The sequence below is a fragment of the Hevea brasiliensis genome, chromosome 12 (genome assembly GCF_030052815.1).
Source record: "Hevea brasiliensis isolate MT/VB/25A 57/8 chromosome 12, ASM3005281v1, whole genome shotgun sequence".
In the NCBI taxonomy this organism is placed as follows: Eukaryota; Viridiplantae; Streptophyta; class Magnoliopsida; order Malpighiales; family Euphorbiaceae; genus Hevea; species Hevea brasiliensis.
Window position 1 is genome coordinate 3,387,642 of NC_079504.1, and position 71,703 is coordinate 3,459,344.

At 34.6% G+C, this 71,703-nt stretch overlaps 5 protein-coding genes across 7 annotated transcripts; 3 read left to right on the plus strand and 2 right to left on the minus strand.

Moving 5' to 3' along the window:
• Window positions 1-7,413: 7,413 nt before the first annotated feature.
• On the plus strand, window positions 7,414-26,174 carry LOC110653927 (exocyst complex component SEC3A). 2 transcript variants are annotated; one of them, XM_021809739.2, is made up of 25 exons: window positions 7,414-7,749; window positions 8,660-8,730; window positions 9,406-9,486; window positions 9,640-9,707; window positions 9,876-9,978; window positions 10,957-11,102; window positions 14,113-14,230; window positions 14,537-14,641; window positions 20,182-20,283; window positions 20,374-20,511; window positions 20,863-20,991; window positions 21,082-21,162; window positions 21,269-21,343; window positions 21,539-21,712; window positions 21,800-21,962; window positions 22,077-22,141; window positions 22,768-22,938; window positions 23,022-23,101; window positions 23,260-23,341; window positions 23,476-23,573; window positions 23,682-23,790; window positions 23,914-23,982; window positions 24,710-24,775; window positions 24,853-24,942; window positions 25,836-26,174. In XM_021809739.2, exons 1-25 carry the CDS (start codon window positions 7,575-7,577, stop codon window positions 25,944-25,946), a joined length of 2,670 nt encoding a protein of 889 aa, XP_021665431.2. In that variant the 5' UTR covers window positions 7,414-7,574; the 3' UTR covers window positions 25,947-26,174. The 2 variants fall into 2 exon arrangements, with proteins under 2 accessions (XP_021665431.2, XP_021665435.2); XM_021809743.2 differs by lacking the exon at window positions 7,414-7,749 and adding an exon at window positions 8,322-8,446.
• A 6,529-nt stretch (window positions 26,175-32,703) lies between these two features.
• LOC110653925 (probable E3 ubiquitin-protein ligase ARI7) lies at window positions 32,704-34,831 on the plus strand. Its single transcript, XM_021809737.2, has one exon. It carries the CDS (start codon window positions 32,972-32,974, stop codon window positions 34,631-34,633), a length of 1,662 nt encoding a protein of 553 aa, XP_021665429.1. The 5' UTR covers window positions 32,704-32,971; the 3' UTR covers window positions 34,634-34,831.
• A 2,015-nt stretch (window positions 34,832-36,846) lies between these two features.
• On the minus strand, window positions 36,847-38,785 carry LOC110653926 (uncharacterized). The gene is made up of 5 exons (XM_021809738.2): window positions 38,222-38,785; window positions 37,929-38,006; window positions 37,705-37,804; window positions 37,481-37,614; window positions 36,847-37,393 (listed from the first exon to the last, which is right to left on the minus strand). Exons 1-5 carry the CDS (start codon window positions 38,567-38,569, stop codon window positions 37,166-37,168), a joined length of 888 nt encoding a protein of 295 aa, XP_021665430.2. The 5' UTR covers window positions 38,570-38,785; the 3' UTR covers window positions 36,847-37,165.
• Window positions 38,786-44,210: 5,425 nt separating this feature from the next.
• LOC110653924 (octanoyltransferase LIP2p, chloroplastic) lies at window positions 44,211-46,311 on the plus strand. Its single transcript, XM_021809736.2, has 4 exons — window positions 44,211-44,712; window positions 44,799-45,063; window positions 45,212-45,362; window positions 45,648-46,311. Exons 1-4 carry the CDS (start codon window positions 44,558-44,560, stop codon window positions 45,983-45,985), a joined length of 909 nt encoding a protein of 302 aa, XP_021665428.1. The 5' UTR covers window positions 44,211-44,557; the 3' UTR covers window positions 45,986-46,311.
• A 333-nt stretch (window positions 46,312-46,644) lies between these two features.
• On the minus strand, window positions 46,645-49,403 carry LOC110653923 (uncharacterized). Of its 2 annotated transcripts, none has more exons than XM_021809735.2 (5): window positions 49,072-49,403; window positions 48,923-48,953; window positions 48,318-48,662; window positions 47,202-47,542; window positions 46,645-47,124 (listed from the first exon to the last, which is right to left on the minus strand). In XM_021809735.2, the coding sequence occupies exons 1-5, from the start codon at window positions 49,150-49,152 to the stop codon at window positions 46,906-46,908; spliced, it is 1,017 nt and encodes a 338-aa protein (XP_021665427.2). In that variant the 5' UTR covers window positions 49,153-49,403; the 3' UTR covers window positions 46,645-46,905. The 2 variants fall into 2 exon arrangements, with proteins under 2 accessions (XP_021665427.2, XP_021665426.2); XM_021809734.2 differs by having other exon boundaries at window positions 48,318-48,698; window positions 49,072-49,398.
• Between the last annotated feature and the right edge of the window lie 22,300 nt (window positions 49,404-71,703).

Consider the following 71,703-nt stretch of genomic DNA (forward strand, 5'->3'; position numbering starts at 1 on the left):
AGGTGTATCCATAGTTATCTTGGTTATCAGAAGTAGTTTTTTTTTTTTTTTTTACATTGAATTTATATACGCCATGTACTTCTGACGACTTGATGATTTTTTCGTTGATTTCTGATGCAGAGTTTGATTCATGATAATTTTTTTCGGTGTGCCACGGCAGAGGTGGCGGATAGATAATCGAGTCTTTTGTTTGGATTATTCAAGTGTTTCCCGTTAGTTCTGGTGGTTTCCTGATTTAAATCAATTGGTCGTCTTATGGTTGTGCTCTTTAGCAAGTGAAAAACGGTAGATTTGGTTGCTTCAAGGTGTTTCTTTCTGTCCTCTTGAGGCCTGAACTAAGATTGAGAAAATGTTTTTTCTTGGATCTTTTCGTCAATAATTTTTGCTTGAATTTCCATATAGCGGTCACCAATTATTCTGAGTATTTTATTGGTGGTGTGATTTTACAGGACCAAGGAGTGATCTTGTGGCTGAATCCTATATTCTGCTGGCAGAGTAGTCGGGCAGCTTTTTTCCCCTCTTTATTTTGTGTTTGGAAACTGTTTTTATATATCACTAGTTATTAGGCACAGAAAACTAGTTTCTAAGTTTGTTCTTTTGCTTTTTTCCAGCTTCTTATTTAAGGAATGCGTTGGCTAGGCATGTTCAGGGAGTTCTTTTTGCCCTTCTGATATTGATTGCCTGCCTATTATATGAATAGAATCCCCGAGTGAATTTGATTGTAATATCAGAATTTGGTGCTTCCTGTTTCAGGATGCCTTAGATTTCAGTATTCTGAGAAATCAAACAGACGGTGGGATCAATTTGGGAAGTTTCCCTTTACTGGATTTTCTTTAATATTCGAGAGTAAAACTGCCCCTTTCTCTCTCTCTCTCTCTCTCTCTCTCTCTCTCTCTTTAATATTCGAGAGTAAAACAGACGGTCCTCTCTTTCTTTTCTCCTTTTTTTTTTTATTTTTTATTTTTTACCCTTACTAGTTGGTTTCTGCTGCTTATCAGGTAAGGCATGAGTTGGAATATCCTTTGTTACCTAAGAAAATTTGTGGTATCCAATATTATTCCTTTAAAGTCTTTATTTCCCTTATTTTTAGCGATTGAGATTGATCTCTTGTTTCCTTTCATACTAATAATTTTAAAAATTACAACTGTGGTATGAGCTTGTACGAATTTGCCAAAATTCCCCATTATTTTGAAAATTTGGATAGGTTTGTGTTTTCTTTTTGAGGACTGTCCAAGTGCAATGAGAAATCCATGGATTTTCGTGTGCACCAATTATTGACACAGGACGTTTTTTTTTTTTATTGGTTGCTGTAATTTCTTTTTATGTTGATGTGGTATGATATGTCCAGTTTAAGGTTATTAAGTTGGAGCTTGCCTTTCGATTGTTGCCAGGATCCCTTGGGTGCATCAGAGACTGGAAGTTTTTGTACAATAATATGTTTGCTGTAATTTCTTGTTATGTTGATGTGGTAATATGTCCAGTTTAAGGTGATTAAGTTGGAGCTTGCCTTTTGTATGTTGCCTGGATCCGTCGGCTGCATAGGAGAGAGTATTTATGACCTCAGCTTTATCATTAAATTGGTTTGTTCTTCTAGATCACTATCTCCTTATAAGCATTAGCGCACTTCCAGCGAGTTGTTTTGATGGCATGTGGATAGGACTGAACAGAAGTCTCTGCCATTTAATGGATAAAGGGCCAAGTTATTAAATCAAAGTTTCTTGCTTGAAAATAAGAATGTAAGCTTTGGATGCTCTCTTTTGCAATATCTGGATTTATGCTTTGACAAATTGATGGCTTTACATGCGTCACAATTCAAGTGTTCACTAAAATAATAATCTGCCCATGATACCATAGTTTCTTGTTGCATTGGTTGGTATTCTACCTTGCAAGTTTAAGGTGTTAACCAAAGATCACACTTTTATTCATAGAGAGATCAATTGATGATTAGAAAGGGAAAATTTGATGTTTTTAGCTCATGCTGTGTCTGTATTGTGGGTTTCTGAGATTTGGCTTTTGATAATTTTCAAATTCTTCTTGTAGTTTTTGTTTTCGGTTGGGGATGCAATAAAGAGAGAGTATTTAAATATCTTGCTCTTTCTGTGTTCAAAGAAATTTATGACAACTTCCGTTCTTGGCAAATGAATTTGAACTTGAGATTTGATTATTGTTTCCATAGGTGGTTTCTGCCTTCTGTTGACCATGTGGGCTGTGATTGATCAAGAGCGAAGGGTTTTTCCTCAGATGAGGAGAAGGGGTTTTCTTGGATCTGAAAGCTATAATTTATAGTGTTGAGTATCTGTCATAGTGGTAGAGTCTGAAAATTGGTTGTAATTTTTCAGGATCTCATCAATGTGGTGGACAGTGAAACGTTAGATGTTTGCTAATAGTGACTGGGGCTTTCCTTTCTCCTTTCTGTTTCTTTATCAACAATAATTCTTGAATCCCTATTTCTGGAGAACTTTAATCTTAGTTTGGTATGTTTTGTCATGCATATGTTTTGAGGGCTTCATTGTTTGAATCCAAGGACTCTGGACAAAGATGGATCTGGGAAATCCAACTTTGGGAGGGAGTGTGAGATTAATTTTTGTTTTTTTCTAAAGTACATGTCTTAAGCTGGTCAAGAATTTGAATCTGAACTATTGATTTGTGTTTTCCAGGGTCCCTATTTTTGGAAGCCTGTGGTTTGTTTTTTCTCCTTTTGCAATGATCTGTTAATATCTGAACCCTTGCTGCTCTCTCTCTCTCTCTCTCTCTCTCTCGTGGAAGTTTTGAAAACTGACTTTATTTTTTTTCATATTGAACATTAATTAGATTTTGGCTTCTTAAATACAGCTTGGGTACGAGCTTGCATGTTCTTGCTGCCACTTCCCATTGTTTTGAGAATATCCCTTGGTTTTTGGTTGAAAATTTTCTGTCCAATAACAAGATATGGGGGACCATTGTTCTGTTTCTTTTGTTTTTTTTTTTTTTTTTTAATGTTTTTTTAGTGATCATGGTTTTTGTTCTATGCTTCTTAATTACAGCCCAGTGAACTTGGACGTTCTTCCCATCCATTGGTTTGAGAGTATATAGATCATTGGTTTGAGAAGTCTCTATGCCTTTAAATGATTAAGAAGAATGAGATTTTGATCCTTGCTTTTTTCAGGATCTGCTCTAGAGCATTGAGAAATTTCAGGGACTAAACATGGGCAAAGATAATAGAGAAAGTGTTTCTCTCCATAATTAATAACAGGCTGTCCATAAATATTTCTTTTTTTGAGTTCATGTAATACACAGCAAGTTTAGGGTGTTGATCAGAGCCCCAATTTTGTATTTGTCCAGTTTCCTTTCGGTATCATAGAGAGAGAGATAATGTCTGTGCAGTTGGTATTTTTTTTGGATGTTTGTCTAAGATTGAGTTTTGATGATCCTTAAATTTGGGCTTCTTTGTGGTTGGTTTTATGCAGATTTTTTTTTCCAGATGGGGTGGTAACTTCATATGACAACACTGGTCTTTGCAAATGTAACTGAGACTGGAGATTTGCTGCTTGAAGTGGTTGTTTTCCTTCTTGTATTGAGTGTATGATTGATCTAGGGTTTTTTGGATCTTAGTTTATAACTTATGATTTTATGCATCCTTGATAGTTGTAGATTCTGAGTACTGGTCACAAATTTCTAGGCTAAATAGTTGATCAAGGGTGTATTTGTGGAGAGAAGTATCAGCGAAGAATAAGTTGGAGCTTTTTTCTTTTTCCAGTCCCTTTCTTTTTTGTATATATAGTCAACTAGCATAAATCCATATTTTTGAGGCACATGGAATTTGAATATGAGTTTGTACGTTTTATCGTGCCTTTGTTTTCAGGGATCAAGTGTTTTAATGTGAGGAGCATGTGGACTAAGATTCTGGAAGATACCGAGATCCTTTTCTTTTGGCTTCGGTGTTCCGAGAAATTAAACTCGTGGAGGGAGGGAGATAAAATTTATGATTTTCTGCTTTTGAAATACCAAAGAATGAGAAACTAAATATGAACTTAATCTTTGTGTGTTTTCAAGGTCTCATCTTTGTTTTGAGAAATATTTGGTGAAAAAAGGAGTGTTTTTCTTCTTTTATATTAGTTAGCAACATTTTAGCTTTTTTTGCTTATTTTATTTTGGTATACTATTTTTCTTTTCTTTTATCTTTTTTTATTGTAAGACAATATGTGAAGAACAGTGCAGGTGTGGAGTGTGCATGTTCTTCCAATGACCCCATTATTTTGAAAATGTGGACAGGTTTGATCAATAACTCTGTGCAATGTTTGGTTTGAAAATGGTCAATTAACTTTATTTTGTACTCCTCCCTATGGAAGGATTAGGTTAAGATTGTTTATGTTATAATTTGTGTTAGTTTTGCCCATGGAACTGTTTAGAGTCATATAACTGGTTTTGATATTCTGGGATTGTGACGATCTTCAAGATTTATATGCACTGCTATCCATCTGGGGAGTGATTTGTTTTGTATCCATGCCTTGAGTCTTGTTTTCTTCTTGGGTTCTCTTCCAGTTCACATAGCTTGCTGTTTTGTAGTTGCTGAATGGGTTGGAACTTAAGGTAGGTGGTATGGTGGCATTTTAAAGGTTGGTATAGTTTCTTGAATACTTCAACTGTATACAGACATTGGAGGCCAGGAAAGAGATGCTGGTTTATATATTCTGGCTTGACCCTTTCTATCTGACAAGTCATTTACATCATATCACGGTCTAAATCCCTGATGATGGCATTTTCTATCGTAAGAAGTTTGTGCTGTAGCTTTGTTTTCTGGAGATGACCAGTGGCTTGAATTTTGTTACTGTGGTTTTTCATGTTTGGATCAGTGATAAAAGGCAGCAAGAAAATAGAAGCTGGATTGGGTTTTTTGTCCTTTGGCATGATACGATATGGTGATTTCTCTGATATATAGTATGAATTATTATTAATTAGTTGTTGATGATGATGATGATGACTATCCAATGTTGTCTGTGGTATTACATCCAAGCTGTGCCTTGTCTCAGTATGTGCTTGTGTTGGTTGTTTGATCTTTTTGTAAGGTTATCAATGATGCTAGCTGCAACTGGTTTTTGCTTCTATGATGTTGCTACTTTGTTATTATCAACTTCCTCCCTTCCCTCCCATAATTTTTCTCCTTTTTATAAGGAATTGTGGCTGGCTATTCATGAGCAACCTTTGCAGACGTTCTTGTGTTTGGAGAAAGCAAAGGGAAGAGGCATACTTACTCGTAAGCAAAGGAAGGACACTGATACTGATTGTATCTTTCAAATATCTCAAGGTTATGTTTTCTGGGTATTTATAGTAATCTTGGCTCTGTTCCTCATTATAGTGATCTTTGGTTTTCTAATTCGTGGGTGCATGTAAAAGTTTTGCATATGTTGGGGAAGATGATGGGAGATGTATTTTCTTTTGGTTCTGTTTTGGCGTTTTGATGTTATTTGGTGCTGGCTGAATAATTGTTGCTGATATTTGGTACTGGTAATGATGTTGCTGATGATCTGTTACCAAGGGGATCTGACTCTTGCTTTCTCTTATCAACTTAGTCAAAGTGATGACGCCTCTGTCTTTTGCCACTGGTTTCTTCTAATTGCTTGGATTCCTTATGGTTGGCATTAGCGTCTTATGGGAGTGTTGAGAGTTGCATGCCTTTTCAAAGTAGGATATGTGATTATCTCTCTTCAAGAGCGTTGCTAGCTTGAATGGTTGTTTTGATGTGTTGTGCATTGTTTTAAGTGTACATTGAAAAATATTTCATATGCTTATTCTTTGTGGAAAATTACTTCCAAAGGAGTCCATGGTCTTCTTTTTCTTGGAGTATGTAGTTATGTTTGTTTTTTTTTTTTTTTTTCCCTTTAATGCATGTAACTCCGCCTGTGTTTTGTATGCATAGCTGGTCTCAAGTCCAGATAAAGGAGGAGGGTTGCAGAATGATTAAGTAGTTTGGATGGGGCTTTTATTAACTTATACTTTGGAAACTGTTCCATAGATATGAGCTGCAATTTGATATGCTTTCGCAGTGTTGTGATGGTGGAGGAATGGATATGGGGTAATTGCATTGAGCTTTACTTGCTGTAACATGTTTGAGAGAGAATAATCCAAAGCCAGTAGTTTTTGAGTGATGCAACCGAAATTGAAGTCTTTCGTTCGGACGCGGTTGTAGTCGATCTTGTCCCTCGCTTTCATGGATACTTCAATTTGAAGTCCATCTCAAGGCCTGGGTTGACACTTCTCATACGCCTTTGTTGACAATACTAGACATTGTAATGGCACATCATATTGAAGCCAATAAAAGACATCTTATTTATTTATCTGTAGGCCAAGGCTTATTAAATTTGTACTGGCAATGCGTGCTGCACACAAGATATTCAAGCTATGTGTGCCATATTTACAGTGATGGATAGTCGAGGTTTAATCCAACGGGTGTAACAGACCACCATTAATTTAGATATGGAAGGCTATGATTAAGAAAATGGAAGTAAAAAAAAAATAAAAATATTAAAGGTAATTTTTGAAAATGGTAGATGTCTTATTGTAGTTTAGATAACTTTTTTATTTGGAAGTTTGTTATAGCGGTTGGAGGAATTTTTTATTAAAATTAAAATTATTGTTTTTTAATAATAAATTAAAGTTAAAAGATAAAAATAAAATATAGGATGGGATTTAAAGATATGCTATGAAGATTATTTAAAATGTGAATTGGATTGTGGAAATAACATTAAACTGTGTCCTCTCAACCAGTTTTATCATATGAACAAGCAAAAATACCCTTGAAAGAAGGTTAATCTTATTTTCTCCAATATTTCGTAAGGCTTTATCAAAAGACTTGTCTTAGCCATGACATTTCAGGCTCTAACGTGCAACCACTGGCATGGCCAAATGCTGGAGCACTTATCCAACTCAGACAATTACAGAATGAGGCACACAGCTTTTAATTTAGTTTATGAATCTTTCACTATCTTACTTGTCATGTCTTGAGATTAAGATCGAATGAGTCAAAATGTAAATAATTCTAAATTTCTAATGATGAAGAGATTATTCAAAGTTTTAATTGCTTGTTTTGAATCTTCTTATGTGATTAATTGACCTTCGTTTATAATTTTCAAGTAGAAGCTAGCATGTATACGAAAATTGAAGCCCCAATTTTATAATTTAACTTCAACTATTAGTGATTATGTATGCATTGATTTTCTCTAGATTGCATACATGGTTTGTAAATTTAACTACAAATTTATTGTTAATGTGCGCGATTCATACATACTAAGGGCCTGAAAGAAGAAACTAATTCGAAGGGCCCAAGAAGCCCAATTAAAGCTCCGGTTGAACCGGTAGAAGAGAATTGGATGCGAAAAAACCAACCCGAACTCGGAGGGAATTACTAGAGACAACGCTACAAAAGCGAAAAGCTGAGAACAGTCGTTAAAGTCCCTGATGAGGAAAAATAAAAATCAATTAAACTGACAAGGAAGAAATTAGACACGCTTGCTCTTGCTCATCTCTTCCCCCTCACCTCTCTTTCTTTCGCAAACTCTCACACCTGGGCGAGCCAAGCAACTGAAAGGACAACATAAATGGCGAAATCGAGCGCCGATGATGAGGAGCTCAGGAGAGCCTGCGAGGCTGCAATCGAAGGCACCAAGCAGAAGGTCGTCATGTCGATCCGCGTCGCCAAGAGCCGAGGGATCTGGGGCAAATCTGGCAAATTGGGTCGCCAAATGGCCAAGCCTAGGGTTCTCGCTCTCTCTAGTATGCTAATTCTTCTTTTTCCGTTTTTCTTCTTCTGATCATTCTTTCGCATTATCGCTTTCACATGATCTTCTCGATTTGTTTCTTATTGCATCGTGGTTACTTGTTTGCTGGTGTTTGAGGAAATTTCAAGCGATATAGAGCTAATCCATTAAGGGCATTTTTAGCTACTGTCAAAAATGTAGCTCGGACTTGGTGTTGGTATTGAATAAACACGGAAGTTTGCCAAATTCATAATCTGAGCCCGATTAATGAATGGGATGTGTGGGTGATAAGGGGCTCACTTTTACTATATCACGGGATGATGTAATTTCACTGATTGCTTGGAGGAAAAAATGATTAGGTTTATGAAAAGAACAATATAATTCAGAAACTTGAATAATTTGTAACATATTATACGTATCATTTATATTGCATGCTATACTTATATGAGAAGCTTGGATGGCCTACAAAGATGTCATGAGTTACGTAATCCGTATATTTTGATTTTATTGGTTCTAATATCGGTCAGTTTCTGCAAATACACTTCCTTGTGGAAACAGTTATGTTATTTTGTGCAGCACAAGTCGTTTAATCCTATGTCTTGGCATTGCTAAGGGAAGGCTGTTGAAGCAGTAGGGAAAGAGTTTTTAGCATTGCACATGAGAGATTTGGCATGCTTTGCTGTAGATTTCATATTGAAACTCGGAATTTCAAAGTAATTAAAATCAGACTTTAGTTTACTGTACTTTGTCATTGCCAGGATATTTCATATGTGGCTGCCCTCTACTAAATTACACAAGGAAGTTGATAAGATGCTATAATTGATCATCCTGTTCTTGAATTGACAAAATTGGAAAATTTTTTCTTAGATCATACATTGTCATTTGTTTTGCATGGTGGTTTCATTGATAACATTTGGTTTTTGCAGCAAAATCAAAGGGTCCTAGGACTAAAGCATTTCTTCGAGTCCTAAAATATTCCACTGGAGGAGTCCTTGAGGTAATCTTCCCCTTTATTATTTCACTTGGTCAAATAATTTGATAAAAAAAAAAAATTAACCAAAGCACAACTGTAGGCTAAGCAATGCTGAATATGATTCTGGGTTGAGTTCTGAACCAAGAGTCGGGCATTCAGTCTTACCCTTAAAGTTGGTGGGCTGTCTTGTAATGGCCTTGGTCACAGATATAGGCCTATGGGTCTTGGCTGAGTCAACTTCTTAGGGCTATAAAATTTATAGGTATTCAATTTTCAACCTTCCTCAGGCAAATATCCACTATGGGACTCCAAGCAGTAAAGGGTGATTATTCCTGATTAGAACAAGAATTGCAACTTTTGTTTTTTTTTTTTTTTTTTCTTTCTAATTTCACAAGTAGTTTTAGAATCTTCAAAATTGTGCGGTATTCATTCATTCATGGCCTTTATTGCAAACTGATATATCTTTCACCCATAATGAACTTTCACAATGGCATTTTCAGTTGAAGGGATTGACCATACAAATCCTTTAAATACTATCTTATCTTTTTTGTTTTGGAGAAAAAGAAAAAAGAAAAAAAGCGCCTTAAATTGGCCCACTGATATAAAAGCCAAAAAGTGTTTTGGCGTGATGGATGACAAAATATTGTTGATTTTCATAAATATATTGATTTAGGATTATGTTTTGATTTTATTGTGCAGCCTGCAAAGTTATACAAGCTGAAGCATCTTTCAAAGGTGGAGGTTATAACTAATGATCCTAGTGGATGTACATTTACCCTGGTAATGCTTCTTTGACCTTCCCTTGGAAAAAGTTGTGTGTTACATTTGATTTGTTGCTCAGTGACCATCTGAGTTAAAGAAGCACTTGTCCAAAAGAGAAACAAGTTTCTTCCTGATTACCCCTTAATCAACAGCTTCTTACTGAACTTACAGGGATTTGATAACCTTAGAAGCCAGAGTGTTACTCCACCTCAGTGGACTATGCGCAACGTTGATGATAGGTAAACATAACTCTTGACAACTCTTTCTCCTTCCTTTACTGAACGAGGAAAGAATGCTGAATTGAACATGTTCTTTGTCTTATGTGATGCTATTTCTTTTTTTTAATTTTGTTTTACTAATGAACTATTATTTTCAGTTTATTTTCTTCATTTAAATTTCTCTTGTAGGAACCGTCTTATATTTTGCATCTTAAACATCTGCAAAGATGTACTTGGCCGTCTGCCCAAAGTAGTTGGAATAGATGTTGTGGAGATGGCACTCTGGGCTAAGGTACACTCAATGATTTTGTACTTTACTATCTTTAAGTATTGTTACTGGTTGCATGTAACTGATCTATTTCAAAGATTACCAGTTCGTGCCTGTTGTATAAGTAATATTGCTAGTCATTGTGTTTTCTTAGGAACTTTTTCAATGAACATCCTGAATATTGCTGGCTCTCACAACCTTGTTTGCTACCACTATTAATGCTGAAACTGTATAGTATCTTCTATAGCATGGTGTTCAATGAAAATACTTTTTTTAGTTGGGGTTTTAATTGCAAAGCTAAATAATTTTGGAAAGGGCATGGCTTTAGTGGTGTGTTGATGAGTCTTGTATCCTCAGAAATTAGTAGAACTGCCGAAAGATCCTGCTGCATAGATTTGACCTGATATGTATTTAGACTTCTAAACTAGATGCTCAGCCACAGTTTCTTAGGTTCTGTGGCATAATTTGTCAATTGGATCCAGATTTCCAGATTGTAGCATATGACTTTAAATTGCATATTTTTCTCCAGCAATGAAATATTGCACTAGGTTTTACCAGATCTCTTAACACTCAACATAATCTCAATCTTAAATGAGTTGGGTGGAATATAGGGATTATTTAAGATTTTGTATTCTTTTTGCCTGAATTGGCTGGTCTCAAGATGTGAATTTTCACTCTTGTCCTTCCAGCCTGATGACCCCTGTTTGATTAAACCAATAAATTCACATTTGTAACTTTGGATATTGTTTACATTAGTAGTGTTCTACGTATGTATTATTTTTGAAGCTAGGATATTCTTTCATGTGGACAACAAATTGTGCATGGCTAACATTGCTGCCAACTTAGTAGAGTGTGTGTGTTGGGGGCGAATTATCTGTTAAGACAGAAATTCGTGGGGCAGATCAAGTTGAAATTTCCCTAACAAAATTGGATAGTGCAGATCAACATTCATGAGTTATTGTTACTTTCTATGATTACTTTCTGCTTGTTAATTTGATGTAGGAAAATACACCTACACGTGCCAAGGAAAGGAATCTGCAAGATGGGCCTGTTGCCACTACAGTGGCAGAAAGTGAATTGAAAGTCAGTGTCGAAAAAGAACTTGTCTCCCAAGCTGAGGAAGAGGATATGGAGGCCCTGCTTGATACGTATGCTCCTTTCTTCTTTTACCGTGAGGCTTTCTTTTTAGTAATGCAATATTCTAGTGAGACAGTGAGAGCGGATTTTAAATAATGGAGGAGGTCAAAACTGAACAGCTTAGACTCTTGCTGTTGAACATTTTCACTGGTGCTAACCGGACCAGTCCAAATTAAAACTAGTCAAACTTGGAATGACCGAAACCGGCTAGATCTGGCCATTCTGGTTCGGGCAAAAACCAAATTTTCCCTTCAAAAAAAAGAGAAATTTTAAAAAGCTTAACCATTGAATTTAATCAAAACCAGATTGAACCGGAACCAAAACTGGGACCGGGGGATTCCTTAGGATTGGTTCCGATTCCCTTGGCCCTGGAACCGGACCATGGCCAGCCCTACTTACATCTCATTTATTTGAATTTTTCCTTTTCAAAACTCTGTTTAGGTTTTATAAAACTACTCTAAAGTGCAATAATTGGTCTACTGGTGTGTTCAAGACCAAATTTGTCTTATGTGACTCTTTTCGTGTTGATCTCGAGCAGTGTGTTTATTTTTTCACAACTATCCTTTTAGATTCTGGCACTCATCAAACGTAGCATTTTTATTTAAAACTATGATGTGTATTGGTTGTATGATGGTCTGTTTGAGTCAATGGCTGCATTAGGGGTGAGCATTCGGTCAGTTTGGTTCAAACATTAAACCGAACTGAAAAAAAAAAAACTGAAAACCAAATTTCTTTTAAAATTAAAAACCGAACCGAACTACATATATCACTGAACCAAACCGAACTGAAATAAATCGGTTCAGTTCACATAATTGGTGTTTCAATGCTCCATTTTCTTCTATGTTCAAACCACAAATCTTGAGATCCATAATAAAAAATTCAAATAAATATCCAAAACAAAATGATTAAAAGCAAAATTTCTATTAACTCACTCAAAATCACAGTCATCCAAATCAAATAATAAGATAAATATTACATATTAATATTACATAAAATAAATTAAAAAAATAAAGGAAAAAGAAATGGAGGAGCTGTGGGAGGTGCTATGAGGTTGTGTGCATCTTCTTTGTACAAGGAGTACAAACTTAAAAATAACATTTTTCTTAGGGTGTTGATCAGAAAAAATCATGGAGATGAAACTCTTGTGGATTAAAAAGAAGCATAAATGGAAAGTTAAAAATGGAGACGGAGGAAGCTCTATTGAAACATGAAAAAGAAAGAGGAGAGGGGGGGGAGGAAGCTCTGTTGAAACGTGAAAAAGAAAGAGGAGAGAGAAGCTAGGGTTAGGATTTAAGGATATATATATATATATATATATATATATATATATATATATATATTTATATATATATATTGCAATTGGACGGCTGAGATTAGATGAGATGAGCAGGTAGGATTGTTTGTTAGAAAAGAGAATTAATAAGTCGAACACGCAACCTTTAAATGGATTTAAGGAAATCTTACCACTAAGCTTAAAGAAGTTTCTATATCAAATGGACGTGCTAATTTAATCTTATATAGATTCGCTTCGGTTATTTCAATTTTTTCTATTCAAAAACCGCACTGAACCGAAATAAACAAAAATTTTAAAAATTAAAACGGAACTGAATCGATTATTATCAAAACTAAACCGAACAACTCAACTCAACTCAACTCAACTAAGCCTTTATCCCAAGAATTTGGGGTCGGCCATATGGATTCACTTTCTCCGTTCTAAATGATTTTGGGTTAAATCCTTAGAAATATATAATGCTTCTAGGTCATGTTGTACTACCCCTTCTTTTCTTTCTATTCTCTAACCTAGTGTGCTTTACTTGTCTAACTGGAGCCTTCGTATATCTACGCTTCACATGACCAAACAACCTCAATCTCTCTTCTCTCAACTTATTCTCAATTGGCACCACTCCTACCTTTTCCCTAATACTCTCATTACGGACTTTATGTAGTCTAGTATGACCACTTATCTTTCTTAACATTCTCATCTCCGCAACTCTTATCTTGGACACAAACGACTCTTTCAGTGCTCAACACTCACTACCATATAACATGGCCGGTCGTATGGTTGTACAGTAAAATTTTCCTTTCAACTTATTGGGAATCTTGCGATCACATAAAATTCTCATAGCACTTTTCTACTTCAACCATACGGCTTTAATCCTATGACTAACATCCTCCTCACATCCTCCATCTACTTGAAGGATTGAGCCAAGATATTTAAAGTGATTACTTTGGGGCAGTACCACTCTATCCAAACTAACTCTTTCCCTATCACCAGTTCGGCCTTTACTGAACTTGCAATGCTTGTATTCTGTCTTCGTTCTACTTAACTTAAAACCCTTTAACTCTAGAGTACTTCTCCAAAGCTCTAGTTTTCTATTGACTCCTTTTCGCATCTCATCTATTAGAACTATATCATCTGCAAACATCATGTACCAAGGGATACTCTCTTGTATATGTTTCGTTCAATTCATCTAAAACTAATGTAAAAAGGTAAGGGCTTACAGCTGAACCTTGGTGTAATCTAATTGAGATAGGAAAATCTCTTGTGTCTCCTCCCACTGTGCGCACAATGGTAGTTGCTCATTCATACATATCTTTTAACACTTGTATGTACTAAATAGGTACTCTCTTTTGTTCTAAGACTCTCCATGAGACATCTCTTGGAATACTATCATAAGGCTTCTCCAAATCGATAAAAAACATGTGTAGATCTTTTTTCACATCTCTATATTTCTCCATCAAGCTTTTAAGGGGAAAGATCGCTTCTATAGTTGAATTACCGGGCATGAAGCCAAATTGATTGGGAGAGATAGAAGTGTCATGACGTAGTCGATGTTCCACAGTTTTCTCCCACAACTTCATAGTATGACTCATGAGTTTAATTCCCCCATAGTTTTCAGTTGGTTTATTCGCTTTGAATCGAATACTGCTCACCCCTAGGCTGCATGGCATCCTTTGTTAGTATGAATTCGCATTAACATAATACTGATCTAATGCTTTTAATTATACAATGATGTGCAGTTATGTCATGGGTATTGGTGAAGCTGAGGCATTTTCTGAAAGGTTAAAACGTGAACTTCTTGCTCTTGAAGCTGCAAATGTGCATGCTATTCTAGAAAGTGAACCTTTGATAGAGGAGGTATATCCTTTGATAGTGTAATTGCATGCAAGAGTTTTAACTTTTCCTCTCAATATTATTCTGGGTTCTATTTTTTTTTCTTTGAAAAGTCTATGTTTGTGATTTTAATGTCTGTTTTTTTGGTTAAGTTTTTATATAAAATTTATTGTGCACTCTGGACGTTTTGCCCTCCCTTGTGGCTGACTTCTTAACAGCTTCATTTATTGATGATATTTATGTGCTGTTTATGGTTATTACTTAGTAGTATTGCTTGTGAAGTTAGTAAAGTGGACAGCTCTGTCTTCCATAATTGTTGGGTTCTTTTAGGTGCTGCAAGGGCTTGATGTGGCAACAAATTGTGTTGATGATATGGATGAATGGTTAGGCATCTTCAATGTGAAGCTTAGACACATGAGAGAAGACATTGAGTCGGTAAGGACATGCTTGCATAAAAATGGTATTTACATATTGTTTCTGTGGTATTCTTCCTGTATCAATGTCTTCCATGTTATGCTGGTCCTTGTAGCAATTTGTTTACAGGTACACACATACGTGTAACATGGTTCTTTCTTTTAGATACACATCATGCTTTAAATTCTTTTAAATCACCATCCTAATGTAGCACAGTTCTTTTATTACACAAAATGGTATTTATGTAGTGTTTATTCTCAGGTAAAAATTATAGCATCCTTCCCTAAGCTTTAGATGTGGTTTCGTGCCCGTCCCTCAACTTCATTATGTTGCTATAAAATCCTTAAACTTCACCAAAAAAAAAAAAAAAACTCCTTAACCTACAATAGTAGGTTTCCAGGTAAAAAAAATAAGTTAATATTTTACCCCTCTTGCCATCCTCCTTGATTTAATTTATTTTAATTATATATTATTAAAGAAAAGAACTTGGAAGCAAAATGCAGGTGCGTCCTTCTCCTGCTCACCCCCTTAACATTTCCTAACTCCATTCCCTTTCCTTTCTTCTTTGGTGACATCATCACCAACCTAGTGATCAGCGAGACCCATAGCCCCCTCTACCCATGCCGTCAACGACGAGGACACCAACATTGGCGCCATGCATTGACAATAATGGTAGAAATCGCAAGAGAGAAATGAGGCCCCAAAGAGTTCTCCTCCCTGATCCATTCGCCACAAATGTCAGAATAGCTAGAACTAGGGATGACAACATATTAGGTTTTTGCGAGTACCTAATCTGACTGAACCCTAATAGGATGGGTTTGGATAATATATAATCTGATTTGGGATGTTAGGTATTCGTTACCTGAATTGTCACACCTTACCCCTCCGTAAGGCATAACATGATCCCGTAGAATACTTAATGAACTACCGAACTTCACCTACCGATAACTCATTAAGTACCCTACAAGGGATTTTAAAACGATTTTCTTACATTTTGGAAGTGGTGAGCATTTTAGTGAGAATTAAAAAGTCATTTATTCAAGCTTAAATACTAGTAAAAATTTTGTCCATTTTAAATTTTGCCGCAATTTTTTTTTAAAATTTTGACAGAGTTCCCTCTGTATTTTGAGAAACCAGTTCTTCAAAGACCTGTAAAAAGCACTTCCAAAATATTTCACAACTCCCAACCTCCAATAAATCACAATTCAACTCCAATCAATTCATTTCAAAACAGTTCCACAATCCAAATCAAATTAATCAACTCAGAATAGTTAATAATTCCATTCACAAAGCATAAAATTAGAATTTCATATGTACAAATATTAAATTTACAGAAGAAAGTCCAAAATAATATCATTACAATTTATTTACAACTGCTCAACTACATTGATACTACAACATTTTTATATTTACATCAAGATTATCTACAAGGGTATAAAATAATACCCGTACAAAATGGTCAGAGTAGTCATCGATTTAACAGCAGCTCACTCTGCTGCTTTCTCCTTGCTCTTATCTGCGACAGCAAAATAAGCTATCGCTGAGTATAAAAATACTCAGTGGTGCATAATAAAAATTTAAAATACAATAATTAAATCATTCATTGCCAAACACAATTTAAATATTTCTCAACCACATTTCACAAATATTAAAGTTCATAATAACACCATTTTGTCAAATAATCTATTAAACACAGTTTAGTCAAATAATTTCATAAACACAGTGTTGCCAAAGTCATACACAACTTAAGTCATGACACAAAATTTCCGATCAATGCCGTGTTGTACACCACGACAAAGCAATCTCAACCCCATTAATCGAAACCAATGAGGGAGGTGGCTAGCTAGCTAATGAGTACTCATCCGATCTACAACCTCAACTGGCAAGCCAGAGAGGGAGGAAAATAAACGATCTCAACTCCATTAATGGAGGAGGAAATGTAATACTGTCATGCTAAGTGTGAATCCAAAATCAATTTAAAGCAATTATTTTCAACAATTTATGAGAGATCCCAAACAATTTTCAAAGTCATTTTGTAGTCACAAAGTGGCAACACAATTCATAAATAACACAGCGACTTCATAAAGTATAGCAATTTAAATTTTCAATTGGAAAATAATTACATAAATTTATTGTGCACAAACCTGACTGGAGTCGCCTCTAGGCCTTGACTCAGTCTCTCCGAGCTTCCAAGTCTTTTTCAGCTGAAACACACAATTTCATAGTGTTTCAGTACCATAACATAAGTCCAAAAATAAATTTAACTTCACTTTAACTAGCTCTATTGCGTTAAATTCGACGTTCTCAAAGTTTTTGTGTTTCGGGTTACTATTCACTACACTATTCAAGTCAAATTGTTGACTTTTTAAGGATTAATAGGTATGGGAACTCCAACTTCACCCACATACCACATTTTGGTCACCAAACTTGTTGGTTTAGGTCATTTTTTCAAAGGGTAGGTCATTATGGCAAAATTGCCAATTTTCGATTTTGGTGCTCCGAAGTTGCACTGTTCCATTGGTCTTACTGTTGGAATTTGACAAAACTTCCTTCATAGAAAATGTTCCTTATTGTCTTAAGTGTATTCTCATTTTTGGATCACCTCAATCGGAGTTTTGTAGCTCAAGTTATGGCCAAAATAAGTTTACTGTTCACGTGCACTGTTCATACTGGTATCTTGGGTTCTGGCAGATTTTGATCCAACTTTGGTCAGTAATTTGATCAAGTTAAGTTCATAATTTGGTCTAACTTTCTTCATATGAAATGTTCTACTATGTCTTAGGTTTCCATCGGTTCAAGAATCGCCTAAATCCGAGTTTCCTAGAGAGAGTTATAGCCATCCAAACATTACTGCTCAAATGAAAATCTGCAGAGTTGCAGGTTTGGTAACTTAACTTTGCTCAATAATTTGAATGGGTTAATGGCATAATTTGGGGTGATGTTCTTCATGAAAGTTTTAAATCTATATCTCTTCTAACCCCTGGCCAAATTTCAGGCCAAATTTCAGGTCGAGTTATGAGCACTGTTCATTTGGTCAGTTTGGTGCAGTGGCAGTCTGCTCTCATTTCACTTTGGTCAATTGTTTCACCCAGTTTTGGTCAGTTTTTGGGCATGGTTCCTTAATGAAAATTGTGCTCTTTTATGTCTATTTTCATCCCCAATTGGTGGCATATCAATTGGACTTGTAAAATTTGAGTTTTGGTCCTTCAAAGTGGGTTTGGTCATGCTGCCAGCAGCATGACCATTTACCTCCGAATTTAACTTAGTTTCATATCATTCCCACGCAAGTTATTTGGTCATAATTGACCATTATTTCACTTCACAATAGGTCCAACATGCCATTTATGCATTTCTCTAAATTTTGGTTCACAAACCCTAACATTCAAACTCTAACTCACTAACTCTTGCATTTAACTATTTCAATGCCTTTAACTATCATCACTTAACTCACTAAGGTTCATATTCCTATCCAAGTCAATCAAGCCATGCAAATCACACTCTCCACAATGCTGGCAGAAATTCAGTTTGGTCCTTCTCCCATGTTTTTATTTCATTTCATAAATTCTAAGCTCATGTCAACATTTGCATATGCATTTAAAGAAGTAAAATAACAAGTTAACCCACTAACCTTTCTTAAATCTTCAAAACCCTAACTTTTGCTCTTCTTTCTTCTTGTAATCTCCTTCTTAAGTAGTAATAACAAGCTTTAGTAGAATTTTTAGGGGAGTTATGAGAATTGAGTGGAAAAATTAAAGCTTGTATGCAAGCTTTAATGGTGGCTTTTCATGGAGGAGAATGAGAGAGGATGGGGCGGCACAAGGAAGAAGAAAATGAGACTTTTCTAATTTTTTTTTTCTTTTATTTTTTTTTCTTTTATTTCCTTTTATTTATTTTGCTTTGGAAGACCATAAAAATCAAATTTAATAAATATTTAATTAATTCTTTTATGACATCATTCATGATGTCATCACCTTTGACTTTTTTAACTTCTTTCTCTTTTTTTTTTTTATTTTTTTTTTCTATTAGTTCTTTAATTTAATTCTCGATTCCGAAATTTTCTTTTCTCCGATTTTATTTGACAGTTAGGTCAGGAGTCAGCTCTCGGGGTCAATTGACCAAATCGCCCCTCGCCGGTTCATCCCGGTTTGCAAATAATCCAATATTTCTTCCGGCTCCCTAACCTAATTATTTGACTGACTTAACAGTTCTTTTTCATGATTTTCTCTTTTCCACTGTGTTCATAAGGGTTCTAAGAACCGCAGCGTCACTTTTTACGGTTCGAAATTTGAGTTTAAAACGACTTCGCAGTCGTTCCGAGGAGGCCACTCATCGCTGTGACTCTCGGCTCGTTTAACTTCTTATGTTCTGTTTTTCTTAGTTATACTTAACTAATTGAACATTACCAATTATTTGTGTTTATGGCTTTTTAAATTGTCTTAGGTATGGTTCTAATCCCCTTAATTGTCCGGACCGACATCGGTCACCGGAACAGTGAAATATACCAGGCTATACAAATAGAGGTGTTACATGAATCCATTTATATAAATACTTAATTAAATATAAAATATATTTTTTTATAATAATATTTACAAATTTTTATAAAATTTAAATATTTTATGAAATTATTAAATTTTCAAAATATAAATTATTAATGAAAAAATAATGTTTATATAATTATTAATTAAAATATATAAAATTAAACAGTTTTGAGTATTTTTTGGATAATAATTAGGTTTGGGCGGGTAGTTGACAATAAATTTTAATTGGATTGGGGATGGGTTCAGATTTTGATAATATTAATCGGGTTTGAGTACGGTGATTTTCTCTTATACCCTCCCTTTGCTGTCTCTAGTTGGGACCTGCGTCCATTCACTAGCCCTCCTCCAGATGAGTTCATAGTCATTTGTAGCGCCCTAAATGGAGCTCCAGAGAGGGAGAATTCAACTGTTCGAGAACCTTGCTTGGCTAGACCTTGCCTTTTGCGGTATCGTTTGAGCTCGTTGACGCCACCAATTGTCTCACTGGCACTTGGGCTGCTGATTGGAACCCTCCTCGCTATCCATCGCTGACGGGGATTTTTCTGAGTTGGAAAAGAGGGTTAAAATTGCAATTTTCCTTTTTTTTTTACACCTAGAAATCTGCTATTGCAGGTTAGAGGGATTTTTCTGAATGAAAATTAGGGATTTTATAGCAACAAAATGAAATTGAAAGACAGATATGAAACTACCCCCAAAATTGAGGGATGAATGATATAATTTACCAGTTTATTCTCACTCTTTAATTTATTTTTTTCTTAATTAAGGTGAAAAACCAGCATTGTTCCTGCTACCAGGGGATTTAGAATTCTGTGATATTCTTTAAAAGAGCTATTAAGGGAAGATTATTCAGCTTGTGATGCTAATGGCTCACCTTATACATGAAATTAAGTGATGATTTTGCCTCTAAAATTAGTTGAAGGAGAATTTTTTGTATCTATGTTTGTAATGTTTTGAATCTATGTTTATTTTAAATTTAACGCTTGATGACTAATTGCATGCTATTATTGCTTTCATGGTGTCCAGATAGAAACACGCAATAACAAGTTGGAGATGCAGTCTGTAAATAATAAAGCACTCATTGAAGAACTTGATAAGCTTCTTGAACGGTTGCGTGTCCCTTCTGAAGTATGTCATCCTTCACTTTTGTGTCTTCAAATCATTTAAGGCTGAGTGTTTAAGTTTTTTCATCTTCTAGCATTGTTTCATTGGCTGTAGTATGCTGCATGCCTAACTGGAGGTTCATTTGATGAGGCACACATGCTTCAAAATATTGAAGCATGTGAATGGTTGACTGGTGCTTTACATGGTCTTCAAGTACCTAATCTGGATTCTACCTATGCAAACATGCGAGCTGTAAGTACTCTTTTCTTCTGTTCCGTACTCTTTTCTACTGTTCTGTGCCAACTTAATGAGAAAGCAGATTGATTAAAAGATTATGGAAGGGATTAAATTAGTAATGCCTCTATGCCTAATGGCTAAATGTGTAGCTATATGTCTTCGTATTTTGGCCCTAATTGTTGGCAATATGCTTTGTTTTTTCATGCCACTGAAACCTAAGAACACAAATTCATGGACTGACCCTTTTCTGTTGCCTTAAGTTATGAGTTAATCTAGTGAATTAATGTTCCCGTGGAGCTGCATTAGGAAGTTATGGTTTATGCCTGGCTGAATTGTCTTTCTAATGTAGTGACTGATGTTTTACAGGTTAAAGAGAAGAGGGCAGAACTTGAAAAACTAAAAACTACATTTGTTAGGAGAGCTTCTGAGTTCTTGAGAAACTACTTTGCCAGTTTGGTGGATTTCATGATAAGTGACAAGAGTTACTTTTCACAGGTACATTTAATTCTTATGTTGCTTTCATCTTACTAATAAGAATATTGGGGTTGGTAGTTCTAAGTTTTGCTTGTGTGGTTGCATAAACAGCGGGGACAGTTGAAGAGGCCTGATCATGCAGACTTACGGTACAAATGCAGAACATATGCTCGCTTACTGCAACATTTAAAGGTTGATTTCCTATCCTTTTGGCATTAACAAAATTTATAAGAATGCATCTCACTTTTCTCTTTCTGAACTTTTTTTTTTTTTTTTTTTTTTTGTATTCTACTGTTAGAGTCTTGATAAGAATTGCTTGGGGCCTTTGAGGAAAGCATATTGTAGCTCCCTTAACTTGCTTCTTCGCCGGGAGGTCAGGCAACAGACTCTTTTTACTGGATAATCATTGAGTTACTTCTTAACTATTTACGCTAGCATGTGAAGTTTTTTCTGACACACTCAACTTGTGATGGTTCTTTAAAATTTTCAATTGTTGATGCTAAAAAAAAGCATTTTTTTAAGAGTTGCTTTCTAGCGTTGTTTTTAATGTTTTTATGTTCATTGGCAGGCTCGTGAGTTTGCTAATGAGCTTCGTGCTAGTACAAAAACATCAAGAAATCCAACTGTCTGGCTTGAAGCTTCCACTGGCTCCAATCAAAATGCGCATACTGCAGATACATCATCAGTTTCTGATGCTTATGCTAAAATGCTGACAATTTTTATCCCACTACTTGTGGATGAGGTAGTAAATTTCTATACATGTGTGTTGGAAAATTGCAACCATTAGTTGTTTCAGTAAGGGTTTTTTCTTTTGTGGCTTGAACTGCAGAGTTCTTTTTTTGCACACTTCATGTGCTTTGAAGTTCCTGCACTTGTCCCCCCAGGTGGTGTTGCTAATGGTAATAGAAGTGGAAATTACAATGACGAGGTCAATGATGATGATGATGATGATTTGGGTATTATGGACATTGATGAGAATGACAGCAAGGCTGGTAATCCTTTTCAGATATTCCCTTAGTGCAATTCAATTTTGCACGTAATTTTTACTGTAAATCTTTGCAACTCCTAGCCTGCAGATGATTTAGTAAAAATATTTGATTTTGTAGGAAAAAATTCTGCAGATCTGGCTGCACTGAATGAATCTCTTCAGGATTTGCTTGATGGAATCCAAGTAATTTACCTTTATCTCATGTGCATGTACTTGGATTCACTCCTTCATATATGTGATTTCACTTTGAAAAAAGTTTGCACAGATACTTGAATTGAGGATTGCTTCTTAAATAATGCATATATTTTTAATTTATGTTCTTCACACAATGTTGCAAACTCGTCTTTTAGTTATACTGATGTTAAGTTTGTGCAAGCTTTCCTCAAACAATGAGGAATGCAGAAACATGAAAGTTAAGACCAGATAATTTTCCTGAAGGGTAAGCCTGCGCCTTTAGCTTGTTCCATTAGAATCTCATTTTAGGCATGCTAATTGGTGGCAGGATGAGATAAATTGTTTAGGATATTTAGGATAGTCCATGTACTGGTCTTATGAGTGTAGATAATTATATATCATGCTCATGCTGTTATTATTTTGGTGATTGGAATGAGTAGTCATCTTCTGAATTCCACAGGAAGAGTGTAGAAAATGATTTTTACAAGCACTATATAAGAGAAAAATGGCTATATGAATCATGGCGCTAACTCTGTAATTTATATATATTTTTGCTATCTTGTCTTAGGTTTTTATATTATTTACTTGGCATATTGGTTTTGATATTTAGAAGGTTTCCATTTAATGACTTCTAGGAAGATTTTTATGCTGTTGTTGATTGGGCATACAAGATTGATCCTCTACGCTGCATATCAATGCATGGGATTACAGAGCGATATCTTTCTGGTCAGAAAGCTGATGCAGCAGGATTTGTGCGTCTTTTACTTGGTGATCTAGAGTCAAGAATCTCTATGCAGTTCAGCCGTGTATGTTTTAGCTCAGAACAGAAATGAGTTATGGCTGGCAATTTCAATGTTACTTCATATTTACCAATTGATCTATACTGCAGTTTGTTGATGAAGCATGTCATCAGATTGAAAGAAATGAGCGTAATGTGCGGCAAATGGGGGTCTTATCGTATATACCAAGGTAATATGAGTACAGATGCCTTTGATTGGTTTAATTTATAAATGAGGTGTTGACTGATGCAAATAATTTTGATGTTTCTGGGTTAATCTGAAAACTGGCATTGAGATAATTCAAATTTTGGTTCTACATCATATGAAAATGTTCTCATTTATGCATAGGTTTGCAACTCTTGCAACTCGCATGGAACAGTACATTCAGGGGCAATCTAGGGATTTGGTTGATCAAGCTTATACAAAATTTGTGAGTAGTCTTTTGGAGCACGTGCTCATGATCTTATTTTTAGTAGTTTTAATAGTGCATCAAACAGTGCCAGAATCATGTTTTTTAACCTTGTTTTTTGGGGGTACAATTACATTGTGAATATTGTTGGACAGGTTAGCATCATGTTTGTAACATTGGAGAAAATTGCACAGACAGATCTAAAATATGCAGACATTTTTCTTTTGGAGAACTATGCAGCATTTCAAAATAGGTATTCTTTTTCCTTTTCTTGTGGATATTCAATAAGCTTATTAAACTTAATTATTTTTCTTTTTCCTCTTGATGATTACCTCTGCTGATTAGAAGCTGTTGCTTGCAGCTTGTACGACCTAGCTAATGTAGTTCCAACGTTAGCCAAATTTTATCACCAGGCCAGTGAAGCTTATGAGCAAGCCTGTACTCGTCATATCAGCATGATCATTTATTATGTAAGAAACCCTAGTTCTTTAAGTATTCTTCCTGCATTTTATGTGTAGTCTTTTCCTTTTGTGAAAACATTAATTTGTTCTTCTATTTTAATGATGTGTACTCATTAAGTTTGCCCTTTGCAGCAATTTGAGCGGCTTTTCCAGTTTGCCCGCAAGATTGAGGATTTGATGTACACAATCACACCAGAAGAGGTTAAGTTTTGGTCATCACGTCATCTATAGTTGACAATTTTATATTTATATAGATTTCTTTTTATTGAGTTTTTATCGAGGTGATATTGCATGAAAGTTTTAAATTTTTAAATATTAAGAATATTATTATTTATAGGAATTTCTGTTGGTGACTAATGGAGTTTTTTGAATGTCTCTTGTATGGAATAGTAGGAATGAGTTGTGTAATAGCAGTACCGTTTTATGTTTTTGAACATGCCGAATGGAAATTGAAATAGGATGTAAATCAGGTGTTTCTTTTGTGGGGGGTAGGGAAAAGGGATGGAGCACAGGCACAATTGTTTTGTTCACCTTCTTGTTTCTTGGGCACATTTGTCATTTACATTAATCTTTTTTTCCCTCATTCACATGATACACTTATCAGTGGGCCACGGTTTCCATGTCTGAGTGAATTGGATTTGATAATAGATTCAAATAAGGCAATTAATAAACTTATAGGTCCAGTTTGCAATCAAATTTCACAAAACTGTGAAGTTTTTGGAATTTTTTAGGTTATTTAGAGATGTAAGTTCAATTTTCAGAATTAGTACAAAGAAGCATGAATATGATATTTTAGATGTTTTCTTTTTGCCAATTCCATCTATTTTTGCTTAATCTATAAGGTATTAACTTGTGTCCAGTGGCAATCCCAAACATTGGTGTGCAAGGCTGTGCTTATTAACTCTTGGCTTTGCCCTTTTTGTTTCAGATCCCTTTCCAGCTTGGATTGTCAAAAATGGATCTGCGGAAGATGTTGAAGGCTAGTTTATCTGGGGTAAGTCACTTAATGCCTCCAAAATGTATTGTTCATGGTCTGAAGCTAGTGTTGTAATTAAATGGCTTATCTGGCAGGTTGACAAGTCTATTAGTGCAATGTATAAGAAGTTGCAGAAGAACTTAACTTCAGAGGAATTGTTACCTTCTTTATGGGATAAATGCAAGGTATACTCTCCTACAAAATCTCTAGATTTCACTACCAGATGCTTTTTCAAAAGCCATTAAGCAGTATTACTCATTGGGATATGGATGTTGCTAAATTCTTGTATTCTTTATCAACGAAACAAAGAATGTAACCATGTTGTGGGTAGGTTGGGGGAGGGGAAGAGCCTCACCAGGATACCACCCATTCAAGCAAAATCTATCCTATTCATTTTGAAACCGTAAATTGATGTTTTATGATATCCAGATCTAGATAATAAATGGTGTTCAGCTGTCTGTTGTTTGCCCTTAGGGAATCTGGCAAATGATTACTTTGTTTTCCCTTTTCTGTTGGTATGAAAAATTATTGGAAGTCATTACTGCCCATGCTACTATTTGTGTTTCTTGTCAAAAATGGAACTCGAAATGTAATAAAGGACTAATGTGAAAGTTCATGTGAGAATTAAGTTATAGAATTTGTTTCCCTCTGAAATTAGTAATGCACATTAATGCCTTGTCCCTTCTCTCTCCGCGTTGGTATAAAACTAGAAGGGTACAATACCAAAACCTTCGAGTAGGGTTATTTTTGGAAGTTCCAAATGGATGGGAGTATTACTCTGGAAAAACATGCTAGCTATATCACTAGGAACTCCTGGTTTTGGTATGAACACCAAGATTTGAAGAGCCCATTGGTGCAAATAGAAAATAAACCCTTTTTTTTTTTAAGTTGATTAAGTGAATGATTTTGCATAGCTTTTTACATCTTTAAAATTTTTGCAGTAATATGTTTTTTGATGAAATTGTAGTCGTGCTGTTGTGTGTTTAATTATATGGTGTTTGATTTTGTAGTAGACCGTTAATGAAGTAAGAAAGGCATTTTATTGCAATAACACATCATACATTTTATGATTTGACAGAAGGAGTTTTTGGACAAGTATGAAAGTTTTGTCCAACTCGTTGCAAAGATCTACCCCAATGAAACCATCCCTTCTGTGACAGAAATGAGAGACCTTCTGGCGTCCATGTAATCTTTGTAGAGAGATTTCTGTTGTATAATGCTTTAGATGTTCTTTTCCTTCTCTTTCTTTCCTTCTTTTTTGGAAAAGTATTAGAGTCGCGTTAGCCTGATGTAATTATTCTTTTTTGTTCTTTGTTCAAAAATTTTCCCCATTATTGATTTATTGGACAAATTTTTACTTAGCAGAACTGCATGGTATGGAACTGGTTCTTGATATAATAATATGGATTTTGATGAAGGCATGCTGCTTCTTTGCGAGTAAAAGTATGTTTTTCTTGTTTATCTTTCCTATTTGTATTTGATTTATTCACTCGTGTGTGAAGAACTTCAATCTAATTGATCTGTGGCAAGAAAATAAAGTGATAATCCAGGAGACATGGCTGGTCAGACTGGATTCTTTACGGGCAAACAAGTACTAAAATCAGAAAACAAAAACCAATCATGCTTTTTGAGTTGCAAGTGTGAAAAAGGAAATGCATTCAATTTAGACATCGGCCTAATTTAACGCCCATTAATGCTTTTTTTTTTTTTTATTTGACAACTAATGCACTTTACTGATATTAATGATTAAGAGTTAAGATAACATTGATGATTAGCTAATATTAACTAAACTTTAAATTAAATTGTCTGACAGCAAGTCAATTATGTGAAGCTTCTTGCATTATTAATTAAATAAAAAAAAAGTATTTGATGTGGGGCCAACAGCCACTGAACTTTCTTTGTTTTTTTTTTTATTTCTTTTTTAAAGAACTGAACTTTCTTAGTTACTCCATAGTTGACTTGGTCGTCTTTAAATGATAATTAGTCATGTTCTACGGGTTATATATTATTTTAATAGGATAAAATTTTATATTTTTATAATTGTATTATAAAATTTTATTATTATAATTTTATTTTAAATATAACTAAATAAACGAGTAATATATTATTTTTAAATTATAAATAGAAACTACTTTTGACCTTTATATTTTTTAAAAATTAAATGACTTTTTTTTAATTTTAAATTTTTTATAGGAGTATCTATTTTTTTTAAGTACAACATATATTTATAAACATAAATAAATGAGATTTGATAAATAATTTATAAATATAAATATTAAGATTTTGAAAAAAATAAATAATTAAAAATATAATTATATAAAGAATAATTAAATTATCAAAATTACTAAGTGAAAAGAGAGAAATTTGAATAAACATCATATTTAAAATTTAATAGAAGTGAGACATAAATTTATTTTATATTATTAAAAAATTTTATTAAATTTTAAAATTTAATAAATAATAAATTATTTATATTTTTAGCTACCTCATATATAGATGTTATCGAATATAAATGTAGAATCAATATTTAATATTCTTTTTTCATATGAATCCAAATTTAAAAATTTAAAATAATAAACTGATTCTAATAAATTTTAAATAATCACTATTTTTATATTTTTATTTATATATCAATTAATCAATATTTTTTATTATATGGCATATCAATTGATTTCAAGTGATATTTTTTTTGTTAGTTGACTTGTACAAATCAGCAAAAAATAATAATAATAATTAATTGATAAATGACATTTCTTTTAAGTTAATTACTTAAATATATGATATTTATTTATAAGTTTAGATATATATATATATATTAATTTTAATATATATAAATTGATTATAGATAAATAACCTAGCATGTTTGATATATAAAAATATATTTTTTCCTCTTAAAAATATAATTTTTTGATTTATATATAAGCAAATTGTTTTTACAAATTAGGAAAAGTAAATCTCTGCAAAAAATAATGAGTGGAGGAACATTGTGTTCCGACTGTACTTAATAATATCTCAGTATTTTTATCCAACTCAAAGTGTTATCGTTTTATGTTGGTTGGGTCATCGTCTCATTGACTCATAAAATATCTACAATGTGCTGAACCTTCAACGTCCGGTGAAGGAACCTACTTTCGAAGTTTTCCCATTTTTGAAAGAGACAGAGATGATCATCTATTGAAAAATCAGTTTGACCCTTAGCCATTAAGATTACGCTTTTGAGATTTTGACCGGTGGTGCGTTGCCAATTACCCTGTCCCTGATAGCTTTGGAATTTCCTATTATAAATAACTAGCATAATATCATAGTATGCATAAATAATTTATAATTTTTATTTTTTAATTTAATTATTTATTATATTTTAAATAAAATAAATTATTATTAAATTAATTTTAAATTAATATTTTTATCTTATAATAGTAAATTTTAATTAATTTATGGTATAATTAATTAAAATACATATTTAATTTTTTTTATACATATATTAATAGTAATTTTTATAATTATTTTTTTAAAAATGTAATAAAAGTATTTTATTTAAAAAATAATTTAATTTTTATAAAATTTTTATATTTTATCTCATAATTTATGTAAAATTATATATATTTTTTATAAATTATAAAAAAATATATTAGATTAATAACAAAAAAAAATATTATTTTAAGAATATATAAATATAATTTTTTTTATTATTAATATAATAAAAAATATTAAATTACTAATGAATTGAATTATTTAATTTTAATAATAATAAAAATATATACCATTATTATTAATTAAAAATAATATTCTATTATATTATTTTTTAAAAAATATTATATCTAAGTATAATTTTTTTTTATTATTCTAATATATTTTTGATAAAATAATTATTTGATAAAAAATGATTATCACTTAATATAAATTTATAATATAACATAAATATATTTCATAAAAATTAAAATTTTAAAATATTGTCATTTTCTATTAATATAATAAATATTAAAAATACATACTATTTTTTTAAAGATAGATTTTATTACTATAATTTTAATTTATTTAATCATTTTTATTTATAATTAAACTCTCATGCAATCATATTTATAATTTATTTTTAAAATTTTATTTCTATCTAAAAATATAATTATAAAATAATTTATACATAAAAATATAGATATTTAATTAAACTTTAAAAATAATTCTGTTAAAATTTAATAATAACAAAATATAGATAATTAAAATATTATTTATAATTACATTAGATATATAATTATAATGAAATAAAATATTTAAAAGTTTAAGAAATATTAAATAAGAATTTTATAAAAATATTAATAATTAAATATATATTAATTAAATATATTTAAATAAATAAATAAATTTTAAGAATTATAACTAATAATTTTAAAAAATAATAAAAAAATAGGGCAAATGAAAAAAGAATTGAGGGCATTTAGGTGAAATAAAAATATTTGGTGAGATGAGAGTATTTGATATGTATTACACATCTCATATGACATATTATATATAGACAAATAAATGAAAACTATTTAAATAAAAAATAATTTATAATTAAACATTATTTAATTGAAAAATAATAATAAAAGAATTCAAATTCAATTTTTATAACAATAAAATATTTTCTATTTATTTTGTCATTTCAATTAAATGGCCATAAGTTGGTCATAATGATAATAATAATAATAATAATAATAATAATAAGTATTAATTAATATTAAAAAGGTGAAATAAAAAGAATATTAAATTATTAATATAAAAAATAATACATGTTAATTATAAAAGTTATAAATAAGTCAAATATCTATATTTTATTTTTATAACTTTTTATGTAAACTACACTTTTTGTGTCTCAAATTTTTTAATAAAGATTTCATAATAAAAATAATAGAAAATATAACAATGTAACAATAATATTTATTAAATATATGAAATAATTCAATATTAATTAAATGAAATAATAATTGATTATGATATTATAAATTAATGACCATTTTTTTTAAACTAATGGTCATCAATGATTTATTATTATTATTATTATTATTATTATTATTATTAAGGGTAACATATGGTAAATAATATTTGTGCATAAATAAATTTATAAAAATAATATAAATAATTTTTAAATATTATATTTAAGTTTAAAATGTATTAATTTTTTAAAATCAAATTTTAAAAGAAATAATAATTTAAATCATAAATGTTAAGGTGGTATTGTAAATAATAATAATAATTAAAAGAGAAAAAAATTAAATAATATTTAATATTTATAAAATAATATAATTAATTTTTAAATATTACATTTAATTACAAAATGTCTTAATTTTTAAAAATTAAATTTTAAAGAAAATAATAATTTAAATAAAAAATATTAAGATAATATTGTAAATAATAATGATAATTAAAAGAAAAATAAAAAAATTAAATAATAAGTAGTATAAAGGAGAGTATTTATAATTGATTATGATATCACAAATTAATAATCAATTTTCTTTAAATTAATGATCAACAATGACTTATTATTATTATTATTATTATTATTATTATTATTATTATTATTATTATTATTATTGGGGTAATATGTGACAAATAATATTTTTATATAAATAAATTTATAAAAATAATATAAATAATTTTTAAATATTATATTTAATTATAAAATATTTTAATTTTTTAAAATTGAAATTAAAAATAATAATAATTTAAATAGTAAATATTAAGATAATATTATAAATAATAATGGTAATTAAAAGAGAAATAAAAAATTAAATAATAATTATGTTTTATAAAATAATATAAAAAATTTTAAATATTATATTTAATAATAAAAGATTTTAATTTTTAAAAGTTAAATTTAAAAAAATAATAATTTAAACTATAAATATTAAGATAGCATAAATAATAATAATTAAAAAAAATTAAAAATTAAATAATAATTAATTAAAAAATATATTTATAAAAAGTAACAAATGATAAATTTATCGAATAAAGTGATACGTGTTATTTTATTGAAAATATGGGCACTTTATATATACATGCTTTTTTGGCTAGAGGATTTGTGGGTTTTTTTTTTTTTTTGTCTTTTTTTTTTTTACTGAGATCAACTTGTGATGACTTGGTGGTGTTGTTAGGAGATCAGAGAAGAAAATACTTGTCGCCGGTTTTAAGGCCCGTAACGGTGGTGGCGGGCCAGGTCTATGGCCGCGGCTACCGCGCCATGATTGGTAAATAGTGCCTAACAAGCTTTTTAAAATTTGCGTTATGCTGCGATGTGAATTTTTTTTTTTTTTTATGTATACATATTTATTATGTTAATATAATTAATAAAAAGATATTTTTTTAAAAAAATACATGTAATTTTATTTTAAAAATATATAAAAAATTAAATTATATGTAGATCATAACTCAAGTGAAATAAAATTTTAATCATTCATTATATTATATATTAGTTATGTGTATATAGTTTAGTTTAAAATAAATTAATATTAATAATATTATATTTATTATTTATTTATTATAATGCATAGAATAAACATATAATTTCAAAAAAAAAAAAATTATAGATTATAGTTATAAAAGAAAATAATAGTAATGATTGTTTAAAAAAGTAATAAAAAATAAGTCTAATATTATTCTTAAGGTAATAGTTTTAGTATATAAAAAAATTGTCTATGCATATTGTTTTAAAATATTTTTAATTATTAAAAAATAAATTAAATATAAGCCAAGTAAATTTAATTATTTATTATTTATAATTATACATTTAATAGACTAACAACTCTAAATAGATATTATAAAAAGTTTATAAATATTATTTTTAAATATTTAAAATATAATAAATATTATTATTATTATTATTATTATTATTATAAAAATAATAATTTTAATCAAAATTTTACTATTTTAAAGTAGTGTTTGTAGGAAAAAAAATAAAGCTCAAATAGATTAGTAAAATTTATTTTATCATAAAATAATATAATCTTAAAATTGATTTAAGAAAAACAATTATAATGAATGCAAATTAAATAATTAAATAATTAAAAATAATTAATTGAAAATAAAAAGTAAAAATTATACAAAAAATCAATTTATTTATGAATAAATAAATGGTTTAAATATTAAAATAAATAAATAAAAAATTTAAAAATTCAATTAACAAAATATAATATCTATATAAAAATTTAAAAAGGATTCAAGCATTCATTTTAATTCAGAAAATTCAATTAATTAAAAAAAATGTTGTAGTGGGTTAGTGATCGAAGATATCTCATGTAAAAATTAAAAAGAAAATATTAAATTTTAATAATAAAATAAAAATTAAAAAAAAGACACTAAAAATAAAGAAATGTAATAGGGAAAATTATCACAACATTGTTATTAATCTATAAATTTCAAAATTATTTTAATAATAATAATAATTAAATAATTTGAAAGCAATTAAAATTAAAATATAAATTAAAATAAAAAAATAATTTCAATTGATATATATATATATATTATTTATTATTATATTATTAGACTGTTAAAAAAGTAAAAATTATTAAGATTTAAAAATTATTTTTTTCATAAATTTTATTTAAAAAATAATTATTCGATGTATGAATATTAATTGTCATCTGATAATTATAATAAAAAATTATAAAAATAATAATACTTTTAACTTCTCAACTCTCCACAATTAACACATACTATTTGTAACAGGAAAAAAAAAAGATAGATTGGTAGAGAGGATTTTTTACTTTGCTTTTCTTTAATATAATAATAATAATAAAAAGGATAAAATTGTATTTTACTGTTTCTGATAAACAGCAAAAGAGTTGTTTTACTGTTCTTTATAAACAGTAAAAAAGTTATTTGTTTTTAGTATAATATAATAAAGTACAGTGAATAAAAAAAAATTAATTAATTACCTAGCTAAAGAAAAATTGGCTTTTTCTTATATAATTTTGGTCAATATTTTTTTAAATCCTTAGAAATAGATAATTATGCCATTTTTCCAACCAAAGATAAAAATAGCAAGAAAAAAGTATTTAATCCAAACTGAAATTGAAATTTATTTTTTTGATAAAAAAAAAAATTGAAATTTAAAAGTTGAATCATTGCGTAGTTTGCGAGTGCTGGGGGATTATTGAATATCTTACGAGTAAAGACTCCATCTTCACTTTATTGAGGTTTCATTTCAGCATCCTTCAACTTGATCGCTATAAGCCAAGCCAAACCATGTACAGTAATACTCCAGAAGAGGAGGAGGAGACTTCCGTTGACTGCTTCAGCGATGGCTTCGATGATGCTTATTTCGACGATGCCCTTAGCACTGATGATCTCTTCTTGGAATCTAATTGTGATCATCATCATGATCACGATGCCAATCATTCCAACCATCTTATTACTAAGCATCAAAATTACAGGATCCTCAAGGAAGATGATATCCGTCAACGCATGGAGGATGAACTTGCTCAAGTCTCCTCTGTGCTTTCTCTTCCAAAACCTGAGGCAAGTATCTTACTCTGCTTCTTCAATTGGTCCCTCACTAAACTCCATGATTCTTGGTTTTCTGATGAGTTCGCTGTCCGTGAAAAAGTGGGCTTGCTTCAGAAAACACTTTTGCTTCCCGAAATTTTCTCAATTGATTCTGCAATTATCACTTGTGGGATTTGTTTCGATTCCTACCCCCCTGATAGGATCAGCTCCGCTGCCTGTGGCCACCCTTATTGTAACGATTGCTGGTCTAGTTATATAAGCACTTCTATTAATAATGATGGTCTTGGGTGTTTGATGCTCAGATGTCCTGACCCATCTTGTCGTGTCGCCGTGGGTCAGGACATGATCGACTCATTGGTGTCCAAAGATGATAGAAACAAGTATGCTCGGTGCCTTGTTAGGTCTTACATCCAAGAAAAGAGGAAGATAAAGTGGTGTCCTGGTCGAGACTGTGATTGTGCTATTGAGTTTTTTGATGGGGATAAAAGCTTTGATGTTTCTTGTCTATGTTTTACTAGTTTTTGCTGGAATTGCGATGAGGAAAGTCACCGTCCTGTGGATTGTGAGACTGTGAAGAAGTGGATTTCCAAGAACCAGTCGGAGTCTGAAAACGTTAATTACATACTAACCTACTGCAAGCCTTGTCCTAACTGCAGGAGACCAATCGAAAAGAATGATGGTTGTATGCACATGACTTGCAGGGTCTGTAGACATAGCTTTTGCTGGTTATGTCTTGCTTCGTATGAAAATCATAGACAATGTAATGGATATCTGGATAATGTAGTGAGGAAAAAGGAGATGGCAAAGCAATCTTTAGAGAAATATACACATTATTTTGAGCGATGGGATGCCAATCGAAAGTCGAAACTAAAAGCACTTGCAGATTTTCAACATGTGAAAAATGTGAAATTCAAAAAGCTTAGTGAGATACAAGGCATACCTGAAGACAACTTGGATTTCATAACAAAGGCATGGCTGCAGGTGGTTGAATGTAGGCGAGTGCTGGAATGGAGTTATGCATATGGATACTACCTGCCTGAAAATGAGCTTGCTAAGAAACAGTTTTTTGAGTACTTGCAAGGGGAGGCAGAGTCTGGACTGGAAAAACTTCATAATTGTGCGGAGAAAGAGCTGGAACAGTTTCTTGATTCTGATGGTCTATCAAAGGATTTCATTAAATTCCGGACAATGCTACTTGGCCTTACCACTGTAACTGGAAATTACTTTGAGAAGCTGGTAATAGCATTGGAGAATGGCCTATCTGATGTGGTCTCCCATGAGGCAAGCAGCTCGAGGGATGAAGTAGAAGATTATTGGTTTTGTGATCTTTGCACTTATGCCAATCCTGTGTCTGTCCTGGAATGCCAGATGTGCGTCGTGCTTGATGAAGATGAAGTTTAGAGATAGAGATTCTTCTGTATACTCATGTGCGCAACTTAGGCTAGCTCAGTGCTCTGTAGTCTCACTCATCAATTTGCCAAACAGGTTTAGGAATAACTTGTGCCTTTGTTACTGATTATATATATATATAGTCAGACTTGACAGCAAATAACATCATTTCTATTTTGAAACTCGTCATATTAAAAATATCGTTCTTAATTCTGTCTAGATTCACAAATTTTGCAACTCATGGAGTAACATCCAGGAATAATCTAGGTATTTGATTGGTCAGGCCTACAAAAATTGTGAAAGCATTTTATATTTATTTCCCTGCTAATCAACTGTGCTAATTAGAAGCAGATGCATAAAGCTCATATAATTTTCACCCAATTTTTGTCACTGAGCAAGTGAAGCTTATGGGCAATCTTGTAAACTTCTCATCAGTAATTCCTACTAATTTACTCCCAGTCCTTTGGCAGTCTATATTGCGTGTTATCCCTAAATTTATTGATATCCTTTGAAATGTTGAATAAATGTTTTCTGACATTTTGACGGTACTTATCCTGGTTAAGTTTGCCTTCTGCAGCAGTTTGAATGACTTTTCCAGTTTGCCCTCAAGTTCAGGGATTTGATGTATATGATTATGCTATAGAAGTAATTCAGTTAATGACAGTTGGAAACTTAGGAATGGATCTTCCAAGATTTTAAAATCTCCTTATCTGGGGAAAGCTAATGCCTCAAAGATAGTTTGTTAGTTGCCTTCTCTGCTGCAGGTTGAGAAACTGTACAAGAAGCTGCACAGGAACTTCTGAGTAAATTATAACTTCTTTATGGGATAAGGTTAAGGTAAGCTTTCTTGTTAAATCTTAGGGCTCATAAGCGAATGCTTATTTGAAGTCAATCTGGCAGCGCACTAATGGGTGTTTGAATGTTGCGAAGTTAATGAAGCTGCGATGAGGTGATTTTTGGAACCTACAAATAGAACTGTTGGTAGAAAAAAACTTAGGCACGTGGGAGGAGAGGGGGAATCCGCTCTGGGGGATTCTGAGTTTCTGTTTAGGTCTTATATTGGAGAGAATAGGAGCACAAGATGGTGCCCTGGCTCTGGCTAGTCAATAAGTGATTGAGTTCTTCAGTGGGGAAGGAAGCTTTGATGTTACTTTCCATTGTTTTGCTAGTTTTTTGCTGGAACTGTGATGAGGAGGGTCACCGTCCCTTGGTCGCGAGACTGTTAAGAGGTGGGTTTTAAAGAACATATATGAGAATGTGAATTACTCTCAAGCCTATTGCAAGCCTTGTCCCAAATGCAAGCGACCCATAAAAAAAATATTGGGTGTATGCACATGAATTGCAAGGTCTGTGGGCACAATTTTCGCTGGATGTGCCTTGGTTCATTTGGCTATCATTCAACTTGTAATGCATATGAAATTTCGGATACATAAGCCAGGAGAAAGGAGATGGCATAGCAATCTCTGGAGAAATATATGCATTATTTCGAACTTTGGGATGCCAATAGAACATCCAAAGTAAAGGGTATTGCAGATTTCCGAAGAGTAAAGAATGAGCAATTCAAACATCTTAGTAAGAAACTAGGCATATCTGAGGCATATTTCTGAATTTTAACCAAAGCTTGGCTGCAGAATGCAGATAGTTGAGTGTAGGGGAATACTGGAGTGAAGCTATGCATATGGATGCTCCCTGCCTGACAATGAGCTTGTAGAGAAGCATCTTTGAGTATTCGCTGGGGGAGGCAGAATCTACACCGGAAAAGCTTCATAATTTTGTTGAAAGAGAGCTACAAACATTTCTCAATGCAAACAACCTATTAAAAAATTCCAATGATTATAGAAGAAATTTAATTCAACTGACAATTGTGCTAGCAGCAAATCCAAGGATCAATTCGAAGATGATTTTTGGTTTCGTAACTCTCTACCTTTGCCAATCCCTTCTGTGTCAATAAATGCTAAATATGTATGCCAGATGATTAATTGTGAAGGGCTTCATTAACATATATGGGGCTAAGCGGTTAGGTCAATTAATTGCTGATAATAGGACCAATCTCTTTCATCAACTTTAGCGAAAGATACTGCTTTATTGATTTACCTATTACATAATCAGGATTGAACCTCAGTAGTAATAATACCTGTTATGTGCCTTCAGGTTTCTCTGTTTAATATTACTCATCAGGTGTATCACATACATTAATTAGAAGAAGAATAATATTCATACAATAATTAAGAAAATGTATATTGTTCTTCTTGCTTTGTTTCTCCTTGGCGCTGAAACTTACACAAGTAAAAGCTGCAAAATCCTTTTAGGGGTTAGAGCCTTGGAGGCATTCCTTCTTCTTCTTCTTCTTAATACAGAAGGCTTGAACATAATGCCTAAGCTAAGGCTCAATTTGGGTGTAATACAAGTAGGATTTTTCTTTCTATTGTATAAGTACTAGTAGAATATACAAAAGATGTATGACCAACAAAAGAATTAAGGTTTAGTTCCTTCTTGGCCGTAATGCGTGCCAAATATATATGCACTGATACGAGCATTCCTCTGTTACCTGCCTTCTCCCGAAATACCACCAACTGAGAGTTTTGAAAGAATGAATATACAAGCTGAGGAAACCAGCACAGATCCTGCAAAAGAGGCAAGATCCAAACTCGTAACTAGAGGTATGTTCTTGAATTTCTCCAACAATCCCACTTGCAGTATCATCATTGCAGCATGCCCAATTCTAGACTTGGCTTGTGTAACTGACTCCATCTGCATCCATGTTGGAAGAGACTGAAGGAGACACAATAGTCAGTCAAAAACCTAAGTATTTAGCAATATCAGAGCCTAAGATAAACATTCATGCAATTAAAAGCTCACCTTCAAATAGAATAGCCCAAAAAAGTTTGATCCTGGCAGCCATGGCCTTTCGTCTTTTGAATTCTTTGGTCCCACAAAGATGACATACAACCCAACCCCAAATATAAGCATGGCTGTCCCTACCAAGAACATGTCTGCAAAAAAAGAACAACACTGTGGTTCAGTTTGCTGAACCATAAAGATGGTGGAAGAAAACACTCAAGCATATAAGGTGGCAGATATACCAATGGCTTCTATAAGTAGCTGCACCAAATGTCCTTGATCAAAACTATGAGATAACGTATTAAAATAGTGAAAGTATGACTTTAGAATGAGAAAGCAACCCTGCAAAATATGACGTGACAAATATCTTTGTCAGTGTCCGACATGCTAAAAGCAATTTTAAACAAAATACAAGTGATTTGTTTCCGTCCTTTATTTTCTAAAAATAATGACAATAATAATTTACCTCCAGAAAACACAATACTGAACCTAGCAAGGATCCCGCAATGGCAAATAATGTGAAGAACCGACAATCAATTATTGCCTGCATAATAACAATATGATAATTAAGTTTTAATTTTTAAATTAATTGTGATCAATTAAATAAATTCTTTTCACTGTATTTTTTTATATTATTATAACTATAATAAAATTTTATCATAATTAATAATAAATTATAATTAAATATCAATAATTTATGATAATCACAAAGATTAATTCAATATATAGTATCGTAATTACAGAAGAAGACGAGCGAACCTTTTCAATGAGCATCTGGACCTGTAAATTCCAGGGCTTTCGTTTAACAGCAGGCTTCAACACCTTAAACAAAGCATTGCAAACAGTTGCAAGCAAAGAAGACAAATCCAATCCCTCATCAACCCGTGATTCTGCAGTGATCAAGCTCTCATTAGTAGACACGGATGGTTTCATAGCAGCCGCCGTTGATTTCCTTTTGTCACCGTCCCCTGAAACCATCTTCTCTCCACCCAACCCTGCAGTATTCTTGCCAATGAATTTCACCGTCGTAACAGATGATGAAGTTGAACCAGGAGGAGGAACATGACGCAGAGGCCTAAAAGAACGTAAAAGTCTTGTGGTTGCCATTGCTCTTAATTAATTTAATTTAATTTTCTTGGTTTGGTTAGCATGTGCTTTGCCTTTGTAGTACTTTCTGGGTTTTAGGCTAAACTTTTAGCCATTTGCTTGGTGGCTTTTCTTTATAGGGTCAGTGTGAAGAAGAGATGATTCCAAGCATATTAGCTCAGAGCTTCGACGTCGCTACGCGGAAGTTGAATTTTGCCCCTTTGTTTTTTTCACTTTTCCCAGCTTCAGCTTCTTTCTTGGAGAGGTGGATTTGAAATCGATTTGTTGAAATTTTAAAACCACGTGACGATTTTCCACAAACGCGTGGGGTCATAAGAGTTGTGAGGCTAACACGTAGCAGGGCGTGTCTTACGGAGGTGATGTCGCTTGGTATTCCAACGGTGGGCTTGGAAGAATGTTTTGTTTGGTAGTGTTTCCAAAGAAGCAAACCTGAACTCGTGTGGTTGCGTGGAGGAATAGTAGTCGGCGCACGTGCAAATAGGCTGAAGAAGAGTCTTGATTCATTCGTTGTTGGTTGGCCTAAGGTCTCAGGAACGGCTATTATAGCAGCTGGTACAATTTCTGGGGAAGATGACCAATAAAATCTTAAAAGAACGAACGGTAATTGTAAAACAGCAGATGGAGATGGTTCTGTCGATTTGCTAGCAATTCCCATTTCCCAACTGGCAATGAATGAATGATGTTCTTGGCGATGCATATTATGTGTCAGCTTCCAGACTTTATGCAGTACATTCTTGTGATTAATTAATTCACGATCCAAAACAAACACGCGCCTGGAGCCGGTTGAAATCGATTTTGGTTCAAAATTTTACAATATATTTGGAAAACTTTAAGACGGAAAGAAAATTAAAGAATATTTTCTCTTTACTATTTTTTTTTCTTTTATTTGGATGAAACGAAACTTAAAAAATAAAATTATTATTCATTGTTTAGAAATGATTAAAACTAAAAAGAAAAAAGAAAGTTATGATGAATTTATGATTTTATTCTATATATTTTTTAAAAAAATTAAATAGAAAAAGTTTAATTTTCTTAGAGAAGCAACTTTTTTCTTTACTCTCTATTATTATTTTCGTCTCTTTTGCAAATAAAAAGAAGTATCTTTATCCCTATATTTTTTCCAAGTTATTTTCTTTTCTTTTATTTTCACACCCAATCAAAGAATTAAGATATTTGAAATTAAAGTGCAAGATTCTTTGATTTTGATTTTGATTTAAATTTAATTTAGTTTAATTTTAATCTGATTTATTAAATATTTTTTTAAAAAAATGAAAACATCAATTTTGAATCTAAATTTTAATTTAATTTTAATTCTCTTTAAAGGAAGATAAAAATAAGATAATCGGAGAAAAAATATCAAATATTTACGTCAATTTATATTTATATGTATAACTTCTAATTTTTTATAAAATAGCCGCACCTTTAATATTTGTAACGATTGTACCTAATAGGGTGAAATTGAATTTAAAAAATTAATAGTAAATTACAATATAGTATATAAAATTTTATTTGATTAATAAATAAAATTTTTTGATATAATTATGATTTAACATAAATGTTTGATATTTTTAGTTCATTGATTAAAATTTATATTTAAAAATAAATTTTATTTTATGTTTACTTTTAATTGAAACTTTACACTAAAAAATATTTTTATTAATTTTAATTAATGTAATTATCTCTTAAATTAGGCAGAAAATTTTATATATTCAAATATAAAATGTAAAAAGAATTCATACATTTTGACAAAGTAATTTTTGAAAATAATATATAATTAAAAAGAATATATCCTATATGAATTGTAGTATTCATTAATATGTATTTTATATATAGTTTACTCTAATTAATACGTATATTTTGTTTAATGCATGCTACATTTCATGATAAATCGGACTTAAACTTTATGAATAACTTGTATACTTTACTTTTTTTATTTTCATGAAGTTCATAATGTGGAGAATGTAATGGCCTGGCCCACTAGTGATATTGTCTGCTCTGAGCTGAAGCCCTCACGGTTTTAAAACGCGTCACTAGGGGTTACGAACTAACAACTTATAAACCCAATATGTCTCTCGTGTTTTGTCGATGTGGGATTTGCCTAGGGTGTTATAATCTACCCCAGCAAGGATTGCCCCACCATCGTTCAAGGTTGGGTGTTACAATCCACCCCAGCGAGGATTGCCCCACCATCGTTGAGGATTGCCCCACCATCGTTCAAGGTTGCACGCGGAGCGGATCTGATACCACAAATGTAACGCTCCTTACCCGTCTATTGTATAGCCGAGCAAGAAGTGCCACATTCGGTGCCGGAGCACCGCTCCTTACCCGTCTATTGTATAGCCGAGCAAGAAGTGCCACATTCGGTGCCTGAGCACCCTATCTTGTTTTATCATGTCTATTGTAAATTTTAATGTGTAATTTTTATGTTTAGAATTTTTTTTTTTATATATCTTATTTCTGTGGAGACCAGGACAGATCCTCCTCTGTTTTATTAGCATCTGGCAGGTTCCACTATCATGTGTTAACATATTCGTAGTCATCTCACATATTTCCATATCATATTCTCTTTTATCATATCATTCACAACTATTTATGAGATCTCAAAATGAAGTGTCATCTATTGCATTAACGGCCCGGCCCACTAGTGATATTGTCTGCTCTAGGCCGAAACCCTCACGGTTTTAAAACGCGTCACTAGGGGTTACGAACCACCAACTTATAAACCCAGCATCTCTCCCATGTTTTACCGATGTGGGATTTACCTAGGGTGTTACAGAGAATTTATATAAATTATATGAAATTTATGTCTTACTATTCTATATCATATTTTTTGATCCGCATAATAAATCAAGTCTATACATAATTTTTTTTTTAATTATCACTCACTAATTCTTTGAAAAACTCATCGATGAGTTCAAATTCTAATTTAAGGGAAAAAAAACTCAATGCAAATTCTATACTTCTCTTCAAGAGGAAAAATAAAGAAAAAGATAAAAAAATTAATTGTAAAAAATTTATATTTCAAACCAATTTACCATGAATTATAGCATCCATTATATAAAATATATATACTAATTAAAATAAACTATATATAAAATATATATTTTATTTAATGGAAGCTATTTATGTGGGAAATATTCTTTCAATTATATATTATTTTTAAAATTATTTGATAACAATGTAAAAATTTAATTTTACAATTTACATTCGAATAAATAGATTTGTCTAGCCCAATGATTAAAGAAAAAATTACGTTAATTGAAATTAATAAAAAAAATTTTAGTATAAAGTTTCATTTAAGAATAAATATAAAATAAAATTTATTTTAAATATAAAATTTAATCAGTAAATATAATGTTAAACATTTATGCTAATTCACGATTATATTCAAAATTTTATTTGTTAACCAAATAAAACTTAAGGTATTATATTATAATTTACTGTTAACTTTTCAAATTCAATTTTACTCCATTGAATACAATCGTGACGAATCTTAAAAGTATGACTATTTCACATAAAATTAGAAATTATAAATATAAATGTGAATTAATATAAATGCTTAGTATTTTTAATCCAATTGGCCATAAAAATATATTTTAAATTAAACTGACCAGGTTTTGAATCAAACTGGCCATAACTAAACCTCTCTCCATAGACCATATCCATCCTCAGATTTCAACTATTATTGATTTAGATATTTTAAAATTTTCTTTAAATTTCTTTTAATTTAAATGCTATATTAATGATTTTTTTTTTTTTATCGAAAATTAAAGTTGTTCCATTAAAAGGGTAAGTCCGTAACTAATACAATGCAAGTGCTAGCTCAGAGGTCAGCCCAATAGATCAAATTTTCAAAGTGCTGAACAACACAATCAATAGGCCCAGCAACTTACTTAACCCAAACCCATTACAAGGCCTAGGCCATATATAAATCCTAGATAGTTGAAGCCGAACATGCACCACCCACAGAAATGCAGTGCTGCCCGTAGAAATGCAACACCGTTACACACCATTATGGAAGAGATACCAAGAAGATAAAGAATAAACCAGATCTTGCAAGCATAAGCAAGTTTGATGCAGAAGAAAAGAAACCTATGTACCAAAACCAATAAGGGTAAGTTGTTGGACTACCTTGGAGAGCCATGGAAGCAACAAAAACGGTACCAAAATAAGCAAAGGACGGCATTGGTGGGGTTTTTTAGTGTCCCATTCGCACCTTCCGAGCTGATTTTTCATATTGCACCTTATAAGCAAACTACTACCAAGTGAGACTACTTACAAACACCCATAAAGCACACATGCAACCAAGATACAAAGCTGCTTAGGTTAGTTGAAACAACCCTCACTGGTGAAGTAATGGACATGCAAAAGAAAATCAAACCAATACATACAATCCAATCCAACTAATGGGAAGGTATAGATCCACTGTCAAGCTGGAGGAAGCGAAGGCCTGCCTGCACTTGAGGGGCAAAGGAGGCAACAAGTCTGCAATGGGAAAAGAACAGACCCCTAGCATAAGAAAAAAACAGAGAGAGATAGAGAGTTTCTCTCTCTAAACAATTTTTTTTTCTAGCAAAGATAGAAATATATTAGATTGGAACATAATACAAAGCCCAGGGCTGACGAGATATAGATCTAGAAAATAAGTTAAAAGCCCCCCATCCCACAGAACCAAGTCTAAAATCCCAACCCTACTATTGCAGTGGAAACCCTAGAGCAATAAGAGATGGCCTTCTGCAGTGTTGTCCACAACACATTTATTCTATATTACCATCATCAATTAAGCAAGGTAGGCTGTTGGGAGCATAAGCCACCACCAGTAGGAGGTGGGAAGGAGTTTCGCAAGTCATAAATGGCCCAAAGTAGTCACCCGTTACCGATCCATAAGTGCACATTGGTGGTCAAGAAACATGGATTTGCTAAAGGACTTTAGAGGAGAAGAAAGCTCCAACATCTCAATTTCACTTTAGCCTTAAGAGAGGCCGGCCACCAGAGAGTCGACGTTAGTTTCCTTGAGTTACCTCTCTTCACCACTATTTCTGAAGCCCCCCACACAATAGAAGACATGCCGTCCAAACAAAAACAAGCAGGTTATTAGAAATTTCCCTCTTAGATACCACAGAATCTGCAACAACACCCAAAACTCAAGCTATTTACAACTCATCCTAATAGTGAGGAGGGAGGAACTCACTTCTAGGCAAAGGGGAAGCCCCCTATCCTTGAGAAGTAGGAGAAGCTGCAAAGTCTACGGAAGAAAAGGTAGAAATCCTAAAGTTTAAAACCATAAAAAGTAGAAAGATTCTCTCCGCATTGTTTGGAAATGAGTTTTTTTTTAAGTAATCGAAGGTTTTTTAAAGTTTAAAAATTTTGAATTTTTATTTGAGAGGATGAAGATTTTTTAAAGTGTATATTTTTTAAAATTTTATTTTTTAATTTATTAAATTAATAAATTAATGAAATTTCCCCTTTAAAATTTTTAAATATTTAAAATTTTTTTCCTTTTTTTAACACTAAAAAATTATAAATTTTAAAAAATTATAAAAAATTTTATTTTATAAAATCCCAATTTACTCCATCTCTTCCAAAATGAATGATTTTTATTAACGATTTTTATATTTAACGATTTGGCTCAAGAGCTGACAAATTAGAATTATTCAAAAACTATCTTGAGATTTTTATTTAATGTCTCATCTATCCCTATAAGCAAACGGGTTTCCTGTAGCATCTGGGGCCGTCCAGATTGTGGGATTGTGGGTCCTTTCTACCTCCAACGGTCTAGATCATCTGGAATCGGCTTTGGTTTCTCCGCTGGGCGCTGGCCTCAGACTCTGCGGCAATGGAGAGATAGCAAAGTCAAAAATTATTTGAACGCTCTTCAAAATCCTTTTCATCTTTTTCTGCAGCTTCAAAATCGAATTTGAGAACTGGGCTTGTGTGATTAATGGGCGATTCTATTCTCTTTTCTTGTCTAAATTGCAGAGGTAAGTTATGATTTTTGCAACAGCGACTTCAAGTTTTGGCTTCATTCCAACATGGCCAACTGATGGTCGCCGGCCTCACTCGCACGATGTTGTCACATTGAACCGAGTTTCAAATCAGAGAGCATCTGACTTCACCCCAATAACTCGAGATGATAGGAGAACGTAAGCTGAGCTGCCTCTGTCACGCATTTTCACAAACACTCCTCTTGTGGCATAAAAATTCACACGCTAAGCTTGGAACTTTACAGGTGCGAGCTGTTTGATTTGTGCAAAAGACTAGTGCCATATGAGGATGCATGGAATTGGCAAAAAGACATTGTTAGAGAGAAAAGAACATTGATTGAAAGGAATGAAGAGTGCCCGGATACGCTGATCGTTTTGCAGCATCAACCTGTGTATACATTGGGTACCCGTAGTTCTGTAGGTTACCTGAATTTTGACGTAAGAGATGCTCCTTATGATGTTTACCGAACTGAACGAGGAGGAGAAGTTACCTATCATGGGCCTGGCCAGGTATTTTCTTCTATTTGCTAAGCTTTCCTTTGGGTTCAAACTATATGGATCATCTTTTAAATTCTCCGCATCGATTGGCTACAGAGAAATCTTATATTTCTGGTATTTTGTGCCTAACTATTAACTAATGTTGTGTATTGCATTGCAGCTAGTTATGTACCCAATTATCAATCTTCGAAATCACAAGATGGATCTTCATTGGTACCTTAGGGCACTTGAGGAGGTGGTCATTCGTGTTCTTTCCGCAACCTTCGCAATTGAGGCTTCACGTGTTGATGGTTTAACTGGAGTTTGGGTTGGTACGTTCTTTGTCCTTTGTCTGTGATTCTTTTACATGCATGTTCATCCCCTCGTTGTAGCAACTTAGTCTGCTGGACCTGGAACTTTAAAATGATCTTTGTATGATCAAGTATAGTTTGATGTTGTAAAACCATAAATTAACGACTAATGACTGCTTGTAAACTCTATATATTTATGGAAATTGACCCAAGTGGATTCATTTTGTATGTGATTGTCTGCATGCGTGTGAAGAAACAGGAATATGTAAATCTCTCCTGATCATTTTGTTCAAAATTCTGCTTCAGGGGATCAGAAACTGGCTGCAATTGGGATAAGAGTTTCTCACTGGATAACTTATCATGGTTTGGCACTGAATGTCACCACAAATTTGAAACCCTTTGATTGGATAGTCCCTTGTGGGATTAGGAACCGAAAGGTTGGAAGCATCAAGGGGTTGCTACAAGAAGTTGGATCTTGCAGTGGATATGAAAATGTAGATATACATCAACTTGACGATCTCCAGTTGATTGATATTACTTACAAATCTTTTATCAGGGAATTTTCTGAAGTTTTTCAGCTTAAGATCTGTCAAACCATATCCAATTTGAGGTTTTCGGAGAAGAAACCAGGAAAGGATAACTGATGGGTGAGTATTTATCTGGGATCTTGTCCGAAACATTTGTGCAAAAAGAACACTGGTAATCAATGTGATATCCTTCAGTGTTCTTAAGATCTTCATAACCCAAGGAATCATCTTGCCAACCGGTGACAGCAGAATCTTCAAAACTTTTGCATTTTGGATGTTACTCATACTGCAATTTTGTTTTATTTACAATGTACCCTATTCTGACAATCAAAATTCAAGAATTGCATAGGTCTGTTGAATACATAAGGAGCTCCCTACTGTGTGTTTGGAACTCGGTCTAAACAATTCCATTAAAACTAGTAATTGAATTTGGTTTTATTTAATTTGATTAATAAGCCAGATTAGGGACCTCTTGCATATTGAGATTTGATTCGCAAAATTTCCTCTGCTTACAGACATTTCATGTCCATGGGACCATTTGTAGGTAAAAAAAAGAAAAAATCCATATCAAAAGAACAAAAGTTTGATCTATGGGTTATCTTATATTACCATCTGAAATGAAAGATCATAAAATGGCATGTTAGAAGCTTTGGTCCTTAACAGTTGGAATGCTGAGAGAATAAAAATGAAAAATGGAATTTCTCCGTTCATATCAGAGCAAGCAAAACAACCGACATGTAAACAGTGAAATTGCTGCAGCACTGAAATTCGTCAAATGGTAGAGTGAATTATAACAGTTCTATTGAATTCAAGTCTTTCTCTAAACTGGCACTCGTACTTCCTTAACAACGGATTCCAAGGAACCAAGACAGGACTTGCTTAATGAACCTAGTTTAGTAATCTAAGATTAGCGGAAATTATAACGGATGACAATCATTAAACTTACGTTCATCAACCTTGTAGTTATCTCGTGCTGTGCAGATATTAAATGAGTACGAAACCTATAGGAACAGAATATACAATAGCCATTGCAAACATCAATAGTTCTCTGCTACAGGTCTAGAAGGAAAGAGCCTTGTGAAAAAGGTTAACAATGACCAGAGGCAAACCACACCGAGAACTTGGAAGGTTACTATCATAACAATTAAGGCGTTGTTTCTTTCCAACAACTCTGCAGACTCAGGAAGCCCCCTCATGGACAACATTAATTTCTCGATAAAATGAGCAGCTTTGGTTAATTGATATATTCTATAAACCTGCACAGGAAATTCAAATTATCAAACTTAAATTCAGGCTTCCGAATGAAAGATTGCAACAAATAGCAGTAGCATACCTCAAATATAATAGGAACTAAAGGCCAGCAAGATGATCTCCGCTGGTCCAGACGAATCTCAAAACCACGTTGAGCAATGCAGCCAACTAAGAACGGAAAAACAGAAACCAAGGCAGGTAGGCCAAGCACTGGCCAAGTTACATACGCAACCAACAGAGGGAAGATGACCTTAAAGCCCATAGCAAAGAAGGCTGATGTCAAGTATCCTTTAAGGCCTGTAATGAGACCCCACCTCTTTGGGCTAAATTGCAGATATGGCCTCTGAACTCGATCAGTTACAAGCAGGAATATTGCAAGACCAACATAAAACATCGCTTCAAAAGAAATTGATCCCACAATTTCTGCATAATAATTAGCATAAATATGTTATGGATTTCTTTTTGGCTAATTGCTTATATACAGAGTCTTATTGATATGAAAGAAATACATGATTGAATAGGTGAAACTTTTACCCCTTACTAGGGATAAATAGAAGCTCAACAACATTTTGAAAATTACCAGCTTAGTTTACCCTCAAGGTCCTTAACAAGAAAGTGAAAAACAACTTTCTTTTGCATCACATCTGCCAATCATAAGCTTATTGCTAGCACCCGAAAAAACAAAAAGCAGGATAGCCAGCTACTGAATAAATTGCGAAGCCATATACAGCATGCACAAACATTTATTTGAAGAGAGGTGTAATTTACAAATGCATTGTCCTATAAAATGGACCTGGTAGCTCATTATTTGATCTCATGACATTGGCAAGTTATAACAGAAAGATTTCTGAAACTTGAATTGAACTTATAGATCTATATAAATTTTTCCGAGTTCACTTAAGTGAAGGATTCTTTCCCATTCCAAAACATGAACCAGAAAAGAGTAATTCCAACCATTCACAAATCTGGAATTGCGCAATAATACTGAAATTGGGACCTCAACTAACTCATAGAGACAACTGGACATGGAAAACCAGTTAACTCATAGTCAAATTGACCCACAACAGAAAGTATAATTCAGAAGCAAAGCAATAATTTATCTTTTGCCAAGAAGGCATTTCAAGATTGAGCAACCCATAAGTATAATAAAACAAGCTACCAGAGGAAAGGAGGTTGAAGAACTGAGTTCGACAAGTACCTACAAGAACCTCATCCCTGATGAAAGCCTCAATTGCATTTGCAACGAAGAACTGGGGAACAATCAGTGATGATATCAATGCGACCGGCCCCAAAACCCAAAGAAGCGATCCTTTGTCTTCAGCAAAAGGAGTTGATACCAATTTTCCTTCTTCCACCGATTGGTGAGTCAACCCATAAAAGGAAGCAGAACCTGATTTCCCTCTAAATGGTTCCGAACCATGAAACCTATCAGCAGGTACAGCAGCATCATCTCGACCCAAAAGCTTCAAATTTGTGTTTCCACTAGAATTGGAACTAGAAGCACGTACAATAACTCCTCTGTTCAAGCATGATGACGGAAACCCTTTAAATACATTATCCAAACCCGGAATCAGAAATGCTGGGAAAGAACAAACTAGTTAGAGCACAAAAGCTGATCATATTCACCTTAAACTTGGTCTCTATTCTAATATTAACCGGACTCAGTATTACCTAATAAATTAATATAGAATAATGAATATCAGGTAAATTAATTTTCCTTGCCTTTCTTTAGTTTCTCAACAATCAAATAGAGTATGAATGCGAATTAACAGGTAAAATGAGAGATTCAAGAGAAAAACGTACATTTTGAGGCACTTCCAAGCCTTGAAGGAACCTAAAAATTTGTAATGTTGGAAGCAGAAAAAGAGAGTGAGATGGTGATTATTCTGGCGAACAAATGCAATAATGAGAAGAGTATGATTTTGATTCAATCCAAGTGTAAATTTACTTACAATTTGCTGATACAATAGACGATAAGCTGGAAATCTGAGTTTTGGAGCAGCAAACCCACGACAAACTGATTGCAGTTCCATTTTCTGGGAAGGATTATAGGGTTTAAAGGTAACAGTTGGCGAGCTTTCTCCGTTTTGAATATTTTTTTGGTGATTCAGGACTTAAACCCTAGAAGCCTAAACTCTGCACAGAATGTGAGAATCAAAATCTTGAGGGCAAATCTAAATATTCAGTTGGCCCAACACCAATAGAACCCACCAGCCAAGACTCACAGAGAACATTTACACTGTGGGCTGCAGTCACGCCTCCCCAAGTTGGACAATTTTTTTTTTCCGAAGATCATTAATTTTATATAAAAAGGCCTTAAAGGCCGAAGGGTAACAAGCACAAAAATGGTCATGGCCGAAAAAGAGGAAACCTAGCTATTACAAGAATGTAAGCCCAGCGCCTATGCCCAAACATAAAATCCGATGAAAGCTTCGACTAGTGTCACACCACCTACGAATGACAATTTCTTTTAAACCTGATCTGATTCACTCCGAATCAGATCATTTTTTTTATTTTAATATTATTCAAGGAGGAGATAAGGGGAAGTTCTCCCCAACCCAAATTATTTTTATTATAATTTTAATAAAAAATATATATATTACTAAAATTATATTTAAAATTTATATTTCTAACTTATAATTTATTTTTAAATAAATAAATTTATATTATATAATAATAATTAGAATAAAAAATAAATAAAAAGAAAAGTTTTCACAGGGAAACTTACCTTGCCTTGCTTTTCTGCCTAGATCCTGAACTACTATGGGGCGGGGATAGGGGGAGCAATCTCTACTCTCGATCTACCCTGATGCCATTCCTAGCACCACCCATGATTGCACAACTGAAGGTCCTTACAGACAGTACCCCTTCCAAACGAAAACCAGGGCCAAGAAGAGGACCCTCCTCCACCAAAATGGCTATGAAACCATCAACTAAATGAAACACAACCATAAGAACCAAGCAAACCATACACACATGAAGGGAACTGGCAATAAAGGAAGAAAACAAGGAGGAAGCAAAGCCCAAACTGGCCTCTCAATCTCTAATGGCCAGAGAGCGGCAGCTCAAACTCGGTCGATTTATTGTAACCCTTGGGAGTACCTCCTTTCTTTCCATCATAGCAATGACTATCTTTATCCAAGTTCCCTTAAACCCAAACAAAACATGCAACCTTCGAAACTTAAGAGAATAAGCAAACCATTGAAGAAGCTGAGTAGGTCACAAAGTATCCCTCTCATTATATGACTCGACCTACAAAATAAAAGCCACAAATTATATATTTACAACCCATCCCAAAAGAGGAGAGAGAGGAAAACTCTCACTTTCAGGTGAGGGAGGAAGTCCCTCTACTCGTGAGGGGCAGAGAGAAAGGGATAAACCCTAGAGTATGAAAGACAGATAATAGAGAAAAAGTCTCTCTCTAAAGATTAGAGATAGAAGGTAAATAACAGTTTATAAATGAGAATATATAATATACTATCAGTGCATTAAAAATGAGTGAATCTTATGCCTATAAATATTCATTTATTTCTTGAAATAAGAAAAGTATATCCTGAGTATGTGAGAGCATAAATATACGCCTCAGTAATACTAAATAATCTCAAGCTTCTATTTTTGAACTCCATTCTTGGGTAGGAGAATTCAAATTTCTAGAACAAACCCAATTAGAAATGATTTTATTTTTAATTTAATTTTAATTGAGACTAAAACTTGATGCTTTACCATCTAACTCTAATATTATTGATGGTTAAAGTTTATTGATAAAATGAATCTATCCTTCATTTTTATATTTTGAACCTTATGATTAAAAGAGAAAAAAATTGAATTATTTGGTCCTAATGTAAATGACTAAAGGGTTTTGATTTTATGATTAATATAGTTTTTCAACATTAATTCTAACATAAATAACATACTCATCAATTTGGTTCATGAAATTGAATTAGAGTCTCCACCTACCTATGCCTAGACATGGCCATTCGTGTAGGCCGGTTTGGAATCAAAATTGGCAGTACAAGATTGAGAACTGGAATGAATCGAAATTGGACCAACCCCAATTTCAGTCAACTCTGATTTAAGATAGTTTAGGATTGGGTTTAGTTTAGTTCAATATTGGTTTCGATTTCAGTTTGAGACTGTTCTGATTTCAGTTTTTGAGCAATTCAATCCATGTGATGCATTTATACATCTACATTATCGCTTTTTTAAAATACAATTTGAATTGGTTGAATTGCCATATTATGTAACGCCCTCACATTGGACACTCTTGTATAGTCTAATATTCCGGCACCTGATGTCTGCCTGGACAGTCAAGATATCTGGAGTTATATTTGTGACATCGAGAAAATTATAGATAAAAATAAATAGTGATTACTAGAAGGTCAAGTATAAATAAGAAAAATAAAGCATAAAAAGTTAAATGAGCCGGGGGTCACAGCGATGGGTGACCGCACTGGGAAGTGACTGCAAGATCAGTCAAAACCCTAATTTCGCATGGGGCATTGTGACACCGCAGTCCTAGGAAAAATTGAGAAGCTAGGAGAAATGTGAAATTCACAGAAAAAGGTAGAGAATCGGATCAAATAATTAGGTCAGGGTTCTGGAAGAAATACAGTATTATTGGCAAACCAGATCAAACCGGCAAGGGGCAAATTGGTCAATTCACCCCTAGAGGTGACTCATGACCTAACTGTCCAATAAAATGTGAGAAATTAAAATTATGAAATATATAATTAAATTGAAGAAGTTATGGAAAAATAAAAGAAAAAGAAAAAAAAATTAAAATAAACTTTATAACATCATTCAAGTGACATAAGCAAGATGTAATAAAACTCTAATTTTTATTATTGGAATTTTTTGGGACAATTTAGCCTTATAAGGCAAAAGAAAAAAAAATAATAAATGAAATTTTCCTTTCTTCTTTCATTTTCCGTCTCCCACATCTCTCTCTTCTCTCTCACCATTTTCTCTCAACCTCCATTAACACGCCCATTCCAAAACTTCACTAAACCCTAATTTATGCCTAAAATTCCTCATATAAATGATAGAAAGCTTCAAATTGACTCTTAAGAAGAAGATTGAAGGAGGAAGGAGAAGGGAAAATTGAAGAATTAAGGAGCTAGAAAAGCTACACAAAGAGGTTCGTTAAAATCATTAAATTTCTCTTTATATTCATGCATGTACACTTGAACTTAGGAATTAAGGAAAATGAAACAAAAACAACATGTTAGGGAGCTAGAGTGAAATTCGGCCAGCACATAAGTAGTTAGGATGTGACACCCCTTACCCGTCTACAGTATATCCGAGTAAGATATGTCACACAGTGTACCGAAACACTCTATTTTATCTCAATCATTTTCATTCTTCCTTAATTTATTTTTATCATAGTTTTAAAAATAATTTGTGAAATATAATTCATTTAAATCATTTATTGAAATTATAATTTATTTAAGGTTCCGAAAATTTTATAGAAAATCCGGCAGAATACCGGCTAAAAATGGAGAAAACAGTTCTTCGGAACCTGTAAAAAATACTTCCAATAATCATTTCCAATCATTCTCAAACTCCAATAATCATCAAAATCTCAATATTTTTCAACGACATTTTCATTTCTCAATCATTCATTTCTCATGGTATTCATATATAAGCAATAAATAAATACTCAATTTTCCATTCATAAACACAATTTTCACTATTTACATTAACATCAAAATACATTACATAAGTCTCAATTACACAAGAGAAAATAAAAGTTAGTTACAAAATACCAAAATGAAACCTAGTTTCCTACCAATGCACTGAAGATGGTGAGGTGACACGGACACTATGCAGAGCTGCAGGAGGTCTCACCCAATCTGTGGCCTACTGGGCTCTCGGTCAGTATCTCCAGAACCTACGCAAGGCAAAAGCAACGCGCTAAGCAATAATGCTTAGTGGTGCCAATAATAAAATAAAAAGAAATAACATAAAATAAATATGCAGTGAATGTATTGGTGTCTCATTGCAAATAAATTTTTGATGAGTATTTATAGTCTTATTTATTTTGTACTTGTTATATTCATTATTTCATTAAATTTATCCACTTTCATTCTTGGTTGCCCAAGCAACCTATACTGGACGACTGGACTGGATAAACGGGTAAACTGGCACTGGGTATCAAGTACCTCGGGCCGTTACACTATCGGTCACATATGTGTCTCCGGCAGGCAAATGTAACAGCCTAATAAGCTGTAATAACATTAGGCACAAGGCCAAGTATCAACATAATGTCAGAATGGCTAAAAGCCATGAAATCACAGAATGGCATAATGCCATGTGCAAACTGCTAACTGAACCCTATTGGCATGCCAAGCTATCCAAACCAATCTTGTTAGGTATACTAGGGCATTTCACACTTTTAAGTTTCACAATTTTTAAAATTTAAGTTTTAGTGTTACTATTCCATTCATTGGTCAACAAAAATGTTGACTTTTGCATAGGCAATAGGTACATTGGTTTTAATATCATCAACATACCACATTTTGCATTCAAAATTTGTTGGTATTGGTTGCCAATACCATTTCTAAGCTTAATGTTAGTTGGGTAGAATTTTCAGTTTTTATGCCTTGTTTTTACTGTTCCATTGGTCAATTTTGTAGTAGAAATTTAGCAAAATGATCAACATGAAAGTTGTTCCTTATTTTGTTTAGTTGAATTTCCTTTTTTGAATCACTCCATTTGGAGTTTTGTAGCTCAAGTTATAGTCCAAGAACCACAACTGGCCGGATTGAAATTTTTCTGGACTGATCATATCTACAGTGCAGTGAACAGTGACTGCAACTCACTTGTTGAATAGGTTCTGGTCATAATTTGGGTTAGGTTTCTTCATGAAAGTTGTTGGTCTATATCTCAACTTGTTGCTGGTAAAATTTCAGGTCAATTGGACCATTTTACACTGAGTTATGGCTCATTGTTCATTTGGTCATTTTGCAGAAATAGATTGCAGGTCACTCGGATTGGGGCAAGCTTTTGGTCCACTTGGTTTGGTCTTATGGGCATGGTTTCTTCACCAAAGTTGTGCCGTTATGTGTCTAGTTTCATGTCTAATTGGCCTTATACCAATTGAACCTCTACAATTCAAGTTATGGCTGCTCAAACCTACTGGACTCATGTCCAATTCTACAGGTCACCTAGGGCAGCCACACTAAACCTAAATCCTATCACTAAACACACTTCATTTCTTGTTTACCAATAACCAAATGGTCACTAATTGACCATTAAAATGTTCCTACACCATTATAGGATTAAAACCTTAATTTGGTCAAAACCCTAAATTCTCAATTCCTCTATTCTTCCATTAACTTACAATATAAGGTGCTAAGTGTTAATTTCATATCAAAGGACAGCTTATATACTCTTGTAATCTAAAAAAAAATCATCAAAACTCTCATAAGTTCATCACTGCCAAAAATGGTAAAAATTCATCATGCAACTTTTATTTAATTTCACTTAATTTTTCACTTAATTCCTACTCCACATATGATATACATAAAATTTCTAGAAGGAATTGGCACTAACCTCTTGTAGCTCAAATCCAAGCCAACCAAGACTTTAATTTTTCTTTACTTTCTTACTCTTTCTTGGCTACCAAACACTTCTCCTTGGTGTAAGTATAATTTTTAGTGAAGAGAGGATAAGGTTTTGAGGTGAAATAAGGTGAGGTTTGGGAGCTTTAGTGAGCTTTCATGGTGGAATGGCTTTGGGAGAGAAAGTGACGCCTGGTTTGGGTGAGGAAGAGCAGATGGCTTTTGTTTTTTTTTTTTGTCTCAATTATCCTCTTTAATAGGTTAATTTAAGTGGTGCTTAATTGTGATTGGTGGATAGGTTTTTAATGACATCATATGATGTCATAATTAGGTATTTTCTTTCATTTTCTTTTCTTCTCTTCTCTACTCATTTCCAATTTAATTTTTAGCAATATTTATTGATATTTTAGATCATAATAATTATTTGCTTAACTGGACAAGTCAACCAAAAATAATCTCTAAAGACGAAATGACCAAAATGCCCTCCGTTTGGCTTAACATGCCAAAATTGTCTGTACCGATTGAAAAATTTTTCTAAGTATTTTCTTGGCATTCTAATGTCATAGAAACCTCAATGACTCTTCTCTGGAGTCCCAAAAATTATTTTATGAATTTTCCCCTAGGTCTAAGTCTCCTAGTTGCGAGAACCGCAACTTCCCACTGGATTACCCATCGCTAGGACACCGGCTCATTCAACTTAGTTGTATTTTATTTCTAAAATTTTTCCTAAATTTTTCTTATTAATATTTGAGTTAATTATGGTTCCTCACTTTAGTTTAAATATTTTTCCGGACGTTCTAGCTGTCCGGACTGACACTGGTCACTGGAACAGTAGAATGTATGGAGTTGCTACAGGGAGAGTGTTACATAGGATTTGATGATGTTTAATTAAATTAAACATAGATTCTTGGTGAGTTGAAGTTGTATAGGTGATCTATATGTGTGAATTGCATGAATTGAAAATTTTAGAAAATTAGGGTTCTTGACCCTTAGGGTTTTGGGGGAAAAAAATTTGAGAATTTGGTAAATTGATATACTTTGACCTAAGTGAGGTTAAAATGGTTAATTGGTGTAATTTATAATGTGTTTGAATGGTGAGAAGTTAAGTCAAATTCGGATTGGTGAGGGGTCACTACTAGACAGCCTGAACTAGGTCCATTTCAGGGATCAAAACTGTAATTTTGTCACCCTAATTGGTGTGAGGCCAATTGGATATGAAATTAGACACATAATGCCACAATTTTTGTGTAGAAACCTTGCCCAGAAAATGACATTAAGATAGTGAACAATTAGGTCAAACCGGGAATTGGCACATTGCCACTGTACAAAAATGACCAAATGAATAGTATTTGTTCATTTGGCCATAACTTGGTCTAGACATGTCCAAATGACCTGATTTTTGAACCATTAGAAAACTATGATATAGTACTACAACTTTCATGAAGAACACCAATCCAAATTCTGCCCATAACTAAGTCATTTTGCCACCCAAAGTTGGTTGCCCAAAACTGCCAGAACCAAAAACTTGCCCAGAATTCTGGGTAGATACCAATCCGGCCAGTTTTAGAAAAATAGGCATAACTTGAGCTAAAAAACTCCAATGGAGTGATTCAAAAAGAGAATTAAAGATAAGATATTAAGGAACAACTTTGATGAAGGAAAGTTGGCCAAATTTCTACTGTAAGCAGACCAATGGAACAGTACAAATAAGTAACCCAAACTGAAATTTTGAGATTTAACCCTAATAGACTTTGAATTGAATTTGGCAATCAATGCCAACAAAAATATGACTCCAAATATGGTGTGTGAGTGCAATTAGAATTAACAAACCTATTTAGTAGGAAAAAGTTAACATTTTAACTTAAATAGTGCAATGAATAGTAACTCAAAATGTAAAATTCAAAGGATACCAATTTAAGCAAATTTAAGGCTACAACTAAGTAGGCATAAAATAAATTAATAGATTTATTATGAGATATGGTACTGAAACACTGTAAACTATGTGTTTCAGTTGAAAAAGATAATGGAAATGGATTTTCAAGGAAAAATCGAAATTTGGAGTAAACTAGTCAACAAAGAGGTTTGTGCACAACTAGTTTTAAATTGCTAATGTTTTGCATATCTTATTAGAGTAAATGATTTTATGTTCTTTATTTATTATGTTATCCAGCATCGAATTTATTTCAATGATTATTGAAAATTTGTTATAGTATAAATGAGTTTAGCTTTGAGAAAATGGTTCGGTTATGATTTTATTTTAGATATGGATTGAATGAGTTCAATTTCGGAAATTTGTGATTGAAATGGGATTTGCATGGAAAAATACAACTTTATGTTTTAAATTGTGATGAGCATAAAAAAAATTATTGGATATTAGAATTGACTTTGAATGGAATTGTATTATGATTTATGCTCACAAAAAGGACAAAGAGATTTATTAAATTGTTTTATATCTCACTATAGATGCTTAACTAGGTTATTATCCGTCTCTCTCATTTGTTGAGGAGACAATGGAGTTAGCTTTGTTTTGTTTTGAATACCATGGTACGTGCACAGGCTTAGATTATCCTCTTATTAGAGGTTGGATCTAAGCTTTTCATTGGCCATTTCGGAAGTTTCATTATTGTGTTGTGTATTGTACACGATGATTCGACCTCCCCGACCATAGGGAGTTAGAATCCCGATTCTACCTCTCCGACCATAGGGAGTTAGAATCGCCTCGAAGATGACCCTTACAGATTAGTCTTGCATAGTTAGTGAGATAAAGAATGAGTTTTGAATAGTAAGAATTGTGATTTCAAATGAGATTTATGCATAATTGATTTTATTAGAATTAATATTTGTTTCCATAAATTACTGGAATTATTTTAAATATTCAGTTATGATTTGATAAATTGAAATTCTTGAGCAGAGTCATTTTAACAAATGATTTATTTTATTGACAATGAATATTTTGATTTTTGAAATTTTGATTGAATTTCAAGATTTCCAAATTCTTTGTTAAATTTTGGTAAGGTATTGTATATTATGTTTTAAATTATCGTTGTGCATCACTGAGTTCACCACTCAGCAATAGCTTCATATGTTGTCGTAGGTGAAAGTAGAGATAGAGCAGCCGAGTGAAATTTCTGGTAGCTGCGCCTTGAAAACTCATTGGGATTAGCTTCAGATATATTAGAGGTATACCCTTGTATATTAGATTTTGATGTATGCATATAATTATGTGTATATAAATTATTTGAACAGTTGTACAATAACTTTTATAATATTATTTTGGGTATGTAATTAAAACGCAAATTATTATAATATTCAAATTTATTTTTGAGTTTTGTGATCAATGTAAATAATTAAATTTTTGTATTTTTGTGAATGAGAAATTATTCTTTTTTTGAAATGAGATGCTTCGAATTGCGGTTGATTTTGAGTTGAGCTTCTTGTATGAGATTGTGAGATGAAATGGATTTTTATTGGAGCTATGGTTGAGTAAAAATATTGGAAGTGTATTTCTTTTCAGGTTTTAAAGAACTGTTTTCTCAAAATACAGCTGGTACTATGCCGAAATTTTTGTAAAAATTACGGTAGTTTTAAATATCCAAAAATTTGGTTTGTGACTTAATATCAATTAAAAGTTTTTAATATTTGTGAAAAAAATTTACCTACCAACTTAAAAATGAATAAAAATTATTTTAAAATTTATTGTAGTATATTTAATGGGTTACCGGTAGGCGAAGTAAAGTAATTCGTTAAGTGTAATACGAGATCATGTTATGCCTTACGGAGGAGTAGGGTGTGACACTTGTCAATTTCAATTCATGACTATGAAGGGAATCAAAACTAATCTCCCCTATATAGTATTCAGAAGCAATTCAGTTCTATTAACCATTGGCTAGACCATATCTCAAGTTTCATCAAAACTAAACTCGATCCAATTTAGGGTTTAAACTGTAATCCAATTAGAGCTTTGTTTGGTAATATTAGTTATGCTTGTAGTTGTTAGTAATCTTACTAACTGTTAACTGTTTATATAATGATTTCAAATATAGATATTCAATAAAAATAGATGTTAAATTAACTGTTAAATATAAAAATAATGGTATTATGTTATTGATCTTAATCAAAATATTCTCTCTATTTCTAAAAATTATGAAATGTAACTTTTTATGAATCAATCATTTATCCTGTAAATATTAAAATAAACACTATTTCATTAAACAACACAAATAAAAAAAATAATATTTTAATAAATTAAAATATTAAATATTACTTTCAAAATTATTACCAAACAAGTCCCACGTCTGCCTATATCGAAGACAAAAGGATTTGAATGCCCAATAAAAGTTGCAGCTAGCGTGTGGTGAGTGGCGATGTAGGATTAAATCCACTGACTTTTTTTCGAGAAAGATAACTTCGGATTTTAACTTAATATTATATGAACCAATATATATTGGACTCTCCTTCGTTTGGTGTTATTGTATTTTTGAGGATATTGGTCTTACCACTGGATTTTTATATATGAAAAGAAATATAGTATCTTTAGTTTAAAGAGGGAAAAAGAGAAAATATTCGAATACAACAATATGCAATTTTCTGTCTTTTCAAGATTTCCTCTTTTTTTTTTTCATTATAAAATAGAATTTTGTATTTTAATCCTTTAATAATTAATAACTAAATGAATTAACACTATTAAAATTGCTAACATAATAGATATAAAAATAATATAAATTTAATAGAAATAACAATAATATAAATTTTATTTTTAAATTTATTTAAAATCACAATTATTTAAAATAAAAAAATAGTAATTTAATTGTGTCTTGCAAAAGTTCACTTGGCTTTCAACCATACCGGGCATCCCGACTGCAGCTCTATTCTGGTCAATGACATTGGCGATGACTCCGCTCAATATCATGAGAGTCATAGTCACCCTATCTAAGCTGCACATCTATCCAATATTTGTGGCTAGCTTTCTGATCAAACACATCTTTTGATTCAGCTACAAGACTAGGCTTTTACATAGGCCAGCATTTTGGGCTTCGGAGTAGTCTTAAGCTAGGTAGAACATAGTGCTGATTTTGAGAGATCACCCAAATAATGTAATAAGATCTTTTGAGATCTATCAAATGATATAATCAGATCTTTTGAGATTGCCCAAATGATGTAATCTGATATTTTGGAAATGAAATGAAATTTTTATTTGAATGTTTTTGTTTAGTTATTGTATTGGTTATTTTTTCGATCTTTGATAAGTGTACCCGATCTGATCCCTAGACGAATAGCCATTCACCGATCTGTGGGTTTGGAAATTTGTTCAATCTGATGACCTTAGTTGACCGATCTTATTTATTCGATTTTTTACTATGTTTCTGGAACCTTTTTGCAATGTGTCAAAAAGGCGGCCCGGTCTCGCTAATCGATGCATCACTTAGGACTTCGTGAGCATTTAATGCTCAAACGGGTATAAATAGGGGAAAGGTGAGTCATTTGTTTCCTTATGTCATTTTTAGAACTTCCCCTAGCAATTTCAACACTTCCTCTCGCTTTCTAAAGTTTTCAGGCACCGATTCACACTCCGGTAAGGGTTTTGATCTTTGCTCGGTTTATTTTCCTTTTTATTTTATGAAAATGAGTGGTACCGAGGGTCAGAGAGCTGCGAGCCCACCTTCTGTCAATATTTCATGGACTTCGAAAGAAGGCGACGCGACTAGACTAGGGGGATGATCCAGTACAGCCATCATTCCGGTTACTGTTTCGGCTACCAGACTGAAGCGAGGAACATCTTTGATAAAGGAAAACCTGCCAGTTGATGAGCTACCATCAGTCCTGAGAGAAATCGATCTCCAATCCATAAGTTAGGAGTATAATCTGCGGATCGACTCTTTTGAATTGATCAGATGCCATGGCGATCTTCAGGCCGATCACTTCTTTAAAGAAGGCGATCTTATCATAGTGTACGAGGAGCAGCTGAAGGCCAGGCTCCATTTTCCCTTTGATGGATTTTATAAGGTCGTCCTAAAATTCCTCCATGTCTCGGTAGCTCAAGTGCATCCAAACTCCTAGTTGACTTTAATAGCCTTTAGAGGTCTCTGCTGAGCCAAGAGACTGGAGCCCACAGTTAAGGTCTTTACCAAGCTGCATAGGCTTTCCCAAAGAAAGGATGATGAATTTTGGTTCTTTCAGGCAAAGCCGAACTACTAGCTTTTCACTGATCTCCCTTCTTGGCCAAAGAACTGGAAGGATCGATTTTTCATCCTTAGGAGCAAGGATCGAGACGGCTTTGAGGGGATCCCACGTAATTGGAATTATTTGGTCCCCCAACTCCCTAAGAAGCTTACCTTAAATAAAGACAAAGACGCCATAGTGAAAGAGTTAAAAACTCAGGCGGCCACCCATAAATATTCGTGCTTAGATGCGGTCATGGCCAAACTGAAGTGGTGGATGATGCAGCTGATCACCGACGAAGACTATGAGCTTCAGCTCTCTGACCTCGATCCTGGTACAATCCATATCTCTAGCCTCTCAATCTTAGTGAACTCATCGACTTCTTCTTTGTGCAGGTATGGCGGGTGGTGACGTTTCTAAAGAGAGCCGTAAGCGAAAGAGGGATGTCACGACCCAACCTATGGGCCAGACCGGCACTAGGACCTGGGCCAGCCTAAAGCTCCCGAGGCCCGTAGTAAGCCTAACTATTCATTAATCCAACTCTAAGGCCCATTTGGGCCCAATATCAAGAAATCAACCGAACGGAGTCCGGCCATAAAGTGGACCTTTCAACGGGGAGTTTTTGACTCACCCGACCTGTAAACAAAATATATCATCAATTGGGGAGCTCAGCTCACCCTCCACATACTTAAATCAACATAAAGATAAATGGGAGCTCAGCTCCCTCATCCAGTCCATCAAACATGCATATAATAATTTTACAGGTCCACATAATAATTTATATTACAGACTCGAATCATTTAAATATTTCTAACACATGCAGAAATTCTAGGAGTAAATAAAATTACAAAACTGTTGATAAACAACCTGCGAAGGAGAAAAGTAGGTTAACCACAATAAAATCCTCCTGTAGCCTGAAAAAATATTGAACAGGAGTGAGCGTTCGACTCAGAGAGTAAAATATCAATTTTAACCATAATCTCTATAACTATCTAGAACTAATGCAACCTGTGGAGTGAAATGCAACATCAACAACATTTTCACGTCATAACATCAAAAGGGTAATTTGGAGCACTCACGCACCCTGTAACATCAATCATAATATATGGGAGCTGATCCCCTATACAGCTCTCTTAAATCCAACCTGGTGCCAGCGAAGAACTCAGCTCGGACTTCCACTTAATAACCAAATCGGGGTCCCAGCGAAGAACTCAAGCCGTGTTTACCCCGAAGGACCGGGTCCCAGCGAAGATCTCAAGCCGTGTCTACCCGTCCTATCCATAGTCCACACCACATCACACGAACGCCAACGCACGCACACTGCTCCAAATACCACAACAACATCCATGGCGCGCTAACAGTTATGAATGCAACATAAATCGTGCCTAGAGTTTAACTACATATATATATGCATATAAGTGATGCATGGGCATGCTTGAACATATAATAATATTGAAAGTACAATTAAAATTAATATTTTACTCACAGACTTAACAACGGTCACTGTGGCGGCTGGGCGGAGGAAGAAGGCTGTCCCGGCTCACCTGACAATTATATTACAATTATTTAATACAAATGACTCAATACAAATCAAGAAAAGACCAAGTACGTCCTAAGTCGTGCCGAAAATCCGGCAGAGTCTCCCCTATACCTAGGACCTACCCAACCTACAAAATGGCTCAAAACACACTTCTATATTTACAATCCATATATCCACAGCTCAATCATATCACACAGCCCCTCCTGGGCCCATCAAATCAGTCATCCATCACAATATGTAAAATTTTAATTTAGTCCTTAAAATTGATCATTATTGCAAAAACTGCCCAAACAAGCTCTAAAAATTTTAAAACTTTGCCCCGCGGTCCTTAGCAATATTACTAGGCTATTGCAAAAATAATCATAATTTTCTGAGCTACCACGAATATTTTATGGATTTTTAATCCTATTTAAGCATTAGAAAATTACGAAAAAGCAAGGTTCGGGTTTACCTTTGCCGATTCCGACTTTGGGAACGCGCTCGGAACGTCTGACAATGGGGGGATAGTCAAAACCTCGATCCAATTCGGAGACTTTTCCGGTAACGGGTCTGTCTGGCCGGAAATTCAAAGACCCGGACAACTGTCGAATTTCCATGAATAGAGGATACCTACACGAAGCCCATAACACGGGGGTTAGTACATAAATTTTTTAGAATTTTCTAAGCTCATTAAATGCTCGGAAAAACACTGCGAAGTTCCGTGGGACCCATCGAAAATGGTGTCGGAAAAATTCGAAACTTATGTCACCGCGAAGCTCTCGACGAGTGGAGCGCACGGGTACTCTCAGTATTCTAGTGGGATTCACGGTTTGCGAGAAATCTAGCCCGAAAATCAAAATGGGCTAAAACTTCCCGGACAAAAATTGGACAAATCGCTCAATGGATTTTGGCGTTCTTGGTGTCTATGGAAAGCTCTCGCCGAGTAGATGATTTTAGACACAAGACCCGGTCCAATTGGTGGCCGGATCGGCCGGATTTTGGCCGGGAAGTCCAAGCGTCGCGCGCGCGCTGCGCGTCCCTTCAGAGGCCGTTTTCCGGCGTTCCAGGCGGCGGCCGGCCGTGGGGGAGGACCGAGGTGAGGCGCCGGCGAGGTGGGAAGGCAGGGGAGGCGGCGACAAAGCAAGGGGAGGAGGGAGGAGAGAGAAAAGAGAGAGAGAAGGGAGAGAGGTCGACGCGCGCGAGGAAGGGAAGAAGAAAAAGAAAAAGGCCGGTCCGATTCAATCGGTCCGATCCGGTCCGGTTCGATTCTTCGGTTCGATTTAGGATACAAAATTTTGAATTTTTACTCTGCCTAGGGACCGAAAACGAGGTCCAAAAATTCCAAAAAATTTTCAGAAAACTCAGAAAAATACGTAGACTCCAAATATATTTTTAGTTTTGCCACGTGGTCTTTAAATTAATTTTTAAAAATCATCAAAGTTTATATTTTTGGAAAATCGAACCCGATTTTTAAAATCTGAAAAATCTCAAAAAAATTCCTAAAATTTAAATAAAATTAAAATACCAAAAATGCTCATAAAATAATAAAATTTAAAATTTTGGGGTGTTACATTCTTCCCCCCTTACAGAAAATTCATCCTCGAATTTTACACAAGGCAGAATAAAGTACAGGATTACACATTGAACAGATAAGGGTACTTGCTACGCATGTCCCGTTCTGACTCCCAGGTGCACTCTTCCACTGACTGGCTCCTCCACAAAACCTTAACCATAGGGATCTGTTTTGATCTCAGCTGTCTCACTTGGTAGTCCACTATGGCTACAGGTTGCTCCTCAAATGTCAAGTTCTCCTTTAGTTCTATTACATCCGGCTGTAGTACATGAGAAGGATCAGGAATGTATTTCCTGAGCATGGAGATGTGAAACACGGGATGAACGTGAGAAAGGTTGGGTGGTAGTTCCAACCGGTAAACAACTGCTCCAACTCTGTCAGTAACCTCAAAAGGTCCAATATACCGAGGTGCTAACTTGCCATTCTTTCCAAATCTCATGACTCCCTTCATTGGAGAAACCTTCAGGAATACATAGTCACCCACTGCAAACTCCACATCCCTCCGTCTGGGGTCTGCATAACTCTTCTGCCTACTGAAAGCTGTTTTCAATCGTTCCCTGATTAAAGGAACCATCTATGAAGTGTACTGCACTAGGTCTACATCATGCACCCTCGCTTCTCCCATTTCCATCCAACACAGAGGAAACCTACACTTTCTTCCATATAGTGCCTCATAGGGTGCCATCCCTATGCTAGAATGGTAACTGTTGTTGTAGGCAAACTCCACCAAAGCTAGCTACTCATCCCATTGACCTCCAAAGTCCAAAACACTCATGCGAAGCATGTCTTCCAGTGTTTGGATTGTCCTTTCAGACTGTCCATCTGTCTGAGGGTGGAAAGCCATACTGAAGTTCAATTGTGTGCCAAGTGCCTCCTGCAACTTTCTCCAAAACCGAGAAGTGAACTGGGGCCCTCTGTCAGATATTATGGAAGCTGGAACTCCATGTAATCTGACTATCTCTCGAATGTAGAGTCGGGCGTACTGTGCCACAGAATATGTAGTCTTCACAGGCAAGAAGTGATCTGATTTGGTTAGACGGTCCACAATTACCCATATCGAATCATATCCTCGCGTGGTACTAGGCAACCCAGTCACAAAATCCATAGTGATCATTTCCCACTTCCATTCTGGGATAGGGAGCTCTTGCAGCTTCCCTGACGGTCTCTGGTGTTCAAACTTCACCTTCTGACAAGTCAAGCACTTGGACACAAAGTCTGCTATGTCTCTCTTCATACCATTCTACCAGTAGCTATCTTTCACATCATGGTACATCTTGGTGGAACCTGGGTGGACACTGTAAAGTGTGTAGTGTGCCTCTCGCATGATTTCATTCCTGAGGTTGTCCACATCGGGCACACATATCCTAGAACCTTGCACTAGGGCGCCATCATTGGCAAATTCAAACTCACCACCTTCACCTTGCTGTATTCTTTCTATGATCTTCATCAATTGTTGGTCTCTGTGCTGGGAAACTCTAACTCTGTCTCTCAAGTCTGGCCTCACTGAAAAATGAGCCAACAATACCCCCTCATCTGAAAGATCTAGGATTAAACCTTGATCCATCAACTCCTGTACTTCATGAATCAACGGTCTCTTCTCTACTGAAATGTGCGCCAAACTGCCAAAAGATTTTCTGCTCAAAGCATCTGCTACAACATTGGCCTTCCCAGGGTGGTACTGGATGGTGCAATCATAATCTTTCAGAAGCTCCATCCATCTCCTCTGTCTCAAGTTTAAATCCCTCTGTTGGAAGATGTACTTCAAACTCTTATGGTCGGTGTATATCTCGCACACTTCACCATACAGGTAGTGTCTCCAGATTTTTAGTGCAAAGATTACAGCCGCCATTTCCAAGTCATGGGTGGGGTAGTTCTGCTCATGCCTCTTCAACTGTCTTGAAGCATAAGCCACTACTTTTCCATTCTGCATCAAAACACACCCTAGGCCAACTCTGGAGGCGTCACAGTACACGGTGTATCCTTCACCACTCATAGGTAGTGTCAACACAGGGGCAGTGGTTAAACACTCCTTAAGCTTCTGGAAACTCTCCTCACAATCATTTGTCCAAATGAATGGAACATTCTTCCTGGTCAACTTAGTTAGGGGAGCTGCTATCCTGGAGAAATCTTGCACAAAACGCCTATAGTAGCCAGCTAGACCCAGAAAACTTCGCACCTCAGTGACTGTTGTAGGCCTAAGCCAATCGCCATACTTCAATTTTCTTGGGATCCACTTGAATGCCGTCTCTAGAAACCACGTGTCCCAAGAATGAGATGCTTTCTAGCCAAAATTCACATTTCGAAAATTTGGCGTATAGCTGGTGCTCCCTCAAAGTCTGCAACACCATTCTCAAGTGCCACACGTGTTCTTCCTCGGTCCGAGAGTATACCAAAATGTCATCTATGAATACGATGACAAAACGGTCCAAAAATGGCTTGAACACCCTGTTCATCAAGTCCATGAAGGCTGCTGGTGCATTAGTGAGTCCAAAAAACATCACCAAGAACTCATAATGACCATATCTTGTCCTGAATGCCGTTTTGGACACGTCCTCATTCCTAATTCTCAACTGATGGTAGCCTGATCGCAGGTCTATCTAGGAAAAGAATCTAGCCCCTTGGAGCTGATCAAACAGGTCATCGATCCGAGGAAGTGGATACTTGTTCTTCACAGTCACCTTGTTCAGCTGTCTGTAGTCAATACACAACCTCAATGACCCATCCTTCTTTTTCACGAATAAAACAGGAGCACCCCAGGGTGAAGTGCTCGGACGTATAAAACCCTTGTCCAAAAGCTCATGTAGCTGCTCCCTTAGCTCTTTTAATTCTGCTAGGGCCATCCTGTAAGGTGGCATCGATATAGGGTTTGTACCCGGCACAACATCAATGCAAAACTCTATTTCTCTTCTTGGTGGCAACCCTGGAAGCTCCTCTGGGAAGACATCCATAAATTCTCTGACAACAGGAACATTTTTCATGCTGACACCTTCTACAAATGTATCTCTCACTAATGCCAAATACCCTTGACATCCACGCCTCAACATTTTTCTAGCACTAATTGCTGACACCAAATTATATGGAGCCACGCTCCTGTCACCATCAAAGCTAAACTCTTTCACACCAGGTATGTGGAAATACACCTTTTTGTTCCTGCAATCTAAAGTGGCATAGTGAGTTGACAACCAATCCATCCCCAAGATTACATCGAAATCCATTACTGGTAGAGGAACCAAGTCTGCTGGGAGGATTTTTCCATCCACTACCACTGGACTACCCGGAAAAACCATATCTACCTCTATGTTGTCGCTAAGTGGGGTAGCTACCGACAAAGGGCACTCTAAAGTTGTAGGGTTTCTACCCAACCTCATGGCAAACACAGGGGAGACAAATGAGTGCGTAGCACCCGGATCTATTAAAACACGAGCCTCATAGGAACAGACCAGAAGAATACCTGCCACAACTGCACTGAAAGCCTGAGCATCCTGGTGGATCAGGATGAAAACCCGAGCTTGACCCCTACCCTGAGTGGCAGAACCCTGATACTGACTTCTACCTGCTGATCTGCCTCCAAATCCACGTCCCCCTTGTCCTCAGCCCTATTGGCCACTGAACTGACTGCCTGCCATGCTGGAAGCACCCGGATACAACTGTCGAGGAACATTTGTAATAGAACCTTGTGACCCCATCTGTGGCTCACTGAACACGGGGCATTCCCTAGCAAAGTGACCTAGTTGGCCACACCTGAAGCATACTCCTGAACCCATCATACAAGGTCCTGAATGTCCTCTTCCACACTGTGCACAAGGTGCCAAGGAGGATCCTGAACCAGACCCAGAACTGCTGTACCCCGAACTGTGACCACTGTTGGATCCGTATCCTTGTCTGAACCCTCGAGGTTTGTGTCTAAAACCACTCTTCTTGTTCCTACTCTTTCCTCTGTAATTACTCTGGCCACCACTATCCGGAGTACCCATTTGGGGAACACTGGTAGAACCATCTGCTCTATTTTTCTTTGCTCTTCCGCTGTCATCCACAGCATAGCTAATCTCAATCTATCTGGCTCGATCAACCACCACATCAAAAGACTGATCAGACATCATGGCCAGGTTTGCATACCTCCTGTCAAGCCCCTTTTGGAATCTCTTCACCTTCATAGTTTCTGTAGATACTGCTGTGGGGGCATATCTGCTCAATTCTAGAAATTCTGTAGCATATTCATCTACAGACCTGTCATTCTGTCTTAAGGCCTCAAAGGCCCACTGCTTCTGATCCCTGAAGCTTTCTGGCACAAACCGATTGATGAACAGTTCCACAAACTGAGTCCACGACAAACCCTCCATCCGAGGTAACACGTAGTCATTCATCCATTGTCTAGGCATAGGCCCCATGACATGCTGTATACACTCTATTAGTCTTCTATCACCAATCGCACTGCTCTCGCCTGTCAGAATCCAAAAACCGATATGCATCATCTGACACATCATAAGTACCAGGCATCAACTTCTTGAAATTTATGATCTGTTTGTAAGGTTCTCCTCTTGGTGCGGTGGACTGTTGCTGCTGTGAAGGGTGGACCATATACTGTGCCATCATGTCGATGGTTCTCTGCAACCCAGCTAGAGTAGCTGCCATGGGGTCCATGGGACCCTGTGCCATGAAAGACTGATCTCGAGCGTGGGCACCGCTTCTTCTACTTGAGCAGCTCTAGGCCTCCTACCCCGCCTCCTCTGGGCAGGCGCCTCATCCTGTGCTGACACCTCGTCAGGCACATCTGGTTCTGGTGCAGTGGCAGCTCTCCTGCTTCTACGCATTTTCCTAAAATTCAGCAGTATTAGCTCACAAAATTCAAAACTGCACATTACACAGCTCTATAGACTCATATTTATACATAATTATATGAAGCAAAAACTAGAAGCAAAGATGAGAATGCAAGACGAATGTGGACCCTATTTTTTCCGCATGTGACTCCTAGTAGACTCTTCCCAACACTTTAGACAAACATTCCCTAAGAATCTGGAGCCTAAGCTCTGATACCACATTTGTCACGACCTAACCTATGGGCCGGACCGGCACTAGGACCTGGGCCAGCCTAAAGGCCCCGAGGCCCATAGTAAGCCTAACTATTCATTAATCCAACTCTAAGGCCCATTTGGGCCCAATATCAAGAAATCAACTGGACGGAGTCCGGCCATAAAGTGGACCTTTCAACGGGGAGTTTTTGACTCACCCGACCTGTAAACAAAATATATCATCAATTGGGGAGCTCAGCTCACCCTCCACATACTCAAATCAACATAAAGATAAATGGGAGCTCAGCTCCCTCATCCAGTCCATCAAACATGCATATAATAATTTTACAGGTCCACATAACAATTTATATTACAGACCCGAATCATTTAAATATTTCTAACACATGCGGAAATTCTAGGAGTAAATAAAATTACAAAACTATTGATAAATAACCTGCGAAGGAGAAAAACAGGTTAACCACAATAAAATCCTCCTGTAGCCTGAAAAAATATTGAACAGGAGTGAGCGTTCAACTCAGAGAGTAAAATATCAATTTTAACCATAATCTCTATAACTATCTAGAACTAATGCAACCTGTGGAGTGAAATGCAACATCAACAACATTTTCACATCATAACATCAAAAAGGTAATTTGGAGCACTCACGCACCCTGTAACATCAATCATAATATATGAGAGCTGATCCCCTATACAGCTCTCTTAAATCCAACTCGTGCCAAAGAAAGAACTCACTTGACTTCCACTTAATAACCAAATCGGGTCCCAAATGAAGAACTCAAGCCATGTCTACCCCAAGGACCGGTCCCGAAGATCTCAAGCCGTGTCTACCCGTCCTATCCATAGTCCACACCACATCACACGCACGCCAACGCACGCACACTGCTCTAAATTACCACAACAACATCCATGGCACGCTAACAGTTATGAATGCAACATAAATCGTGCCTAGAGTTTAACTACATAAATATATGCATATAAGTGATGCATGGGCATGCTTGAACACATAATAATATCGAAATTATAATTAAAATTAATATTTTACTCACAGACTTAACAACGGTCACTGTGGCGGCTGGGCGGAGGAAGAAGGCTGTCCCGGCTCACCTGACAATTACATTACATTTATTTAATACAAATGACTCAATACAAATCAAGAAAAGGACCAAATACGTCCTAAGTCGGGCCGAAAATCCAGCAGAGTCTCCCCTATACCTAGGACCTACCCAACCTGCAAAATGGCTCAAAACACACTTCTATATTTACAATCCATATATCCACAGCTCAATCATATCACACAGCCCCTCCTGGGCCCATCAAATCAATCATCCATCACAATATGTAAAATTTCAATTTGGTCCTTATAATTGACCATTTTTGCAAAAATTGCCCAAATAAACTCTAAAAATTCTAAAATTTTGCCCCGCGGTCCTTAGCAATATTACTAAGCTATTGCAAAAAGAATCATAATTTTCTAAGCTACCACGAATATTTTATGGATTTTTAATCCTATTTAAGCACTAGAAAATTACAAAAAAGCAAGGTTTGGGTTTACCTTTGCCGATTCTGACTTCGGGGACGCGCTCGGGACGTCTGACAATGGGGGGATAGCCAAAACCTCGATCCAATTCGGAGACTCTTCCGGTAACGGGTCTGTCTGGCCCGAAATTTGCAGACCCGGTCAACTGTCGAATTTCTGCGAATTGAGGATACTTACACGAAGCCCACAACACGGGGGTTAGTACATAAATTTTTCAGAATTCATTTAATGCTCGGAAAAACACTGCGAAGTTCCGTGGGACCCACCGAAAAACGGTGTCGGAAAAATTCAAAATTTATGTCGCCGCGAAGCTCTCGACGAGTGGAGCACTCGGGTACTCTCGGTTTTCTCGTGGGGTTTACGGTTTGTGAGAAATCTAGCCCAAAAGTCAAAATGGGCTAAAACTTCCTGGGCAAAAATTGGACAAACCGCTCGATGGATTTCGGTGTTCTTGGTGTCTATGGAAAGCTCTCGATGAGTAGATGAGTTTAGACACAAGACCCGGTCCGATTGGTGGCCGGAATTGCCGGATTTTGGCCGGGAAGTCCAGGCGTCGCGCGCGCGTTGCGCATCCTTTCTAAGGCCGTTTTCCGGCGTTCAAGGCGGCGGCCGGCCGTGGGAGAGGGCCGAGGTGGTGCGCCGGCGAGGTGGGGAGGCAGGGGAGGTGGCGGCGCGGCAAGGGGAGGAGGGAGGAGAGAGAAAAGAGAGAGAGAAGGGGAGGAGGTCGACGCGCGCGGGAGGAAGAAGGAAGAAAAAGAAAAGGCCGGTCCGATTCGATCGATCCGATCCGGTCCGATTCAGGATAAAAAATTTTAAATTTTTACTCTGCCTCGGGACCGAAAACGAAGTCCAAAAATTCCAAAAAAATTTCAGAAAACTCAGAAAAATACGTAGACTCCAAATATATTTTTAGTTTTGCCACGTGGTCTTTAAATTAATTTTTAAAAATCATCAAAGTTTATATTTTCGGAAAATCGAACCCGATTTTTAAAATCCGAAAAATCTCAAAAAAATTTCCTAAAATTTAAATAAAATTAAAATACCAAAAATGCTCATAAAATAATAAAATTTAAAATTTTGGGGTGTTACAAGGGAGGTCTCCCGAAAGGTATGGGTGATGAAAGAGGCTATTGCCACTACTGCTCAGACACCTTGACGAGACTTGGTAGAAGTACCGAGCTCCCCTCCTCGACCTCAAAAGCAG

What these genes read in the sequence shown, in the direction of transcription:
- LOC110653926 (XM_021809738.2), bottom strand. Translation starts at nt 38,569, where the DNA reads ATGGCAACCACAAGACTTTTACGTTCTTTTAGGCCTCTGCGTCATGTT. An exon ending in CAGTATTGTGTTTTCTGGAG is followed by an intron (nt 37,805 to 37,928) that starts GTAAATTATTAT and finishes CATATTTTGCAG; the next exon opens with GGTTGCTTTCTCATTCTAAA. An exon ending in GCTACTTATAGAAGCCATTG is followed by an intron (nt 37,615 to 37,704) that starts GTATATCTGCCA and finishes CTTTTTTTGCAG; the next exon opens with ACATGTTCTTGGTAGGGACA.
- LOC110653927 (XM_021809739.2), top strand. Translation starts at nt 7,575, where the DNA reads ATGGCGAAATCGAGCGCCGATGATGAGGAGCTCAGGAGAGCCTGCGAG. An exon ending in ATTTGCTTGATGGAATCCAA is followed by an intron (nt 22,142 to 22,767) that starts GTAATTTACCTT and finishes AATGACTTCTAG; the next exon opens with GAAGATTTTTATGCTGTTGT. An exon ending in TGAAGGCTAGTTTATCTGGG is followed by an intron (nt 24,776 to 24,852) that starts GTAAGTCACTTA and finishes CTTATCTGGCAG; the next exon opens with GTTGACAAGTCTATTAGTGC.
- LOC110653925 (XM_021809737.2), top strand. Translation starts at nt 32,972, where the DNA reads ATGTACAGTAATACTCCAGAAGAGGAGGAGGAGACTTCCGTTGACTGC.
- LOC110653924 (XM_021809736.2), top strand. Translation starts at nt 44,558, where the DNA reads ATGATTTTTGCAACAGCGACTTCAAGTTTTGGCTTCATTCCAACATGG. An exon ending in CCTATCATGGGCCTGGCCAG is followed by an intron (nt 45,064 to 45,211) that starts GTATTTTCTTCT and finishes ATTGCATTGCAG; the next exon opens with CTAGTTATGTACCCAATTAT. An exon ending in TTTAACTGGAGTTTGGGTTG is followed by an intron (nt 45,363 to 45,647) that starts GTACGTTCTTTG and finishes ATTCTGCTTCAG; the next exon opens with GGGATCAGAAACTGGCTGCA.
- LOC110653923 (XM_021809734.2), bottom strand. Translation starts at nt 49,152, where the DNA reads ATGGAACTGCAATCAGTTTGTCGTGGGTTTGCTGCTCCAAAACTCAGA. An exon ending in GTCTATTGTATCAGCAAATT is followed by an intron (nt 48,954 to 49,071) that starts GTAAGTAAATTT and finishes ACAAATTTTTAG; the next exon opens with GTTCCTTCAAGGCTTGGAAG. An exon ending in CAGGGATGAGGTTCTTGTAG is followed by an intron (nt 47,543 to 48,317) that starts GTACTTGTCGAA and finishes ATTATTATGCAG; the next exon opens with AAATTGTGGGATCAATTTCT.